The following is a 55,719-nucleotide window of genomic DNA, read 5'->3' as shown; positions in this document are numbered from 1 at the left end:
AGTTTGACTCGGTCTTAAAAAAATAGTACCCGGTGTGTTTGTGTAAACATCGGCATGGAGAGACAAAGGCAGCCGGGAATGGTTTTGGCCACCCCACCCCCTCGTGTGCCGTTGCAGACTTCATCGGTGCTCTCCAACAGCACTTGTCCAAAATGTCTGTGAAGGCTATACTGGGGATCTTTGTCTTTGTGCGGCCAGGTCAAACAGTAGGGAGCACATGTGGTGCATCTGCCAGTCATCTGAGTCAACCCCTGGGTCTGTCCCATGACCTGTCAGCGAGCCTCCGACACTTCAAAGCGCACCTTGCCTGGCACAAGGGCTGTGGTGACGCCTACCGCCACTTAGTGCCGAATGGCGGCTGTTGTTGTGCGGCCCGGGTGCGTTGCTGGCCCCCACCGACTGCTCGTTTTACTCCCGGCCGCGGATTTCGACGCTCACAGCGAGACAGAGGAGATGCAGAGAGGGGGACCAAGAGCGAGAGTCGCGGTGAAATTGTGGGGGGGGGGGGGGGGGGGGTAGGGGGGGGGGTGGCTCCTAATAAGCGCACCGTATGTAGCCAACATCCGCACGTAAAGACGGCGCTGCGTTTGTCGGCACGAGAACCTATGTTGTCAACGCTGACCCCTGTCCACCCCTCCTTGCCCCCAAACCCTAACCCCTCACCGCAGGAATTTTTCGACCACGTGAAGGCCCTCTGGCAGGACGAGGGCGTGCGGATGTGTTACGAGCGATCCAACGAGTACCAGCTCATCGACTGCGCCCAGTAGTGAGTACTCCTGGCTACTTCTTCAGCATCGTCATCGGTTTGCCACGACCAATTCACTTCCGGTTTAGGACCCTTTTTTGCCCAAGCTATCCCCATCTGTCACGGTTCTGCGATGTAATGACAACAACCGCCATTCGCCACTGAGTGGCGATGATGTCGCCACGGTGCTTGTGCCAGGCTACGTTCACTTTAAGGCTACGTGAAGTGTCGAACGCCCGCTGGCAGGTCACGGGGCAGACCGAGATGCCATGGGCAGACTGACTGAGATGACTGGCCGATGCATCACCTGTGGCCCCTACTCTGCCAACTTGCTGTGTTTTAGCCGCCCGGCGCTCCGCTCGTTGTTATGAGCGTCACTCCTTTGCCCTCCGTTGTTGCTGGAGGGTGACTGCCCAGTAGCAGCGTCCTTCACGAGCCTCTTCCACGATGTTAATAATCTACCTAACACCTGCACCCCAGTTGGTCTCATCGATCCATGTCCTCGGTGGAACGCCCTCTCGGAAGCGGTTTTTACTTCTTAGTTATTATTACGATCATGATTGTTTACCCAGGAACGCTTCTTCACTGAGTCCCCAAGACTCTTTCAGGAGGGTTCCTGCCAAGTTCTTGCAGTCGGGGGCGACGTTGCTACTGTGTGTAATCCTCGTTGAGTAAATTTGCAGACACTTGTTGGCGTTGGGATGTTTAGTCAATGCCACGTCGTAATGTATGACGGCCTCCGCACACCATATCGGCCATGGGGAAAGTTTGGCCATACTTCACCATGCTGCTCAGTGTGGTTTGGTGAAGAGGGACCACTGCCGGTGACTTTTGTCTGCGTACAATTGCGGTTAATAGGATGAATTTACCCCTTGATAGGAATAATGTATCCCTTCTGGGAGACTACCTCCGGGTGGCTCGTTAACACAAAGGCTCAGACAATAGATACATCTGCTGCTACTTCTGGGGTCTCTGTTATCCACGCAAAGAAAGTTTGAATGGGGTATAACCTTCAGACGGGATAAATTAACATTCTTTTTAAATCCTTTATATTAAGTTCACTTGCTTGCTTGCGCGCTTACGACCGTGCAAATCTTTCGGTCGTTTTTTAACCCACTTCCCGTGATCGAATCGAGCTGACATTTTGCACACAGACTCGTTGTGCGTGACAATTTATTTTCGTGAAAATTTTTTTCCATAACTTTACACTTTTTAGGGGAAATTTTTTTATATTTAATTACCAATTGCTTAATGGTGGCAGGCAATCATCTGACCCATAGGTGGCAGCCATCTCAAGCCAGAGGACGAGAGGACTCTAGCCGCCACGCATATAAAGGATTTATAGTGAAAAACTTTGTTTTTACGGGTTAATTTTTTGGCAGTGCGGATAATTGCAGTATCGCCAATGGCAGCAGCGACCGGCACATCAACGGCCAAGGCCCCTCATCCAGCAGTGGATTGACAAAAGTGGCCGGATCGATAACACCTCAGGATGATGATTGATCACCACACATCGGCTAGCCCACTGGATTATCGGTGCGTCGTGGTGAGATGTTAGCTCCCTCGCCTGGTACGCAGGAGGTTGCAGGTTTACACGAATTAAAAGGTGTGAATTTTGACAGCGTGCGGTTCGGTGTGGCGATTATTTTGAGGATTGTTAATAATCATAATATTCGATTTATCGTCACACCGAGAGTTCGTATACAACTATATGGGAAAGAGAATGATATGAAATCTCATTCAAGAAATTGGAATACAATCTTCATCACCCAAATGTATCCCGGATTAAACGATCGGTTAGGACAGGGGTCGGCAACCTACGGCTCCGGAGCCGCATGCGGCTCTTTACGGGCTGCTTCTTGACGATATGTACGTATGTACATATATGCATTGCGGCTCTTGAAATACTAAATTTTGTACCGAATTGGAAAGAAATGGCTCTTCTTGTTATTTTGGTTGCCGACCCCTGGGTTAGGAGAACGTGAGACCGGGCAACAGCAGGAGGGTGGGCAGCCTTATTGTTGTTGTGTTTGAGGCGTCGTGGGTGTATGGTAGCTAAAAAATATAGATGAATAAAATATTTTCTATAAACTCCCCGTTATATTTACAAGCAGGTGAGAAACACCGTGGCAGCCTCAAAAAAAGGGTCTCGCAGACGCAACGACGACTACAACACCCAACAAAAATACGGGGCAGTTGTTTCAAAGACGAGCACTACAGTGCAGTGTATCCGAAAGCAAAAAAAAAACCTTCATCAGCGCGGGTAATAATAATAAAAAACCACAATGGGACCGTTTTCATCACGAAACGTTTGATGGGGGGGGTGGCAGCGGTGGCAGCATCCGCACTGCGAACGACTGCAGGACTGGACGTCTGAACGACTCTCTCGCTAGCGTGGCCACGGTGGTGGTGGTGGAGACGGTGGTGGTGGTGGAGGCGGTGGTGGGGGGCAGCATGTTGGGACGGACGCCAGCATTGCGGCCCCCCCCCCCCACTGTACCGTAGGAAGCGAGAAGCCGCACGGCAGCACCGGGAGGGGAGCAGGGCCCGGCCCCCCCCTCCCCTCCCCGTGTTGCCGTGGCAGCGGAAAGGGAACCGCCGGTTGCCGTGGTTACGCGGGGGAAGGTCAGGGCACAGGGCTATTTATAGCTGTGGAGCGAGCTGCCGCGTCGTGATTGGCTGCTGCCCTCGGCTGCAGTCATGTGACCGGGGTGTTGGCCAATTGCCCCCACCCCCGTCCGCCTCCGCTGCCAGCCGCCCCCTCCCATCACTGCCCGGGGGTCTCTGGCTCCTCCTCCTCCTCCTGCATGGGAGGGGCTTGGGGAGGGAGGTGGAGTTTGAGGAGTCACGTGTGTTTTGGTGGTCCAATCAGGTGGCAGTGTTTTTTGTAGCTTCATGCGCCAGTTTTACTCAGTCGGTCGCAATCAGGATGGGGATTAATTCTAGATTTGAAGCTTTCGTGACTGCAAGGATTAGGTTTTTTTTACCGAAAAAAACATAAGAGAATGGGTATTATTAATAAATGTATTTACTTGAGGAAATGCGAAGAGCTGTAAAGCTTTTTTGCACAGGTGACCGGTAGGGGTGGGTCAGAACAAACAATACAAAAACACGATAAGAGTGCAAATTGTAGGAAAGGTAAACAAATCACTTAAAAATATACGAATAAAAATAATTTCGTTTTTTATCTTACCAGGCAAAGCACACTGAGGTATTCATTTATTTTTCAGAAGCGACCTGGCCGCAAAGTGGCTTATCACGTGGACATTTATAGCAGCAAAATAATCTAAATAATGTCAAGTCAACCTGGGGGTCTGTTCGGTCACCTCCCTGCCAACGGGGGCTTCGACACTTCAAAGTGCACCTAGCCTGGCACAAGCGCCGTGCGCTGATATCACCGAATGGCTTGTTGTTGGGTGTGAAAACGCATGGCATGGGGTGGATCGTTGCCAGCCGGTGGATTTGGACCGTGCGTGGCTGTGACGTGGAGCAGAGTGCGCACATGCTATCACGTCAACAACATGAACTCTTGATTTCCCGGTTGTAAACAACGCGTGTGGATGTATAGATTCTATTTTTATTCATGGTTAACACTTAGCGAGCGTCGCTTCTCGTGAATGTCAGAATGACGCGAAAGTACGCGGACAAAATTCGGGCCAAAAAACAAAAATGAGAATCGGTTTTGAGCCTTAAAAACCGTGCGGTTGTTGGCGTCACATTGCTAATTTATTCAAGTTGTCCAGCGTGTGGGGTCGAGGCGGAGGTGCGATGATAAGTGCACCGCCACTCTTAAACCGGTGTTCCGAGTTCGCTTCCTAGCCACAGTTGACATCATTAACGAGTTAAACCCGAACTGGTTATGAGCCCCTGATTCACCAACCCGCACTGACTCTCTGTGGCATGTCAGTGGTGGTGATCATTGACTGAGCTTCACGCAGGTCAGTGAAGCACATATCACTTGCCACTCGTGCTAGCTACATACGGGGAATCAAACTCAGGTGCCTGGGCTCAAAGGGCACTGCGCGAACTGCTGCGCCACCATTCCCCACCGGTTTAATGTGTAAATGGAAATTGGAGATCTTTGTTTCGTATAAATACTCGCGGCCCACAAGTCCTTTGGAAGGGACCATTTGTCAGTCGCTCGCTCGCTCGCTCCAGCCAGCCAGCGAGGAAAACTTTGTTGTAATATAATATGATAGTACAATGATAGCACGAGGTGGAGGCTTGGGGGGCGGTGGGGGAGGCGTGCCATCGGCAGCGTGAACCAGGCTCAACGCCATGGGATTCAGGCGACGTCACCACCGCATTCACGCGCACTTGGCCGCACGGTCGGTCAGGAATCCAGCCAGCGAAACTTTTTTCTACTGTAACATGATATATAATTACTAATAATAGCAAAGTTCCTGACGAGTTGTGTTTGTGTTCCCCCCCGCACAGTTTCCTTGACAGAATTGACACGGTGCGGCAGAGCGACTACACGCCCACCGACCAGGTAAGCACCCGCCGCCCCGCTCTGCACCTGCCAACGTGACTTTACTCCGTGCAGGTGTTCACCCAACCCCCCCCCCTTCACCACATCTCCGCTCGCGGTGTGTGGCACCGTGATTCGAGGTTAGCTCCATGTGTAGCGGGGAGCGGTGGTGTCGCGGTTGGCGCCGCTGCGCATTGAACCCGGCGACCTGAGTTCGATTCCCGCTCACGGCCAACACCCGTGACGATTATATTATCTGAACCGGTCCTGGGCCTCCCCTAGGTCGACTCAGCTTCAAATGAGTACCTGGTGTGGTGTGTAAACGTCACCACAGGGGAGACAAAGGCGGCCGGGCGTGGTGTTGGCGACTCACCCACGCGTGTGCCGTGCCGGCCTTCATAGCTGCTCGCTAACAGCACTTGCCTCACCAGTCTGTTCAGGCTACACGGGGTGTCTTTGTCTTTGTTGAACTTGCTGGGCACCGTACGTAGCCAACCATTTTCCGTGTGGTTTGTCTTGTTGCCTTGCAGGACCTGCTGCGATGCCGAGTTCTGACTTCGGGGATCTTTGAAACCAAGTTTCAGGTGGACAAGGTCAACTTCCAGTAAGTCGTGGACGCAGCTCGAGAAACTCCGCGAAACGTCGAGAAATGCCGCGAAGCGTCGTGAAGCGTGCGCCACAACAAGCGACTGCGTGGTCACGAGTCTGTATCGGCGCCCGTCTGGCTCGATGAAAATATCAGAATCTTCATTTATCCCGGAGGAGTCCGATGAGCTATGAAGCTCTTTTTCACAGATGTCCAGGAGGGGGCAGGTCATAAGGAGCATTGTACAGGTTGTAAATGTTGTGGATTTGTTCTCCAACACGCTGGTGTGCTGTACTAGTAACGAATTGGCACGTTTTGTTAACATGACAAACCTTACCAATTGGCTGGTGGCGCGTTTAACGACACATTTATATTTACACGATCGAACCCAAAGAAAAAAAGCGACATTATGGACAGTTCACCTACGTAGACCAGGGATGAAGAGTAGAAGGCGTGGCCTTGTTTTATTGCTTCTTAACGAAATAAATTTACCTGCCGATGTGTTTGCGGTGTCGTCGGCACTGAATTGCCGACCTGCGGCGAGTAAGGAGCGGGTAGTAATCTAACCGGTGCTCGTGTAAGGGTGTCTTATTTACACGACGTGGTTTTTCGCGGTTGTGGTGTACAGTTGTCCAGTGTGTTTTTCCGGTCCGTACCGTGCGTTGTTTGGCAAGATGTCCGACGTTTCACTCCACGTGCTGCAAGAGGGCTGAATGTTCAGTTCCTGAACAAGAGCTGTATTCAATTCATATTTGCACAAGCACGCTTAATTCGCAACTTGTGTAATCTGTCCAAAGAATATCAGAGAGTTAACTATAACCCTTTGAACCGTACATAGCAAACCGTGATAATCAGAGGTGCGGGGGAAGGACAACAAACTAAACACAAAAATCAAGCTAGATTTAAAAGTGCATAGCTCCAGTGGCTTCCTAATATCGGAAGGAAGAGCGTTCCAGACGGCCACAGAAGCGCATTTGAAAGCACCGCGCGATGCAGTGACCGTCTTTGTTCGATGGCCAGCCAAAAGCCGCTGCTGCGAGGATGACCGGAGTTTGCGCGATGGTTTTATGCTTATTGACGAGATAAGCAAGGGATGGTGGTTCATTTGTGGCAAGCACTTTATATGTAATGAGTGACCGATGGATTTCTAGAGATTTTAACTGAACTCTGTCTCCGCAGCATGTTTGATGTGGGAGGTCAACGGGACGAGAGGAGAAAGTGGATCCAGTGTTTCAACGGTAAGACAACCCTCCGCTCGTGGCTACTCGTGCAAAACTATTCAAAAGTTCCTTCCGGGATCAAACGTGTGAACACCCCAATTGTATACGGCGTCCAAGACCCAAGTGATGCGAATCAATTTGAGCGGATGAATCCGCGGCGCATCATTGCACGCCTAGCGAACGCCCTGACCAGTCTTTTAGCTTCGGGGGGCCCAAGCGATAAAACATTTGGCGCGGGGCAAGTGCAGTGCCTCCTAATGTTTTGGATAGATCTCGGACTTAGTTCTGCGATATCTGTATCTGCGGGCCATTCTCTTAACTCGCGGGGTGATGCAGCCACCGCTGCGTGAGAGTTCCGAATTGCACGTATGTACGTTGAACTTCTTTCGCACCATACATAGCCAACCATGCTAATCGGAGGTGCGGTGGAAGGACAAACAAACCTAACTGCAAAATAAAAATAATGGACGCTCCGCTCGCGACGTGACGTCGATAGCACAATCAGTATGGAATCGGGGAAAAGAGTCAATGTGTAAATTGTTGCACTCCATACATGCATGCATGCACATTTCATGTGTCCGCAACGTATTGTGAATCGTAGGAAGATGACCATTTCTTTGAGAATAGTTGAAAGGTTATAATGCTAACGGCTTTTTCGTGTACACGCACGTGCAAAGCTCTCTGATTGAAGTCACTGTTAGGGATCATGATTCGATTTCATACATTTTAGTGCCTGCAGGAAGTCGAGTGAGACTATTATATTTGAAATATACATGTTAGAAAGTAATTAATTATTGCTCGGACAATTTAGTGTACGTATTGTGAGCGCAAGAAATTTAGATCTTAATCTGTGGATCATTGCATACCCACAAAGTACATTGAAACAAATACGGACGGTAAAATTTGTGAATTTGTTTTTTGTCCGCATACATCCATTTAGCCCATAATCGTTTTTACATTTGTAAATATTCAGGCAAATTTAAAAATATATATTTAATCCAGTGGTGAGTTTCCACTCGCGAACACTGCTTTCTCAAACCGTAATGAATGATAACCGAGCAATTACTCCATCGCTACTGGTGTGGAGTGGCCCAACGGTTAACGTGTCGTGTTCCGAACCCTGGCGAGCTGAGTTTCATTCCTTGCCCTAGGCTAACATCGGTGGCAAGTGCTTATCTCACCTGGTCCTTAGGGGCCACCCATTTACCAACCGACACCGACCGGTGTGGTGAAATCTGGTCAAACTACAACCCCCATGACTAACATGGCTTTGGTATTCCATTCTTCAGCAGTGGATTGACAAAATAGGACTGTGCCGGGTGGGGAGGGGGGAGGGGGCAGATTGTACAGTCCCTTTTGTTTGTTCCTCTGCTGGATGAAGGCTACCCCACAATGTGCAGGGGTCATTGGCGTTGTTGGACCAAAGTTTCTAATTGTGTTTGGCGAAGGCAGGGTGCACAGACGAGGAAGCATAGAAGTATGGTACAACAATGGGATTTACTGCATTTCCCCTTCTGCTGGCCACTACGTACCCCCACAGCCTATAGAAAATCTATGGTGCATGTCGGTCACCCATCCAAAGCACTATCCATATTCATATCCTGATTAGCTTCCAAGATCTAAACCGGTGCGATCCCGATTGATTTGGCCATTGGCTGTGGCTTGCACGCGCCTCGTCATTATCAACTTTGCGCACCCAGCGGACAGACAAGTTGGTCATCAAAGTGCCGTCAGTTGATGGGCGCTGTTCCTGGTGTGTCTTTTTGAGATGAGCATGCGTTCAGAAGGTTCCATTTCCTTTCAACACCAACCCCCCCCCCCCTTTCATCCCCATTTCCCCCTCCATGCAGATGTCACAGCCATCATATTTGTGGTGGCTTGCAGTGGCTATAACATGGCACTGCGCGAGGACCCCAGTGTTAACAGGCTAAAAGAGGCCCTTGACCTCTTCTGCAATATCTGGAACAACAGGTAACTGAACTGTGCTTCCCCCCCCCCGTCCTTCCGCTGACACTAACTCTGTTTATCTCTCTCTCTCTCTGTTGCCCCCCTTCTCTTCCCCCCCCACCCCCCTCCACAAAAACACCTCGTTTTAATGCCGCCTTCACCACCACCAAAACACTCCCTTATTCCACTCCTCCACACTCTTGTTTCTCTCACACGTCCCATCCTCATCTGTTGCCATTCACTCTGTTTCCCGTGTTTCCGTCGCCCGGCGTTATTTCGATCGGTTCATCATCCATCGACGTATTTGCCGTTCCTCCGCCACTCGCGCGTCACACCCCCCTGTGTCCACCGTGTACTCCTCCACGTGCGACGTCCCGTTGTGAACTCTTCCGCCGCCCGCCGCGCCTCCCTGCTGCTGCCGCCTCCATCATCGCCACCGCTTGCTTTTGCCTGTGCCGTATTTAAACCGCGCGCTGCGTCGTAACGCAACCAAAACCCCCTGTCCCCCATGCACGCGTCCTCTCCCGCTCGTGGTGTCCCCCCGCCTTCCCCCCACCCTAAACCCTTGCCGTCACCGCACTCCACGCGACCCCCGCGCGATAGACGTTACGGCGATCATATTCGTAGTCGCGTGCAGCAGCTACAACATGGTTCTGCGCGAAGACAACACCACGAACCGCCTCAAGGAAGCCATCAACCTGTTCAAGAGTATTTGGAACAACAGGTAACGCCGGTGGTGGACTCGGCAAGCCGATCGTCACCAGCAGGACCCCGCGCCCACCGCGGAGAGGTTGGGGGGGAGGGGGGGGGGGCTGGGGCCTTTCTGCCAGCGGCAAGACCTCGTGTGCGCGTGCGGTGGCGCCGGAGTTGCACGTCGGGCCAAGTCCACGGGGTTGGCGAACGTCCGTCTCGGTGTTTTTTTTCCTCCCTCTCTTCTTCAGAGGGAGTGGGAGAAATTCGTGGGGTTTTGTGTTCGTGGCCAGCCAACAGTGGGGCGCGTACTGCAGAGCCCCGATGTGTTTCGTCGGTTTCGTCAAGGTGCGAATCTGGCCGACAGCGTTGTATTTGACCGTCACTGTCGTTTTCTTTTTTAACAGTTAGTCGGGGCGCGTTTTATGAAATGCTGCGTGTGTGTGCGCCCAGATTGTGTTTGTGGAGTTCTCGGCCGTAATGTGTCGAGGCGGTGCGGTTATTTGACCATTTGGCTAATGCACTGCATATCAATTATAGGGCACCTTTGAAATGTTTTTACTGCCCGTTGCATATCAGAAAAAATATATACCATATTATATTTTAAATAATTATTAAAAGCCCTTGTCAATTTACTTCTGGGTGAAAGCCTCCCCGCATTGCGTCAGTCGGGGGGTGTTTGACCATACTTCACCATGCTGGTCATTTGGTGAAGGGTGGAGGGGCCAGCGTCGGTTCCGATACCACTCGCCACTTCTATTAGCCATGGCCAGGAATCGAACTCCAGAATGGCGGGTTCAGAGGGCAGCGCACAAACCCTTGCGCGACTGCTCCATCCCAAAATCGCATTTAGCATTCCGTACGCGTGCGCTCACTGACGAAGACAACGGAGTGAGAACTGAAAGTGTGCAAAGGAGCATGGGGAGGTGTTGGCATGGAATTCCCCTTTGCAGAGTCAACCGAGAGCACAGATCGGTGAACAAATGTAAATTAGAGGCATCGTATTGACACTTGAGTGAGTGAGCCGGGGCAGGACGTGTCGCTTGAGTGGCAGGTGGTGGCTGGTGAGCGAGACTAGCGATGGATGTAGGGTGACGGAACACGCCCTCTGTGTGGAGATGGAGCGATGAAATCGGCTCGTGTGCAGGAGCGAGATGGGACCGCTGCGTCGTTTTCCCCGCACACCTCTGATTAGCACGGCTGGCTACGTACGGAGCGAAAGAAGTTCAACACGCATGCGTGGCCCGATGATGGCGACAATAAACACGGATACATTTGCAGCAAAGTGCATACGCTTCCACGCAGACTCGTGCTGTTAATTCCTCGGTTCAAATCAGCGGTTGTCGGATCAGTCCCGAGAGAAAATCGGCTTTCGCACGGGTGACATTGACTCGACGTGCACTATGGCCTCTGACCCCCGCCCCCACGGGTGCTGCCGTGTCCTCCTGCACCCTTCTTCTGCAGGTGGCTCCGAACCATCTCGATCATCCTCTTCCTCAACAAGCAGGACCTCCTGGCGGAGAAGGTGCTGGCGGGAAAGTCGCGAATCGAGAAGTACTTTCCAGAGTTTGCGCGGTACACCACGCCAGCCGAAGGTACACACAAGGCCACACGACACTGGTACCCGCTGAACTTGGTTTACGGTTGAAATTTCCCTCGGACGTGGATCTGGGGGTGCTTGTCAGACTCCCAGCCAGGGGACAGCTTAGAGCGCCAAGCTGGCGAGATGTTTACGACCTCGCCTGGTATACAGGAGGTTAAGAGTTCGATCCCGACGCCTGTTGTATATTTGGAGTTGGCATGTTCGGTTTCCTCGTGGTCGCGTAGTTTTTTCCTCGGGTCCTCTGGTTTTTTCTCCCACATTTAGAAACGTGCACTTAGAGTATTTGGCTACTGCTGATAAGCCACTTCATCGAGCTATCGTTTGTGGCCAGGTCGCTTCTGAAAAAGAGCTATATAGTTCAGTGGGCCTCGCCTGCTAAAATAAAAAAAAGTTAATAGTTTTTTATAGATGAAGCGTTCAAATCCGGGTTTTTCGGCCGTACATGGTTAAGCATGTTTCTTACGTATGGCGAGTTACTGTTAGATATAAGCGTTGCCATTGGCTTTTCACAACCTATTCAACAATGACAGCATAGTTAGCCGGGCAGCTGTGGCACACGCGCCTGTAGTCCAGCACTGTGGAGGTCAGGGGTCGGTGAATCACCGCACAGATGTTCTGTGACAACTCTGAGCGTCGACGAGGTTCCCGTGGACCCGGGCTCGCCAGGAGAAGGCGGTACACCAAAGTGCGGACTCAAATTATGTCCCATCTGTCTGGAATTTTTGTGATTTCCCCCCCCCCCCCTCCGGCACCCATAGAATTTCTTTCTGGCTCCTCCGGTTTCCTCCCACATTTCAAACACTCATTAATGATCCGAAAACACGTTTTTATATTTAGTGGGAGACAAAGGACTTGCAGAGCTTGGGCAATTGATGGCATCGGTTCACTGGCCGGCCTGCTGCCTTCTCCGCTTGTCCGTGGATCCTCCTCGGACCTCCTCCGAGTCGTTGTCTGTCTCTCTCTCTCTCTGAGAGTGAGTGAATGCCACGTGGCGCGTTACAAAGTTGAAATTATAAATAATTTAGGTTTTTCACTTTAATTTCTCACTTCCGATTAGCACGGTTGGCTACGTACAGTGCGAAAGAAGTTTCACATACAGACTGCACATATCATGGGTCTAACACTGTTAGAGACTAGGCTCAAAAGAAAGCTGTCTCTGGTGTGGACCAATCAGTTTCAAAGACAATACATATACCGTCAGAGCATGTTTTTCTTTGCATGTTCACAAGTATGTGTGGTTAATGCAGACATGCTTCCTTGCAAAAGGGTTCTGTTGGGTGTTTTAACATCTTAACACGTGTTTTATTGCCAGAAAGGGTAAAACCTATTCTTATATTGTACGAAATGTAATTAAATTCCAGCGCAGAGATCGACCAAATTGTCAGTTTGATTGCTGCTTGACAACGCCTCTTCTAGTAAGGCATGTGTGGAGGTGCAGCGACACCTAGTGACGATAGGAGGCAATTTAAGGGACCTCCAATTGAAGGGACCTCCATAAGGAATGTGCAGGCAAATCCCTTGATATACGTAACGGGTAGGTTACTGAAAACTTGTCTCGAAATTCCGTGCATGGAACCCTATTTTTCCATAATACAGGTTTTATTGTGTCGTTAAACCCACCACCACCTGACACAGCCAATTAGTATGGTTTGTCACGTAAACAGAACATGGCAATTCATTACTAGTACAGCACACCGTGTGGAAAGCAAATCCACAACATTTACAATCTGAGTGCAACGTTTAGCCAGTAATTACAACCGGCATTATCAGGCGGCAGCCAGATTTGCGTTGAATTCGTTCCCCAATGCATAAGTTACGCTCAAGCGAAATTCCGTACTTTGAGTTGCGGTGTAACGAGTAATGGCTGTAGATCTGTAACGTCATTCCAGCAGCAGTTCTCGCTAAACACAGAGTGTTGCACTGTGTTTCTGCGAATTTTGAACAGAGCTTTCATAATCTAATGGCGTGATGCCAGGAGCACAGTTGTACTGTTACTAGTACACAAAGTACCGTGACATTTGAAGGTATATAACGAGCCGTATAACCACCCAGTGATCTCATCATCGGCAACGGTGTAGGCTACGAGTACGTATGGCGCTGCGTGTGGTCAATTCACTGTTGGATAAAGGCTTTCCCATGTGTTTGTTTGGATCTTGGCGGTACTTTGTATGTGTGTATGTTGAACTTCTTTTGCACCGTACATAGCCAACCGTGCTAATCGTAGGTGCGGGTTGAAGGACATCGAAAACAACAATAAGACAGAGAATAAGGTCGTAAATAATAATCAAGGTTTTGTTGTTATTGTCCATCTCCCCCTGAATCAGTGAGCCCTGAATTGGGCGAAGATCCGCAAGTGACGCGAGCGAAGTATTTCATCCGGGACGAGTTCCTGGTAAGTGCCCCCCCGGCAGTCCGAACGAACGGGCATCAGCGGTGCCTCAAGCGCACCCACACCGTCGCGGCGCGGTGCGTTCAAATTTATAATGCCGAGCATCCGTTGCTGTTTTTTAAACGTCGACTCAAATTTCGCTTTCTGACCGAATTACTAAAAGTCATCTATAACTCTTTGAATGCTCTGTAGGTCATGGATGAGGGGTAGGGGCGAGCAGGGGGGTTGTTTGCCCATACTTCACCACGCTGGTTAGTGCGGGTTGGTGAAGGACTCGGTTAGGTATTGCTCGCCGCTGATGCGAGCCGGAGCTGGGAATCCAACTCGGCTTTTGTCGGGTTTACAATGCAGTGCACCAACCACCGAGCCACCACTTCACCCACCACTTCAGCCACCCACATAGTTGTAACAATAATTAACGATGTACAGGCCTTTGTCAATCCACTACTGGATGAAGGCACTCCCCCATGCTGTGTCAACGATCCAGAATAGTAAGTCCTCATTCAACGCGGTAGATGCGTTCTTGCAAAGTGCCGCGTGAAGTGAAAAAACGCGTAAAGCGGAAACGAGTTTCCCCATAAATAATTGTGACAGTAAAGTTGGGCGAGATCCGGTCAACGCACAAGCGCAGTGAAATGGCGGGACAAATAACTGAGGGTTCACCGGTGCGTTGCCTCATCGTTCCGCGTACTGTGTCCTACCACTCAGCCGTGCAGCTCAAGAAAGTAGTTCGTCTTTGCCCGCGTTATAACCGCGCGCGCTTCGCGTGATACAGCGCGTAGCGCATTTAGCGTTACAACGGAGCGCGCGTTCCGCGTCGTGCGGTTGCAGCGTGAACACGCCGCCGCGCGTTAAGCGACGACTCGCCTTCGAGGCGATTCGCGTGCGTGCGTCTGTTTTGTTCGCGTGCTCATTCGCCGACACCCTGTGGCTTTTCTTTACCCGCGCAGCGCATCAGCACGGCAAGCGATGACGGCCGCCACTACTGCTACCCGCACTTCACGTGCGCCGTCGACACGGAGAACATCGGTCGCGTCTTCAAGGACTGCCGCGACATCATCCAGCGCATGCACCTGCGCCAGTACGAGCTGCTCTGATTGGTCGGACGAACCGAACGGGGATCCTACGCGCAAAAAGAAAATGTTTTCGAATGGCGGCGGCGGCAACGGTTAACGACGACAAAAATAAAATTAAAAGTTACAAAAAAAATTTGACGGCTGTAAACGATCGCCGAGAACGAATTGGAAGAGGAGTAACTTGGCGAGTTCGACTGGCTCGGTTGCGCCCGTTTTGCTGTTCGGCCAAAAAAAAAAAACGAGAAGACTAAACCAATAGTTGCTTCGACTACAGCGGAACGCGTGAGCAGCGGGGAACGCTCTGAACAATGCCCCGTCGATTAACGAACACTCACTTTTTCAGCCCTTTATTATTTCAGTTTTGTCGTTGCAGACATGAGCACATTGTCTTGGGACAGTGAAGGTGATGGACGTCGAAGCCAGTTTCCGGCTGTGGGGGGGTGCCATTTCTTAGCTGCTCAGAAGAACGGGGCACCGCAAGATGTCTGCGTCACGCTTTCCTGATTGTTGATTACTCACAGGAAACGATTTGCGACGAGAAACCGCAGGAGTAGAAATCGTTGCGACGTGGACTGGGAACTTCACCGTTTCAAATCCGCATTTCAAAATTACGTTGCGTCGCCCGTCCAATTTTTCTGCTCGGACAGATTTTCTGCATGTCTAATCAAAAAGGCTGCGAAGCGTCATCTTTGCCACGGGCGTGATGATTTTTGTCGTGGGTTGGTGTCGAGATTTCACTTCCCACGGTGTACGACGCTGCTGTGTACACACGAAGGGTTTTTTGTCCCGGTGGACTTTTGGGTCGGCGACACTGAATTGGCCGGGCTTGCTCTTGTTCACTGCAGGGTAGAGATGGCAAATCTGTCGACTGGGGCTGTCTTCAAAAACAACCCAACAACAACAACGGTAACACGAAGATTATGGCTGGACATTGCGATCTAAAGAAGAAGTGGTCCCATTTTTTTTTACAATCGTTTACTATATTATTACGGAACTTCAAAATTACAAAGATGTGTGTCGTCGCAAAGTTCGCAGCAGGTAGAGCAACCAATAAATGTCAAAGTGGCGAGTTGTGCCTGTGTGTACGCGCGTGCCTATGCGCACGTACCCGCACATCACGTTAAGTGCAGTTTAGCGGATTAAACTAAAATTTGACGGATGAAAAAAATTAACGGCTCGACAACCAACAACAACAGCGGCAAGCCTGCACAGAAAAAACGATGATCGCTCAAAACGTTCACACGAAACCGATACCAAACGCGCGCCGGAGCGACGCGTGCAGAGGGACGCGACGCGAGCTGGCGCCGCGACACCGACGCCTGGAAGTGTGGGGGGGGGGGGGGGGCCACGCGGACCGAGACTCCGCCTCCGAGGACCACTCCGGCCGCCAGCACCCAGCACGTGCTCGCACCATCGCCGCCGCTCGCGCTCACCGATCACTACAGAGAACTCTCGCGCTTAATTTCGCCGAATCGTTTTGAGAATAAGCAGCAGCCACCACCCCCCCCCACCCCACAAAGCAAAGGGCTATGCGTATTGACGGTTGATCTTATGGGTTTTTTTGTTTGTTCTTCAGTTGCATTTCCCGTTTTTGTTGCCGATGTTTTTTTTGTACGCTCTGTCCCACAAGCACGTGCTTTCCGTGGAGGTGCGGTCGCCCGCATCGGGCGCGGTGCGACCGTTCCGACTTCGGTGCAACGGACTACTTAGAAATCCCCAAACGCAGCTACTCGATGCGACGGCGTTGTTGTTCGTCCCTGTGGAGGGGCGGGGGGCGTGGCGGTGTCGTCCCTGCGATGCAACGGAGGAGAGTGGAGGGACAGACGTACACTTTGGCGGCGGCCGCAGAGGTTCAAGGGCGAGCACAGGGGGGGGGGGGGGGGTACATTTTTTTTTACATTTTTCCCCACTGCAGAAGCAGAGCCGTGCTGCCGACGTTGGGCGCAATGTAACTAGTGGAGACGCAAGCGGACGATGCGACCGCGTGCAATTATCGCGTCGTTAGCCTCCCCCCCACCTCCACCTCCACCCCGCCACCCCTGGGCCTGCTTTGCCCCGAGCCAGATTCGGATGTCTTGTGGGGTCAGCGTTGCGACGATTTGTTTCCGGCTTGGCGTTGACAAAATTGCCCAGTGGGGGAAAAAAAAAACACGTACAAGTGAGGGCCCCCCCCCCCCCACCGCTGGCTCAGCTTAGTTGTGCCGGTAGAAGCGGGGGTGGAGTATTACTCGTCTCCACGCCAACTCCCGGAGCTTAATTTCTCGCCGAACTATTTCCATGCCGCCCGGTAGACCGGAGCGGGCGGCACGGCGACCGGGCAACATCCTCGGCCACGGCGAGGAACGGCAACGTCGCGCTGCCACGCTGAGGGTTCGGCTTTCCCTGGGTCGCCGCTCACGCGGACAGAACCCGGCTTGAAGTGAAGCCCTGCCCGAGAGCCGCGTGGCCCGCCACAGCCAGCCCCCCTCCCTCCTTGCTGCGTTCTAAGCACCGCCACCATCACCACGAGCTCGGGATGTGTGCGGACACCAATAGCCAGTATCAAAAACCACGACACTTGTGAGCCAGAGTGAATGCAAGCGGTGTGGCCCCCACCTCCCCCCACCCCACCCCACATGTTTCATAGTCTAGATGCACCACTGTGTCCAATAAGCTTGCAGCCAAATAAGAAAAGAAAAAGTATATTGGCACAGTATTGAAGTATATATATAGAGATGCGCGTATTATGTGGAACGATCTAAAAAAAAAAAGCGACACATTGCTTCGTCACTAACGCAAATGAAGGACACGGTAAACATATCCTTTTGCGTTTAAGCAAAACATCTTAAAAATAATAATATGACATGGTTGATTTGATTACTCGATCTCTAAAGCAGCAAACGAATGCACACACAGACACATCCTGTGTATATATATGTGTGTGCGCGCGCGTCGTACCGTTACTTTTGTTTTTGTGTGTCAGCACTTAAAGCGGAACCCCCCTGCCCGCCCAGCCGTGCGCTCCTCCGCGCTCTGTGCCACAGCCGCGTCGACGATCGGGTCACGCCGACGATGTTTTGGGTGCATGTGGTCGTGGCGGGCGGTGGGCTTTGCGGGAGGGTGGGAAGGGCATTTGGGGCGATCTGCTCTTAACGAGAGGGGGGCACGGAGCAGGTCGGCACCGCGCCTTGTCGGTGGTCCATCGTGCGGCTTGGCCCGCCGCATCCCCGACGACGGGTGACGATGTTGCAATGCAGTCCGCTGGTGGGGATCGGTACACGGAGTCAGCAACGCCACTGTAAGCACGTTCCTTGTGCTCACAGATGTCCTCGCGTGGCGATATTGGCGCAGTTATGCAAAGCACACACACACACTCCCTCAGCTGTATTAGTTTTGATTTTCATGATCATCACGTTTAAGTCTAGAGGGGCGCGGCGGCGGCGGTGGGGGGGGGCAGAAGTTTCAAAAGCTGCCGTGATATAAAAGTTTAAAAACCCCGCTATCGCACTTTGGCAATAAGCCAGCTTGCAAGACGCGGCAATCTCGCCTGTCAGTCGTCGTTGTCATCATCATCATCGTCGTCGTCGTCGTTAGTATCAGGCAGCCATGGGCGAGTTGGTATTAAATTCTCAAGTCACCGAATGTAAAAGGCACTTGTTGTGTCTGCGTGTTACGCCTGCGCGCGCTCTCTCCGCTGCTGTATTGCGCGTAAGAAGACAGATTTGGTCTACGACTCTACGTGTACTGATGTATAGTGTTGCCGACCACACGTTACCCTTATAGTTATTATGATAACAATACGACAGCTGTGACATTAACATTGAACAATTTGCGCAATAGCCAATGCCATGATGCTCTGTATAAAGCCGCAAACACTAAATGTCCATAAAAAAAGCAGTTACGTCATTGGGTTTTCAATATTGAGAGGAATGGTTAACTGTTTAAAAAAATATATATATGCTAAGAAGGTGTGTACAAAAAAAGTGGGATATTGTATAAAATTACGGAATTCTGCCTTGTTTAAATAAGGCCGGTGTCGCGTTTGTTTGGCGTGTCGTCGGGGTGAGGTTGGCTTTGGTTTTGTTGCTATTGGGTGCGATTGTGAACGGCAGCCATATGAGAACATTCATACATCGAATCGGCATCATCATTGGTTCACTGCAGCTCCAAGACGCGGTAGTGCGCCCCTACTCGGCGTGTGCTGAAGTGCGGAGATGCCCCGTGAGAGTGAGTGAGTGTGATTGTGAGAGAATGAGTGTGAGTGAGTGTGTGAGAGTGAGTGTGAGAGAGTGAGTGTGTGTGAGTGTATGAGAGTGAGTGTGAGAGAGTGTGTGTGAGAGTGTGTGAGTGTGAGAGTGTCGGTGTGAGTGAGAGTGATTGTGAGAGAGTGAGTGAGTGTGTGAGAGTGTTAGTGTAAGTGTGAGTGAGGGTGAGTGTGAGTGATTGAGAGTGTGTGAGTGTGATTGTGTGTGAGTGAGTGTGTGAGAGTGATTGAGTGTGTGTGTGAGTGTGTGAGAGAGAGTTGAGAGTTAGTGAGTGTGATTGTGTGTGTGAGTGAGCTGGGCTGAAGACCAGAATCGGTGATGTCGCCGACAGTGCGTTCATGGGGGATGAAGTTTCATATCTGGACAGCAGAGTGAAGAAGTTGAATAAAGAAGAAGAGGCGACCTTCAAGCCCAGGGAGAAATGTGCTGGCACGGCCTTCTTCATATGGGGGGTGCAAGCATGGACTTAGTGTCCGTGGGAGGAGCGGTGGGGCAGTGGTTGGTGCGCAATTTGTGCAGGCACTGACAGCCGAAACTCGTCGACGGGGTGTCCGTTGTGCGAGCGAAGGGCGATGCACAAGTTGACGCTTTTCGCTGTCCGGGTTCCTCATTTTCAGAGGGGGGGGGGGGCTGTAGGGGGCACTTTCACCGACAAGACATCAGGGTGAGGGCCGCCACACCATCCGAGCGAACCTACCTACTCCCTCCCTCTTCGTTGTGGCTGACAGTGCTGTGCAAGCATACATTTGTTTTTGCATACTGCCACCTACTGATGTGGTGATGTTACTTTCATTCTGCGCGTTGGAACACTCTGACTCGTGGGGAACCATTGGGTTGGACAGCACGATGGGGGGGGGGGTGATTTCACATTTGTGGGAGGAGGGGGTGGAGGAGGGGGTGCTGCCATTGGACCGCGGGCCTTGCAATGAAGAACCCTGCACGGTGCAATGTGATTGAGTCGACACGGGACCCATTGAAGCGGGCGGGGGGGGGGGGCTGCAGTGCCAGTGGCCCCTAGGGTCAGATGGGAAATTGATGTGGATCGCTAAATGTCCACCGCCGGTCGCTCAGTACTCCATCGGATGGGCTGTGTGTCCACTTTCGGCCATAGCAACAGTTGCGAGAGTGGGGACATTTCAGACTGAACAAGCCCACCTTCGCCTCTCCCGAGTTGAAATGTCGCCCAATCGTGAAACAGAACTGGCTTGCCCCGACTTGCCGTCGCGTGGAATTGTATCCCCAGCCGCCCCCGAGCGTGCGCTCGCTGTGTGGCACGCGGAGTATTTGATTCTGGTTAGTGCAACGCAGCCGCTCACTCGCAGGGCCTGGCCGTCAACACCACGTCCCCCCCCCCCCCCCCCCATTGCACCACTGCACACTCAGGTTGAATTTCAGGGGGTCAAATAAAAATGTTTTTTTTTCAATGCGCGTTGAGTGGCAACACGTAATGATGCTCGGGGTGAAGCGGTGGTGCAGGAGTTTGCATGCTGCACTCCTGAACCAAAGGTGACCCGAGTTCGATTCCCGGCAAGTGATATCTGAATCGGCACTGTGCACACCCCTCTCTGCACAAACAACGCTGGCTAGCGTGGTGAAGTATGTCAAACAACGCCTGTGATTGCCATGCCATGAAACAGTCCAGCAGCCGAATGACAAAAGGCTGTACATATTTGCTCATATACACGTAATTAAGATATTCTAGATTTGAAGCTTTCGTGGCTGCAAGGATTCATATATACTCTTAGGTTTATTCGGTAAAGTCACGTAGGTAAAAAAATTAAAATAAAAATTACTAAAAGTAATCATAGAAATAAAATAATAAATCACGACGTTTCGGAGGCAACACAAGTCTCCGTCATCAGGTGGGACCTACGTGACTTTACCGAAAAAACCTAAGAGTATGATTAAGATATGTTTTAATAAAAATTTCACAATCGGGACGCCACAATGTAACATTACCAAATTTGATCAAGTGCGTGTGCCTTTGTGGGCTCTGAAGAATCCTCGCTGCCTGAAACGCTAGCGCGTTGGTCGTGAAATAGTTCGTGTTATTTCAACGTTTACTTTGTAGCGTCTCCCCGCTTTCGGCTCAATCGCGTTTTTGGGAGCGCGTCACTTGCTTGGGCGATGTTCATTGTGGACTTCCGCGATGTTCATTGTGGACTTCCTCGCGGCGGCGGTGATGAAGAGTGGCTCATCGTCGAGGGTCTGAACAGTCCCGGAAGAAGCCGTCGCAGACTGACTTGTCAAGCCGCTTCAGTAGCCCCCCTCTAGCCACGCCGAGGATGCAGCTTTCACAAGCTCCTGCAAAGAGCGTGGACGGCTATTTTTTTTTTCCATTCTAAGAGATGAAAAATACTTCATTGTTTTTTCCTTACGTCATTGGCGACGGAGGTGACGCAATAAAAACTCACCTAACTTGAGATCTCGGATTCATCACGTTGCGGCTGCAACTCAAGATTCTGTAACCCAGGTCTCGGACTCGAACCCAGGTCTCGACTCTCATGTGCAGGGCGCGTGACGGAAGTTGACCCCGCACGGGGCGAAGTGGCCACCACTTTGGCGCCTGGCGGCACAGCGTGAACCCAAACATAGCGGGGTCCAGGGTCATGTGTGCACACACGTTACGTTGAACCCATAGCTGTCGATCCATACGGTTTAACCACGTTCTTGTGCAGGGAAATTGAGTTTTCAGGTCCGTACGGCGTTACAGCCGATTCGATACGGGCTAAAACGAGTGTCTTTGTGTTTCTCCCTTGTGATGGGACTTTGTAGGATGAACGTTGAGATTCATAAGGGGCACGGGGTGATCAATGAGGCTTGAATTGGTCTAATAAGGTAGGCACTGATAATGGGTTGACAGGTTTGTTAAACCTCTTTCGCACCGCACATAGCCAGCCGCGCTCATCGGAGGTGCGGGGGAAGGATAGACTAACCAAACGCAAAAAAATAATTTCTCCATATATCAGTGTTCAATGTATAGATTTAAAAGTGCATAGCACCAGTGGCTTCCGAACATTCCTCCACACCTTTACTTACCTTGGCGCACACCCCACGTTGTGTCTGGACCCCGACACTTCGCTGTGTTTCGAGTCGAGCTGTGGGGTTTTCGCCAACTCTCCAACTTTACCGGGCCCATGCAGGAAATGCGATTTTCAGAGCGACACCCGAGTGCACGAACTGTAGTGGGTGCCAATCGTCGCGTTTCCCCACACACAACACATAACCCCCCTTGACCACAACGCTCTGTCATCCCGCAAACACACATCCACCAGGGACTTCACGAGAATGATCTTGAGCTGGGGCTATCCGATTAAGTAATCGATGGCTCTGCTCGAGATTTATTACATTTTTTAGGCATGCTTTCAACGTTTATTCTTAATGACATTGTAAAAATATATATGTAACAATGTCCACTGACAATTTTGCACGTTATATTCGACGTTGGGAAAACACGTACAAACACATTCCTACGGAGGGAGCTGGTAGGAACGTTGGGTTGCTCGGTCAATGGCCAGGGTCAACGGCGGCGTGGTGTATTCCGCAAATATGGCCGACTGAGGGTGGGCACAAGCCGGCGTGAGTAGGTTAAACGTTACATTTTATAAGGGCACCACAGGGTGACCAGCTCCTCCCCACCCAGCCCCACCCCTTCCACCCAGCCCCTCCCCCTCCCATTTTTGGATGCACGACAGACGGACACAATAATCCCCTGTGGGCTGGTGGAACCAGGTGCGAAAGAAGTTATCCATAGTTACAATGGACTGCGTATACTAAGAGGACTGTTTAATCACCGACTGTACTCGTTTCAGTTAAATTTTGTGTTGAAACCAGTGCCGGTACAGGAGCGAGACGAATCGTATTGCAGGACCATGAGATATGAAGGCGGTAGATTGAGGCCTTCATCCAGCAGATCATGGCCAATGTGTGATGCAAGCCTTGATTACTTTAAATTAATTTGGCAAAACACTCATAAATATATTTTTATAATTTTTCTTGAAGCAGTTTTTAGTATATGCAAATATTGTGTACACACGAGTATAATAGCGCGAGTATATATATTAATGCTCAGCATTATATATCATATATAGGAATGCATTTTAAACCTGGCCTAAGCGCTTTACAGCTAAGCATAAGCCTACAATGTCAACATTTGCTGACCTTAACACTTTTTTATTTACTTTCCTATTAACTACCGTTTTAGTGCAATCACTCTAAAACGATCATAAAAATGTACCAGAGTCAAGAAAACACAGCAAAACAAAAACACCAATCCCAGCAGCCATCTGCTCATACACAACTTTAAGTGGAACAAATGGATTTTAATCACAGTCAAAATACATTACAACAAGAACATATCCAAGCTCTCTCTACCTGTGGAAATTACCCCGACATTTCCCTCTGGTCAGGAGGGTTGTCTTGTGGTTTAACATTTCACGCTGATACTATAAGTCCACAGCACGCTAACACAGCACAGTCATTTGCTCTGCACAACTCCAAACTCCAAATGTGCAAAAGTGATTACAAATGGGTGGCTTGGACTGGCCACTTGAAAATGGTTGTTTTTACTCACAAGCAAAGTTACTGTAATGTACAGACACGTCTGCCGTCCACTGGGAAAATAAATATCTTAAATCCATATACTCCCACCCATTAAACCCCTTGACAATTCATTTGCATCTCCGTGTGGAATACAGGCAGAATTTTTTTCGCCCTCAGGTCCGTCGTAGTGGGTTGGTGGTGGATGGGTTTAAACAAAAACAAATCAAATGCAACACAACAAGCCAAACCAGCATAATGCCGATGAAAAGTGGGTATCGTTATAGTTTAGCGAGTTTCCGGGCAGCAGAAATGTTGTGGGGGGGGGGGGCGGCATTGCGATGCGTGGCATTATTTAAGTTCTAGTCCGCTTCACTCAAGTGCAAACGAGTGGCCACTCCGTGGAGGGCGTGCATCAAAACGCATGCGGGCGTGTGGTGATCAAGAGGCCTTTTGTCAATGCCTTAAAACGAGACGTGTGTACGTCAGCAGACCCAACCCCCCATCGCGGCGCACCGCGTTTGCGTGCGGGAAACCCACGTGACAATCAGCCACGCTTGCATGCAGCGTAGCAGTGCCAACCCGCGACCGGAGCCCGCACAACTTTACTCTCGAGTGAAACCGTCTAGATGTAGGTGTGTCCCTCGGGCGGCTGCGGGAGCTTCATGTTTTCCTTCTGCATCATGTGGCGCTTCAGTTCCTGCAGCATTATCCGAATGCTGTAGGTACTCTGCCACTTGGAAAGTACAGGCACCATACGGGGATCGACCTACAAAAAAAAAACACAGGAAGGACATTTAAAGATGAGCATTGCCTCGGCGACCCTTTATCGCAAGGTCCTGTGCCACAGTGCAATTCTGCAGTCAGGATGAAATGCACTGTCCGTTGCTGCTGCTGCTGCATCTGTTGCTGCTACTACCGCTGATGAAGGTCATCAGTGGTTCCATAACCACGAAGGCTCTGGCAAACTTACCATTCCGTTTGAGCTGTTGACGCCACTCAGGTTCACCTTGGTCACGAATCGGACAGTGGGAGGCATGTCTGGGTACTTGGGTCCGCACTCTACACGAAGGCTGTATATTCTGTTCTCGAAGCTCGTCTGAAAAGCGCGAGCACACAGCAAAGCGATGGAGACGCGGCCACGACAGGGAAGACAACACGAGCCTTGTGGGTTCCGTTCTGCAGGGTAATGTGGCATGTGAAGCACAAACATACACCACCTCGGTCCCGTTCATAACTCGATCTGCACATGGAATTCGATCCGCCATTGTTTTGCTACAACTTATGAGGTATGTTTGTGGTTGTGAACAGCAGCACATGCACCAGCTTTGCTCTACTTTTGCTAATTCTGCCTGCTGTTTACACTTGTAAAAACGGTGCACTAAAATTTCCACGGACTTATTTTGTCACGAGAAGCTTCCTTATGTAAGACAGATGTTCTCAATGGGCAGTCACCCAGTTCTAAAGAACGTCTGAGCGGATCAGCTGTGTGACATGCAGACATGTTGAACTTCTTTCGCACACCGTATGTTGCTAATAATGCTAATTGGACGTGTGGGGGAAGAACTAAACAGAAAAATCAGTTTTAAAGAAATTAGTTTTCAATCTAGATTTAAATATGCATAGTTCCAGCGGCTTCCTAATATTGGAAGAGCTTTCCAGACGGCTGCGGAAGCGCATTTGAAAGCGCGCGATGCAGTGACTGTCTTTGTTCGATGGTTCGCCAAAAGCTGCTGCGGGGATGACTGGAGTTCGCGTGGCAAGCACTTTGTAATGAGTGCAACCTTATAATGTATTCGTTCAGCAACCGGAAGACATACCCTAGGTGGACCAATAATCATTCCTGTCCACCTCGTCATGGTCATGTCCTCATCGTCTTCGAGACCCCAGCTCACGGTTCCATCACCCACGCCCTTCTGACCTTCCTCCAGCTCCTCCAGAAGGCAGAAATTCCTGGGCACCTTCACGGCCGCACCTGTGAGGTCCAAAGGAGGTCCATTAACAGCAAGACACGGCGAGCACACCTAGTTTTTTTCATCCAGTTCATTTGTTTTGTCAACTATATTTTGGACTCTCAAAACCACTTAATTAGATGACATGTTTTTTATTTGGAACTTTGTAGCTAGCAGTACATCATACTGTACAAGAGCCCCGCAGGGCGCTGGCATCAGTCCTCATTAAGTCACTTCTACAGACCTCTTTACTCACACCGCATGGCATGTTAGATGCATCAATTCATATCTCTTCTTAAACTCACAATTCATGCATCTAATCTCATGTAATGTTTTTAGATCTATGTATTTTGTATATAAAGCGTTCATTGCCCCTGTCGTCACTGGAGGCCGCTATTTTCACTACAATCTTAAGTCACTTCTACAGACCTCTTTACTCACACCGCATGGCATGTTAGATGCATCAATTCATATCTCTTCTTAAACTCACAATTCATGCATCTAATCTCATGTAATGTTTTTAGATCTATGTATTTTGTATGTAAAGCGTTCATTGCCCCGGTCGTCACTAGAGGCCGCTATTTTCACTACAATCTTAAAATAGTTTGATCGAATTGACAATTTCTGGAACCGTGTGGAGGGAACGGTTAGTGTGCCAATGGCCATTCCATAGATATACGTGGCAAATACGGATCCAATTAGAAACTAACAATTCGCTGCAGGTATTTTTCAGAGCTGTAATGTCACAGTGAATGACAGAAACAGGACCGGAAAACCACGTTTACGCACTCTCTTTAGCCACGATCGTTTGCAATTGCTTCTTCTACTACGCTCTGCACAAGGGCAGCTGTCATGATCAATCCACCGCTAGATGAAGACCCTCCCCTAAGCCTTCGCCCATCTCTCGTGAATCCTGCGACGTTCGCATCCGAGAAGATTTCTGCACTCCACATATCTCTTGAGGGCCGCGGGCGTTCCCTGCCTTTCTCCTCTCGCCCAAAATGTGAGCCCGAATGCATTTAGTGACAGCTTGCAGGAAAGCGTCACAACGTTAAAGGTGTGTAGAGGGCAGGGGGGGGGGGGTTAAAATTTGCCCCGGTCACGACTGACGTGAATGAGCAAGACGGCTGGTCCAATGGGCGTTTTACGAAACCTACTTCGTAACGTTTGCAAAACCCGGGCATGAATATGCAAAGCAAGATTGGTCGATAGCAAATCTATAATCACGCGCAAGCTACGCACGCTTTGAATGGTGCGCGGAAGGAACTGAATATTCCTCGATTCGAGCCGTGTGTATCGCACTCGTTTCCTTCTCGTGAAACATTGTTAAAACAAAGGTTTCACATCGCAGCAGACCAGACTGTGAGAGTCCAGCGTGCAGCCAGTAACAAAGGAGACGCGACAAACGAGAGAGAATCAAGGATATCGGAGACGGGAGGCTTACAAAGACGACTGTGAAAAGACTGCATTGACGGAGCAGCACAGTGTAAACGAGACGGGCATAACGTAGGGTAGTATAACAATGTGGCAGGAGGTAGTGGTCCAATCTAGACAGTATCTAGACAATATCAGTATCACTCGGAACGTGATTCGTAGCAATTGAACACCGTGCAAATGACAATTCGTGACAACTTTCTTCCTGAAATGCAATTCAATCGCACTGCGTCCGTTTTCGGGCACACATGGAAATTCCTGTCGAGGTCAAGTGCCGTTAGCGAGGAGCAGCCACGAAGGCCGGCACGGCACACGAGGGGTAGGGGGTGGCCAGCACCACGCCCGACCGCCTTTGTCTCTCCCCCAGGACCGTTTCACGTAATCGCTATCACTGGGTGTTGGCCACGAGTGGGAATCGAACTCGAGTCGCCAGGTTGGTAGCGCAGCGCGCTGACCGCTACACCACCGCTCCCCACGGCAGTGACACACAGACACACAAACACACACGACCAGATGCGTCGATTAATCTCACTCCACAGCACCTTTCTTTAACGAGCTACGAAAAACATCAACAGCAACTACAACAAAAATGAATGTACAATCAACCGCAACGTCACCAAGACCACCACCACGCAAGTGCATTTACAGTCGCGTTTAATTAGCCATTGAAAATCTGACACCGAGAGCGAGCAGACAGCCACCGGGCTTATCGGGCTTATCGGGCGGCGAGAGGCGACCCTTCCCCGGCGGAGGAATCTATCCGAGGGGCGGTGACTCCCGGTCACACGCCGGGGTAAATGTCAAGGCCACGGAGCCATCCGCCGCAGCAGTTTAACCGCGCAAGCGGCCTCTCCTCTCGCTCGGCCCCCCCACGAGGAAGAATCCCCGGGTCTCTCCGCGCCACTTGAGTTTGTTTGTTGTTGTATTTCCTACGTGGGAGAGGGGAGAACGCGCAAAGGGAACCCACCGCTAGCGGACACGGCCATCTTGGACTTCCGCGAGGGAGGGAGGTGGGGGGGGTGAGGGAGGAGGAGGGGGCGGGGCCTTGTTGCGTCACGGTGACGTCACGCGCGTCAACGCGACTAATCGATAAGGGGCCGTCCATAAATGACGTCACGCGATTTTGGACGAATTTTGATCCCCTCCCCCCTTTCGTCACACGGCGTCACAAAAAGTCAGACCCCCCCCCCTCAAATATGACAACACAAAGCTCTGCCCCCCCCCCTCCAAAAAAAATAAAACATGCTTCAAATCGCTTTAAACTATTGTCATTGTAGCGCGTATTTAATGGGGCGCTGCACTCTGATGTTGTAGGAGAAAACATTTATTTAAAAAGTCTATTCATCCTTCATCCAGCGGTGGATTTATCATCACTCGTGATGAATTTGCGTCGTGGAATCACCTCTCCGATCCGTTGCCCTCTTATCGTGTTTTTTTTTGGTATTTATTGTTGTTTTTGTCACGTTCTGACCGCGTGCCCCCCCTACTGGACATCCATGAAAAAGAGCTTTATAGCTCATCGGATTCCTCCTGCAGTTTCAATAAATATTCAGATTTTTTTTTCTGAATACGTATACCGTATAGTTAATGTGCTGCTAATATAAACGCCAACGATATCAATTATTTATACCTGTTTATATTCACTCCCTTAAAATCACTCCAGGATAGTTAGGCTTCACATTGACCTTGCGCTCTGAAGTCATTGATCCAGCAGTGGATTGACCAAACGTGAATCTGAGTTCCCGCTCAAGTAGTGTTGGAACGTTGCTCACCTTCTGTATAACAGCCCTGAGGCAGCGGTGAAAATTCCGCATTACTCTGGCTGGGGCAAGTTGATCCGTCGGCCGACCACTGTTAACTTTCCTATGAAGTGGTACATAATTTATCGACCCCCAGAGCGAGGAATGATGAGCCGAATCGACCTTAAAATAAAAGTTTTAAATCGCAACTCGCTCCCTCTACTGCTGAGCCACTGGGCCGGTTTGGAATTGTTAGTGTTTGAAATTCATTATACTTTAATAAATCAATATACAGATGTTGGGCCCTAATTGAGACATATACAGGGTGCTTAATTTTCGTTTTAACACTTCTGAGAATTTGCAACAATGCCACAAGAAATGTGCCTCCGGACTCTGGAGAAGATCCCAGGCCACGTGTTGACAATGATGGCGAACGAGTGGAGACTCTGAAGCTATTAACATACATTTGTTATCATGTTACAGTGTATTTTCCGTTCTTTTCCCATTCAAAACGAAAGTCCTATACAAGTGTTCAAAACAAGTCGAAGCAGCCTGTATATGAAGGAGACAATCAAACAAGGCATCACGGGACTTTATTGGCAATTAATTTGGTGCAACAATACAATACAATGATAAAGAATCTTAATTTTAGAACTAATACAATGATAAAGAATTTGCGCTAATTCATAAATCCCTGCTCGGGAAGAATAATTCCAATCGGCACGCGTCCTCCACCTGCTACAACAATGCCTTTCTCATTTAAATAATTGAACATCTTCATCTAACACGCGAGATGCCGCTACATGGATGTACAAAGGCGACTCACCGCACCTGGGTCGTTCAATCAGAATTAATGATGCGTTCGTTCACCTTTACCTGCACCCCCCCCTCCCCGTGGCGACGTCATCGGTACCATCTCTATAAATTGGACGAAGATCGTCGGATGGTGGCGCACAGTGATTTCGGTCACTGAGTTTAGTTTTGTGGATTTTTGCTGTGGTGTGGGGGTTTTTTGTGGTGTCTGGCGTCTTGTCCGTTAGTGATTTATGTCCGCGGGGAAAATGAATTTCCACGTAAGTTCGCAAAGCATCATCGGGGCGCGGAGTCTGCGTCTACCGTACCCATGCAGTCGTGGGTGTTGTTGTTTTCGATTGTCACTTTTCGGTTTTGTTGTTGTCCGAAAGCGTTTCTTCACGAGCTTTCGCACTTGGGCTCCTGGAGAGATGAATATGCGGATCGAGAGCAACACGTGTGCGGATACGCATCTCGGATGGGGGAGCTATCTTTGTATGTTCACGAGTGGTTTCCTCTGTTTTTAGATTGCCCTGATGGCTGCCGCGTTCCTGTCGGTGTTGGCTGTGGTGCTGCTGGTATCTGAAGTTGAGGCACAGGAAGGTAGGAAGAAGCCAAATGTGCGGCAATCATTCTCGAGCCGCCCTCTTGGAGCAACGAGTTTGCAACCTGCGGCTCTTTAATGACTGCCGCTTCGTGACCGCTGTTTTATTCAGGACCAGTCTCGTATTCGTCACGTGCATTCGGAAAATTGTCGTTTTGGTTGGCAAGCTCCCTGCTCTGTAGTCTACTCCGTACAAATCTTGCCATATTCTCGTGCTTATAAATCCACTTTCTTCTCCCAATGTGTTTTACAAACGAATGTTTGGAGTGCATCTTATCAGGTGTGACCCACATTGTCCAAGTTTATTGACAAGGGGCACACGTTTTCGGCGTTTTTTAAACGTTCCGCAGCGTCTTTGTACGTGTTTTTTAAATCTAGAGACTACGGTAATACGCGTATCCAGCCGTTAGGCAGTCCACTGGTTGGATAAAGGCGTCTCTACGCTGTCTATCATCTCGCGTTATTTTTTTGCAATGTATCAATCAAAATTTTTTTTCGTATAGACCGCGGCTTGCAGTTCTAGTTTAGTTCTTATAAGAATTTGGAAACACTTATTTCAAACCGGATAAGAAAAGAAATCTGGAGAGAACCCCCCCCCCCCCCCCCCCGGGATACTCGTCCCTGGCGGCGGAGCCAGGCGCGAGCACTCTGGTCGCTCCCGCAGATTTCTAAATTCAGAAATCCACAGCGCAGGCGTAACTGGGCTCGGTTCGTGCGCCCCGCGTGTTGGGGATTCTAACACTTCCCCTCCGTTTCGAACGTTTAAAATGTTGTTTAAAGTTTACGAGGGACATGAACCGATGGTCTGCAATGGGGAAAATAAGAGACGGTTGTCAATTTAAATCTTCTCTCAATCTTGTTTTCCTATTAAATAAAAGCTTGTTTTAGATTTTACGGCGTTTAAAGAAATTTTGGTGGCGAAAAAATGACATTGAATAGGTGTGTGTTTTAAGTTGCTGCAATTGTACATTATCAGTGTCGGTCTTTGGTGTCCATTACTCGTTCGTGCCTCCAATCGATTTTCTTCCGAACCTCTGCTATTGCAACTGTGGCATGGGGAAAATCCCGCTTGGCCAGCTACCCCCTTGCGTAAAGGCACAATAAAATGCAAGTCGTAGTGGTGTGCAAAGATACGAGACTTTTGATAATACCTTGGGATTGGGCAGTTTGGCCCTCGCCCCCCTTGACGTAAAGACTGCACGTGAGTTGCGTGGTTCTAATGCTTGAGGCTCCACGGGCTGGGGAGCGGTAGTGTAGCCGCTGGCGCTTTGCGCAATTGAACCCGGCAACCCCAGAGTTCGATTCCCGCTCATCGCCAACGCCCATTACGATGATCCGACTCGGTCCTGGGCCTCCCCTAGGTTGACTCGACCATGATGCGGTGTGAATATCGCCACCGGGGAGACGAAGGCGGCCGGGCATGATGCGGGCCACCAACCCACCTCGTGTGCCGTACCGCCCTTCATAGGTGCTCCTCTAACGGGCACTTGCCCCAACAGGTTGTCTGGGCTGTGCAGGGGATCTGTGTTCTTCGTGGTGATTGTTGGTCTTGTTGTGCAAGAGGTATCACCGTCGTCTCTCCCACGGCAGGTGATAGCGAGGTGGCCTTGCTGTGCAGCCCGTCATGCAAGAACGGAGGCCTCTGCAAGCAGGAGGACAACGGCACCTTTGCCTGCCAGTGTCCCGAAGGGTTCATGGACAAAGACTGTTCAAGTGAGTGCCGCCAACCTCGCAATCCGCGATGTGGCGACACTACGAATTGTATCTTGAGATGCAAGATCAACGCTAAAAATAGTTTATTGTTGGTGATCATTGTTCGAACATTTTCCCGAGTTAACATCTTGCCACCGTGGCGCCCTGCGCAGTAACCCGCGTGTGTGATGGGAAGTGGTGGTGTTGCTGGGCATCCGAGATCTAAAGACACGTGTGTGGGGGGGGGGGGGTCCTGAGTTCGATGTAACGGTAGTGTGGCTGTAAGCGCGGCGCGCTACCAACACTGCCACCCGAGTTTGCTTCCTGCTCGCGGCCAACACCAAGTGACGAGTATTTGAATCGGTCCCGGGCCTCCCTGAGGTCGCCTCATGAGTACCCGGTGCAGTGTGAAACATTGCCACTGGGGAGACGAAGGCGGCCGGGAGTGTTGACCACCCACCCCCTCGCGTGCCGTGCCGGCCTTCATAGGTGCGTGCTTCCATTTGCCCCAACAGTCAAGGCTGTATTGGGGGGGGGGATTAACTGCCCGTCTTCCCCCCCCATCTCGTCTCAATCTCTCACCATTGCAGATAGCTTCCTGGACGTGATCTGCGGTGCGACCAAGGTGAACGCGATGCTCCGCCAGGAGTTCCTGGAGCAGCACCACGTCCCGGCCACGTCCGTGGTGCTGGGTGGCTTGACCGACGAGAGCCAGAACAACTCTTGTGTGGGGACCCTTCGTGAGGTCCAATCGTCGGCCAGGGGCTATTACAGCATGTCGGAGACGCACGGCCGCCGCAACTGTGGCGCTGCAATGGAGGTGGGTGTCGGCTTCCCCTAGGTAGACTCGGCCTCAAATTAACACCGAGTGGTGCGTGGTCAAATATCAGCACCTAAAGGAGATTGGTGGTGCTGGACACCCATCACGTTATGGACTGTGCCGGCCACTTGACCCAACGGTCTAAAGGCTATATGGGGATCCTTGTCTTTATCTCATCGTGACCAAGGTGCTTTACGGAATTAACGAATGAAATTAAAATGGACAATGGGTGTACATGTAGTGCATGAATTGAGTAAAAGCTAAATTGACAATGTTATCGTTGGCACTGACTCGTGTGTGTCTGTTGCTCGTCTCCTGCAGTCCAACGCCACCCATCTGATCCTCCACTACCAGGTCGTGGTGGGCAATCGTACGTCGGTCATCGAGCGGACCTACTTCGTGATCAAGTTTTCGTGCGTGTACCCTCGCGAGGAGCGCGCCAAAGCGGACATCCCGATGGAGAGCCGGCTCTTGTGAGTGTGGACCTCTTCCCCCCGTGTACGCTCGGCGTGCCAGCCTATTGGAACGGCGTTTGGTTCGATGCCTGAGCATCGAGAACCAAGGGAAGCCCTCCGGATGACGCTGCTGCTGCCACGGAATAGTAGCTCGCTTGACTTGCAGTCAGAGGTCACTGGGGCATACGCACTTTTAAATTTAGATTGCAATTTGTGTAGTTTGTCCATAATGAAGGTTTCTGGGTTCTATCACGTAATTGGTAAAGTTTGTCACGTAAACGGAACATGCCAATTCGTTACTACTACAGCCCACCGGTGTGTTGGAGAGCAAATCCACAACATCGACAATTTGAGTGACGTGTCGCTGGTAATTACATCCAACATTGGGCGATTTTACGATTGGTCGCTTGGCCTACGTGTTAGACTAGTTTATCCTTCGTCCGCACCGCCGATTTTATCACGGCTGGCTACGTATGGTGCGGAAGGTTCAACACTCGTGTGCTTACATGAGCAGCAGAAAGAGGGGAAGAAGGAATGCCTGATCCAAGATGTTCGGGCATGCGAGGGGATGGAAGAGCGTGTGGAGAGGGAATGAACGCGCAGAATGGAGCTGCATGGACTAGCACATCTACTTTCCCCAGGGTTGGGGGGGGGTGAGTTTGGAGGGTTGGGGGCCCACACAGGTCCCGTGAATGATTTTACCTTTTAACCAGGTAAAAAAAATTTTGCAGGAAGCTTGAGCTGATTTGGATGGATGGGTTATTCCCCATTCTCCCACTACAGCGCATGAAACAATATCCACTTGCCTGCTCCCATTCTCCCCTTTTAAAACCCATTCTCTTCTCCCCTAGCCCCTCCTGCTACTCCTTAACCATCACCAAAACAAACCCCACACCATCTCAACCACCGTCATATGTACACTTTTTTTTATAATTGCTGTAAAACGCCTTGGCATGAAGGAGCTAGATGCATAGTTTCAAAAAATTAAACGGACCTTTTAAAGGTGTAGTGACTTAACCGGAGACGCTAATCCTTGGAAGCACATTTTTGTTTCAACAGCCAGACTGGGATCCCACTCCAATCGGCAGCCCCGAGCTCTCGCTCAGGGCCCCCTTTTATGCTCCTTGCCTCGCCCCCTCTAGAACCTACTAACGGGTTTCCGGGCTTTCCCCACGTGCCCCTTCTAACCTTTCTCCGGATATCCCCTCTGGTCTATCACGTGGCCTGCTGCAGTCAGGGCTGCTGTAAGCTGTAAATCCCCTTCCCTGCCAGCAGCCCGCGCTATGCTGCTACATAGCTAATTATGTCACAAGTTTAAAACGCTTTTGCCACTTGCTTGCCCACCTGCCCCAGGACGTTCGCCATCCCGGAGATGCAGGGCGTGCTCCAGGTCCTCATGGCGCTCTACAAGTCCGACAGCTTCACGGCAGACCAGCAGCTGGTGGGCTCGCCCATGCTGACGGCGTTCCAGCGCGTCTACGTGCGTGTCCACCTCGCCATGTCTCGCGACCACAGCCCCGTCAACGTCAGCGGCTACTTTGGCCTCCTTGCGGTCAACTGCTGGTCGACTCCGAGCAACAACGAGTCGGACCACCTCACCCACAAGATCATCAACGATGGGTGAGGGGGGGCAGGGCCTGGCCTCCGGTGGTGGGTGGGCACCTTTTGTTTTCTTTAAACTAAAAAAATATGTTTTTTTATTTTACCAGGTAATGCCCCCACTGAATTCTGGAAGAGCTTTTCCCACAAGTGGGCCTGGACACAAATAATAGCTCGACAAAGTGGCCTATGTTGGACATTTCTAGCAGAACATTATCACGAGCAGAAGGCCGTGTAACCAAATCTATTGATGTTGTGGCTCCTTCTGTGCTCGCTGCCTTCAACCACCCCCTGCGCTAAACCAGCCGACCTGAAGTATGGCCTAAAATCGGTGAGCAGGGCCCTCATCCAGCAGTGGAGATTGCTCAAAAGGTCCCCCACTGTGTGCCATTTCTCCCCCCCCCCCCCTCCTGTATGGACGAACGAATCTCCGTGCGTGCAGGTGTCTTGCAGACCAGACGGCCTACTTCCACCGAGGCAACGGGAATGACACCTCCGTGGATTTCAGCTTCCAGATGTTCAAGTTCATCGGCATGGAGTACTCTTACATCTACATACATTGTGCCGTGCGCGTCTGCTACACCAGCAACCGCATGGCGTGTGTGCCGGTAAGCCGGCTCCATCTCGAATTAATTTATTCGGGCACCTCGGCATTCGTGCAACCGCTTTGTTAATCCACCGCTGCTGGATGAGTGGCCATGCAGATCTGCTACCAAGACAAATCTCCTGTATAGTCTTAACAGAATGTTGGGGAAAGTGCTCTTGGAGAACCTAAATAAAGGCTGTCATGGCACACGATGGGAGGGTGGGTGGCCAGCACCATGCCCGGCCACCTATGTCTCCCCAGTAGCGATGTTTACACACTGCACCCAGGTACTTATTTGAGGCAGTTGACCTGGGGGAGGCCTAGGACCCGTTAATATAATCGTCATTGGATGGTCTACAGCTCTATGGACGGTTATTCTTGTGCGCGAAGGAGCGATATTTGTCTCAAACGGCGCAGGGATGTCAAGGTGGCAGGGTCAAGCGACACTCGAAGACTGACCTCTTCGAGGGCGTGCTGTCAATTGGACCAATGAAAATCGTGGACGAGAATGAGGACTTGCTGCGCACCTCCATAAACGGTGACCTCCTGACCCCACCAGCGGGCTTCACAACACTATCCGTGTGCGCCACCATCTGTGGCGTCGCGCTCTCCATTAAAGGTGCAGCCCTCCAATTACTTCCTCGTGCCCCTGCTGCTTGGAAGGGCGTCCACACGAGACCTCGAGAGCCCCACCCCCTCAAGGATATCTTGGCCTACTCCTCCCTGGCTAGTGTGAAATTGTTTTTGCGCAGTAAGTAGCAAACCGTGCTAATCGGTGTGCGGTCTAGAAATGTGGGATTGTGCGCGCACTGGCACACGGCACACGAGCGATCACGTGCCCGTGCGTGCGCTGTCAGATGGCAAGTCACATGTGCTAACCCCTTGCACCATGGTGACATTAAATCTCGACACCACACAAGTCGAGTGTCCATTGTGGTCGCGTGTTAGCGTTGGCCCTATAGCTGTCCTCCCCCCCTCGTCGCAGCAATGTGCCACCACCCTCGACCAATGGCGACATTGCCTATGCCTCACATGGCACTGCCAGGAATCTCAGCCAATTGGCCCCATCCTGCCAGTGGGCCACGGTGCAGTTTGCAGTGCCTGCTCACTCGATAGCTTATGCCACGGCGTTGACAGGTGTATGTCCTTTCTGTAAAAAAATTTAGAGTTAAGTCCAAGGAAGGGTAAGAACATAACTGGACCAACTGCACTTTGAGATGTTATCTGAAACAGAGCTCACAAAAACATTGACTATAGAATAACTCTCTCCCACCACCTCACTGCCATCGTCAAGTCATGGATGGAGTGCCCCATCAGAGCAGTGTTTGTGGAGTAAGGAATCCAGGCCATTGATCTACTCTGGCAAATCGCCCGATGCTAGATGTTAATTACCAGTTAAACATCTCAAAATTGAAAATGTTGTGGATTTACAAACATACCTGTGGGCTGAGGTAGTAATTGGTGTGTTTACGTGACAAACCTTATAGGCTGTCGGTGGTGGAGGATTATGACACTCATACTTGCGCAATCCAACCCAAAAACCTTTAGTAATAATATTGGTCTCTAATGTATACGTGTTTTTAAACTCATTATAATCGTCCGTCGTCCAGAGTTACGCAATCACCGAATAATTTCGTAATCGTGCGCGCGTGGATGCAGGTCTTCCCATGCCCGTTGTGATCCCGGTGTTCGTCATCACCGCTATCGGCGGCGCGCTCGCGGCCCTCTGCTGCTTCACCCTTTCCCGGCACGGCTGGGGGCTCGGGTCGAGCGAGAACAAGGAGGTGGAGGGGGGGGTGACGCCACCGGCACCCTGCCACGAGGTCCCCAGCAGCGACCCGGTCATTGCCGTCTCGCCGGATCAGCGCTGCTCCACCGCAGGGCTGCTGCCCGAAATCTTAAAAGGCAGTCGCCGCACGTGTGTGATCTCGTGATCTGATGCACGTGGTTTTTCCACCCGAGGTGTGCGTTTTTTGAAGTTGTGCTCGAGCTACATGACGCGTTTTTTCTTTTGGGTTGTTGTGCTGTGTGGTGATTGGCACGATGTTCGTGGCGCTCCCACGTGCTGGGCTGGTGGGGGTAAACAAACTCTTGGCGCGTCTTGACGGTTCGCACCACACGCGCGCTTGGGAGCTTTTCTTTTCTTTCAGCAACCGAATTCGAAGAAACCCCAGCAGGCCACGTGGGCGCGACGCCACCGGACCTGTGCAGAGCAGTGCTCGTGTTTTACAACCTGAGAAATATCGCCGTTATTATGCACGGTGCAATTTTTGAAAATATGCCTTGTGTAACTTTTGTTATTTATATATATATACATGTATACACGCAGGCGCATTATTTAGACAGATCATGCCATGCGTGTACAGTGGCCTGAAACTGTTTGCCTAGGTAACATTTAACTTGATATTTATCTTGTTATCTTGGTACATTAAGGTGAGGGGGGGGGGTGTGAGTGCCTTCCCTGTGCGTACACCTGCTGGGTGGTGATGCCGAGCCTGTAGAATGATTGATGTATAATGGGGCAATGACTTTGGACAAAGCCAGACCTTCGTGGAGTCGGTGAATAAAACTTGGGTGGGGGAACGGTTTTTGATACCGAGACTCTCGAATTCACAGGCGCGCCTTGCGAATGTGGAACTCGGGTCGCGCTATCGACGCATTACCACGTGTTTTTTTTTTGCAAGCCAGCTCGCTCCCTCCATCCCCCACCACTTTTTTTGAGCCATGGTTTAAACGGGAGGGGTCTCTTTCGTGGGGGGTGGGGGGAGTAAATGTACAAAAATGCCACGCACTTGACCCTTGGAATGATATTTCAAGTCTGTTTTCACCCCTCAAAAAAATTAAACGGCACCTCGCAATGACGACGCTGTGGTTGTGTGGTTGTCGGTGCTCGCTGGCGTTGTGCAAACTCGCGCGCACACAAGTTCGCCTGCACAATGAATCCCTTACATTAGTAGCGTGTGCAATGAAACCTTCAAGGATGTTCGGAGACGGGAAGGTAAAAGGTGTCTTGAAGGTTCTCCTGGCTCCATGCCGATGCGCTGCGAGGTGGAGGCGATGGATTCTAGGAGAGCTGCGACCGTTTGCTTCGTCCGGTTTTCACTTTTGGCTTTAATGGCGAAGAGTCCACCTTGGGTGAGACTTCTGCTAGTCGGAGGTGCCTCGAGGCAAGATTAAAGACGGATGCCAAAGTTTAAATCTCGGCGACAAAATGATCACAACCCAGCACAGGAGTGCGTGTTGGTTACAAGTCTTATACAACGAGTTGCAGCAAAGTGCAAACAATACCGGGATTTAGTTTACCTAAAGGGTAGTAGATGCGTACCAAAAAGTGCACCAAGGATATTGCGTTCCTTGGACTGCAGTTTCCCAACATGCAATGCTCAACCACTGCCTGTCGGGTGGTGTGCCACGTCTGACTGTGGTCCCCCTTTATATTGAAACTGCATTTGGGCAATCGCTCAAGGGGGGGGTTCCAAAACCATTCTAATTCAATCCACTTTCCATTCGGAACTCTTGCAGCGAATTGTGCCTCAACTCTGCAGAAGGAACCCAAAATATGTTGCATTCGTTTCTAAAGCCACTACAATAACCTATCCGCACTCCATTTAGCTTTATAGAAATCCAAAATCTGGGAGGTTGCTTGCTCTCCTCGGCTGTCTCTTGTCAAACGTTCTCTTGGTTGTGGCTTTAGGTGACTAAAACCGAGCGAAATGAGCTGCATCTGTTGCGTCTGTCCCTTGCGCGTGAAAATAAAGTTGATGCGTTCTCATAAGCCACGTGGCCTGCGAGTGCATGATGTGTGCGACAGCGCTGCATGAATGAAACGTTGTGCCGATTGTTACATTCGTCGTCTCCTCGGAAGTTGGGCTTTTGTTTGAACTAGCGATGGTGAGCTTCCCAAATGTGTATAGACATGAGTCTTGGCTTTACACAATTTTTAATTCCTAAGAACAATTGGCGTCTTGGTGGCGAATAGAAGTAGCAACATGAAGATAGTGGATTGTCTATTTCTTTGTCGACAACGTACATTCCCTAATTAATCAGATTGCGGTGCAAATGAGCTACGTTTACGAAACGTGGCACGTTCCGGACTTGTTTCGGTATAAGCCCCATCTTAAAACCAAACCGCTCGCAACGTTGCCCCGATATTGTCAGATTTAGGAAGCCAAGCAGGGGTTTATCCTGGATAATGCTCGGATGTGTTGTCGGTTCGCTAAGACGCGTGTTCATAGGGCTGCGGGTCTGCACGAAGAGCAGCAAAGAGCAGTGCAGCAAAATTAACTGAACTTGACACCTGTCAACAACCCCTTAGCGGTGCCTCTATTATGACAGACCTGCCAACTACTGTTCACCACTACTATACACTAGACTATACATACCTATTAACCCCTTCTCATTGCCTTACCTTATTACATTCCAATTCAGACATTGCTCACCCCGTGTCCTTGTATATCTCAACGTTTATCCGATGCTATACACAACATTATACACGACACCAAACACTACTACATACCTGTCAACTCCTTATCAGTGACGACCATATTACAGACCAATTCAGACCTTATTGGTCACCCCGTGCCCTGAAAAATCTCAACGTTAATCCTACCAAGTCACAACACACGGGAGAACACACAACGGCTGTACGCCGTATGGATTTGAACATTTAAATTTACCTGTACAAAAATACGGGGTAAGCCGTATGGGTTGACGGGCATGTCCACGTGTCTCCTCCACGCCTTCTACCCGCACTCGCCACCACTGTGGTGATGCGTGGTCCAAGTCACCTCTACGACCATCGCGTAACGGCGGCTGCAGCGGTTTAGCGCCACGAACCCAGCGACCCGAGTTCGATCCCCGCTCACGGCCAACATCGGTGACGATTATCTGAACGTTAGCCGGTGCGATGTGTAAACGTCGTCATTCGGGGATAAAGGCGGCCGGGCATGGTGTTACTGGTCACCCACACCCTCGTGTGTCACAATGTCTCTGCCTTCGATTGGTGCTCACTCAGAGAGCTTGTCCCGACAGTCTGTTTATGCAAGAGGTGGGGGGGGGGGGGAATCGTTGTCTTCGTACGCGTGCAATCCGTACACGACGCGCTGGCGTGCACACTTCGCGAGAAGAATTCCGGTGGACAAAACACGAGTGTGCAGGTGAGTGTGCAGGTGAGCGTGCAGGCGAGCGTGCAGGCGAGCGTGCAGGTGAGCGTGCAGGCGAGCGTGTAGGTGAGCGTGCAGGTGAGTGTGCAGGTGAGCAAGTGCATTGTGAGAGCACCATGTATCACGGACGCCACTCGGATTTGTAAGACACGTGCATCGTGACACGCGGCCCGTGCCACCCGCTGGAGTTCGCTTGCACGTATGCACCGTGCGTGATGAACCTCTTTCGCGCCGTACGTAGCCCACCGTCCTAATCGGTATACGCCACGCACCCGCACACAAACCATGACGGCAGCTAGATGCGGATGGCACCGACCTCATGCACAAGTGGACAATGAATAAATGAAACTCTCCGGCCAGCCAGAGACTGCGGCCGTCACCCAGAACAGAACCATCGGAGGCGCGTGACGACTCAATGCCCCCATTCAGAAAAGTACGAATGAGTCGGCATCGTCACGGCGACGAGAACCACGTCGCTCCGCACGCAATCGTCCAGCTCATAAACCACCCCAAGGGGGGAAAATAATTATTGTTGTCGATCGACAAGGTAGTCCACATGTCTTGTGACCCTCCCTCCCCCGAAATTTAATTATCTAAAACTTTTTTTAAAGTAAGGCTCGTTAAAAACATAAATGAACGTACAAAGGGAAAATATCTTCTTGGTTATTTCGGTAAAGTCACGTAGAAGGGAAATAATAAAATAATAAAAATAAAACCGAATAAAATAAAATCTTTTCTGAAGGGGAAAAAGATGTTCGGGGCCAATAAATTGGGGAGGGGGGGTCACAAGACATCTGGACCTCCACGCTTAAATCACTACTTTCAAGTGACTTCCTGCCTAGCTGCTAATGTATAAATAGTATTTGCCTGTAAGCGACAACTTTATGCGCATTGTTTACACTCCGTTTTTTTTAATGTATGCTGTGTTTTTTTAAATTCCTCAATATAATGTATCTGCATTATCCTTACAATGGCAGAATTATTTTTTTTAGAGATACAGCGTGGTATTTGATGACAATCTATACGTAGCTTAATTTTTGTTTATTAAAAAAATAAAATGTTTACATTGCGATTATGATTTGCTCGTAATTTTTAATATTCAACGTATCTGTTATTTTCGGTAAAGTCACGTAGGGGAAATAAATAATTAATAAATAACTAATTAATACAAACTATAATGAAATATTAATTAATTTACTTTTTTCTATTACTTTATTATTATTGATGTGTTATTATTTATTTATTTACCTACGTGACTTTACCGAAAAACCTAAGAGTATGAATCCTTGCAGTCACGAAAGCTTCAAATCTGGAATTATCTGTTATTGGTTATTATTACTGCATTTTACTGTGACTTGTTACGCTTTTCGAAGAAACAGCGTTGTTGTTTTTGCTGATGGAACCCGATGTAAGAGCTTCTTGGCGCACAGGGTGACTTCAACATGAACTGAACCGCGTCCATCAGCCCCAGGCAGAAGAAGAAGCTCCGTTCTTCTGTGCAGTGTGACCACAATAATCGACTCTTTCATCGAATCACGAGGGGCGCAGTCGTCACCCCGTGCTCGGACAATTGAGCGAGCGACAATTATCCATCACAGCACGCGGCACGTGCTTCAACGAGATTCCAAAAGGGCACGCGGGCTCTCCTCGATTGCCCGACGCAGCTGATTGTCCAATGAGCGGCCGATTGGACGCGATTTGAGTGACGCGGTGGCGATGTACGGCCACGTGCAGCGAACGCCACGAACGTAAATTCGAATGCCCTCGAAGAATGTCGACAGATGCCCTGAGCCAACCCCCCCAACAACAACAATAATAATTTGATTCAAAAACGAGCATGGGCCGTCACATGGATTTCGGCATCTCATGATCACGGAGAGATCCATATGGCGCTGTCGGTCATACGGGGATTGATTGACCATACTTCAACGCGTTGGTCAGTGCCGAGTGTGATGAAGGTGGCAACGCAGACACCGATTGATGATATCACTCAGGCAACTGATGTTAGCCGTGGGCCGGGACATTTCACTTTTCGGGGCTCCAACATTTCACTCACAGCGTGAAGCGTGAACCATCGCTCCCACCGCTCCAGAGCAATTCCCAAGCCGTGGTCTCATCGCAGCCTGGACTTGCACGTGCGACTCGACGGATGTGCGAATGAGGAGGCGAGTGGCTGGGTGATCGCGCATGATTTGCAAACGGTGTTGCGCGCGTGCAGTCGCTTTGACGATAATTAGTGAAGATTTGGGAGGAGGTCGAGACAGAAACCGTGGTAATTAAGCAAATTGGGCGGCAACACCGACAGACAGATGTGGGGGGGGGGGAGTAATTAAACAATGAACGCCTAATTTACTCGACTGATCCCCCCCACCACCACCAATCACGTGACCACCACCACCATTGTCTCGCGATGGTATAAATGGTCGAGGTGCGCTCTGGTTGTCGTGTTGCAGCTTGCTCTGTAATCTAGTTTTTGTAGTTTTCGCGAGTGGGACTGACTCGTGATGTAAGTATCGGCGTTCTACGGGATTCTTGTCGTTGTGTTTCCCAATCATGGGCTGCTGATCGTGGGCTTCTTGTAGCGGTGGGTAGATTACTGGATCGAGAAACGCGTTTGGGATTTAATTTTGTTCACGTCGGAGGGGGTTAGCGCTGTCTAGACCTTGCCTGGGACGTCTTCTCTTAAATGCCGGTTCTGTCGTGTGAAGGGTAGCTGTTTGTGGGAAAGCCTCCAGAGCTGGTTGAGGTATGTTTATTTAGCTTTATTCCTGAACGGGAATTGTCTTAGATGCTTTAGAAGCGAGTCCTGCTATTTAAATTGTAGGTGGTGGGAGGGGGGAGATCAAGCTGGGACCTTGATTAGTATGAAGGATGATTCCAGAACCAATGGAACGGTGTTTTGGCTAAACTCTGCCAATCTGCTTGGGACTAAAGTGGGGAAGAGATTTTTCAGTTTCATCGTTCGTGTGCAGCCGTTGCGTAGAGGTAATGGGTCCCTGTTTTTTTTTTTTAAATGGGTACATGTTGTGTAAAATACGCTTTTTCGTGGTGTTCTCTTAATCGCCTACGAACAACTCCAATTTAGACTTGCAGATTCTTGGTTCTGTTTCGTAATTTACTTGCTGCATTAGATTCGTGCAGATCTGCTAAACTTTTGTTCAACTCTGCCTTTTTTAAATGCCGTGTACAGACGAATATAGACTCTTTTTGGGCAGTCTCCTTTTTACAGCAGTGTTATTGGCAACCTAGTAATGCGTTTTTTAGTTCTATAAACATGTTTTGTATTAAAAATCGTCCGTCCTCGCGGAGTTCATCTGAACTTTTGGACCCTTGCACAAGCCTCCTGCTAGGTGGTGCCTTGTCAGTACCTGACCATCCCAGGCTACTTGGTCCACCGTATGGCAACCTTGCCGCTGGAACAAATGGATTATTGCGTATATCTGTAACTTTAACATTCATACGCTTTGGTTCCTTTTTGGTAAAGTTGCGTAGGTATAAAAATAAAAAGATCATGACGTTTCGGGTGCAACACCACAAGTGTCTGTCATGTGGGAAAGCATGATGACGGATGCTTTTGTTGCGCCCGAAACATCGTGATTTTATTTTTCTACTTGCGTGACTTTACCGAGAGAACCAAAGAGTGGATTCCTGCAATCACGAAAGCTTCAAATCAAAATGCAACACCCATGAGTGGCCTTTTTGCGGCCGTTGTGTCTAACCAATTATACGTTGACGTTTGCTTTTATATTTTCAGTTTTTCCTAATGGCGCCCCTAGCTCTTGCCCTGCTGTTCACAGTTGCGTTTGCCACTGGAGCAAATGCCCAAGGTAGGCAAACCTTTCATCGCTTGCACGAGACCTTGCGTCTCAACTTCTATCGTTTTCTACTTTAAAATTCTCTACAGCCCAAAAAGTACGCGTTCAAGCATTCCAGCTTGATCTGAAATGTCTTGGCCACGGTGGTGAAATGTTAACTACTTCACCAGGTATGCAGGAGGTCGTGGGTTCAATCGCGACCCTGACGCCTGTTTCCATGTCCTCCCCGTGATCGTGTGGCTTTCTCCCTAGGTTTTTCCTCCGCAATTAGAATTGGTGTACGTTTTAGTTGCTACAAAATTCCACCACGTCAAGCCACTGGGTTGACCTATCCTTTGTGGCCACGTTTCCTCTAATGAGCATTTGCTCATTGACCCTTTCCTGCTGAGTCTAGTCCCTGATGTAAGTTTAATATTCATGCATCTCCCTAATTTGTGCATTATGACGTATAATACTTGCGTTTCTTTGTATGCAACGGCCTATGTCTAATACCAAGCGTTTGTCAGCCGCGACTCTCCAATGAAATGGTTTCCGTAGAGGTAGGAAGTGTGCGGCTTGATGGTGGTTTACGCCAACATGGCCTGCTGACAGCCAATGAGCGAGTTCACCTCTTGGGCGCACCAATTATCCCAGTTTCGTAAATCGATCATTATGGAGAAAAAATGGTTTAAAGGCATATCTGCTATATCCACCGATGAATAATACATTTGATACATCGGCTAATCGACCTTCCAAACCCTCTAACCTTTTCATAAACTACTACGTCTCTCAAGCCGTGTCAGGTCGGCAGTGTGGCTTGTTTTACACGTTCTAGCCGGGTCCGACTCGACCCGAATTTTGCGCACTTCCACAACGTTAAGCCGCGCTCCTGATGTTCAACCAAATGGAAACTCCTAAACGCCTTGCTTTTCATTCACCCTTTGCGCTAACACTGTCTACAGACGCTTTGCCAGCGGCAATAAATGCAACCGCCATCACCCTCCCCCTTGCTGCGGCTGCGACCGACTCTTCGACTGCCGCTTCCACCACCATCACGTCCTCCTCGGCCTCGTCCTCCACCGCGGTAGCCGCGACCTCGGTGACTGCTACTGCCGAGGTCACGATGGCTAACCAGACCGCGGGACCTGCGCTGGACACGCAGCAAGTTTGTTTCCCTGGCTTGTGCCAGAACGGCGGTCTGTGTGCCGTGACTCCGCAAGGCGCTTACGTCTGCACCTGCTTCCATGGCTACACGGGACGCAACTGCTCAGGTGTCTGCTCGCGGTCCACACCAGCGACTCTTCTCCGAGCCCCTCTCCCTCGGTCGACACTGCCTTTTTTTAAATCCTTTATATTAAGTTTGCTTGCTTGCACGCTTACGACCATGCAAATCTTTTGGTCATTTTTTTAACCCACTTCCCGTGATCCAATCGAGCTGACATTTCCCACAGACTCGTTGTGCGTGACAATTTATTTCCGTGAAAATTTTTTTCCAAAATTTTACACTTTTTAGGACACAAATTTGATATTTAATTACCAATTGCTTAATGGTGCAATCACCTGACCCATAGGTGGCAGCCATCTCAAGCCAGAGGACGAGAGTACTCTAGCCGCCACGCATATAAAGGATTTATAGTCAAAAACTTTGTTTTTACTGGTTATACTTATTAAAAATTGAGTGGTGTGCGGTGTAAGCTTCACCACTGGGGCGACAAAGGTGGCTGAGCGTGGTTTTGGCCACACACCCCCTCGAGTGCCTTTCCGGCACCTTTTTTAGGTGCTCGCTAACGGCACTTGCCCTGACCAAAGTCGTCTGCTACGGGCTGTATGGGGATGCTCTAACAGAAGTTGCCACCAGCAATCCGTTAGCGCCACTGCGCTACGGAAGACTGTGGGTTTCGCCACTCGTGGTGGATTTTAAACCAAAGACCTGCTTTGGCACGCTGTGTCGATCTTCGTCTGTTCCATAGTCTTTAAATTAAACTCTTATAAAAACCTGCTACGATTGTGAGGGGGGGGGGGGGGGGCTTTCCACGTGTTTAATCAGATGCTACATTGAACGCCACCAGTAATCTCACGGATCCCTGCAAATGAAGACGACTGTTCCTAGACCGTCTTCAATTTGTGCCTCCTCCGTTTCTCCACCCAGAGGTGCTCCTCCGCGTGGACTGCGGGGCGAGCGAGGTGACCGCGTCCCTGGAAAACGACTTTCTCGCGTGGCACAACATCACGGCCACCACCGTGGTGCTGGCGCGTCACACCTCTCTGAACGCGGTGCCCAGCGAGGCTTGCCTGGCTCGCAAGAGCGTCTCCCAGGGCGTGAGCCACCTCCTCATGAAGCAGACGCACGGCCGTGAGGAATGCGGTGCCAAGATGATGGTATGTCTCCCCCCGCCCCCCCACCCTCTTTCACCCACACACCAGGGATTGCTAAGCTGGCTACGCGATCTACGATTATGGTTTTAAAATAATTAAGTGAACTGCTGCCCTTTTTAAATTTTCATCAACAAGTACAAAAGATGGCTGTACTAAGTGTCACGTGAGCAAAGCGTGCCTCATGATATTTAAAATGTAGCGATTTTACTCGCCATCACACCCATTGGATTGAAGTAATGGCTAAACAAGTGCGTTTTGTTCTATGACCAAGGTACTGAGACTGATCTTTAAAAAATCGTCATCAATTGGGACTTTTTTTTTTACCCCTCCGTGTTTGCAGGTGAACGACACCCACGTGAACATCGCATACCAGGTAGTGATCGGGAACCGCTCTGACGTGATCGAGAGGATCTACTTCGTGCTGGACTTCTCCTGCGTGTATCCCCTGGAGGAGCGCGTGGCTTCCGATGTCGCTGTCACCAGCGCCCTCTTGTGAGTCGCACGGAGTTTTACGACTCTTTCCCCGTGGGTGTCTCTCCTGACCCCTGACCCTGGGCTTGCGAAACGCGACGGTTATGCACTGCGATCGCCTGCAGTCTGTGGGACAATCCATCCGGAAAGTTGTGGCTTTCTCGGCCAGATGCGCTTAATGTCAGTTTGGCCGTCTGCTACCACTCGTTTTAGTCTCGACAATTTTTGTGCATTTGGTTTGTAAACTGCAGCCTCAATGCAGTTTTGGCAGTTTCCCTACGTTGGTACATAAGTACCTTGTAGTATAAAATTACAAATGGCATGCAACCGTTTTCATGGCCTTGCTGTGAAGTTAACATGGCAACAAACATCATTGTGACAAAACCTCCATTCAACCCTAAACCGTTCCTGGCCTTTCTCGCGACAGGACATTCCTCCTCCCGGAGCGAGATGGTGTCCTGCGGGTCGCCATGTCGCTCTACAAGAGCGCCAACTTCTCCGCGGCCGACCAGTACGCGGTCTCGCCCAAGCTGAGCTCCTTCGATCGGATTTACGTGCGGGTCTTCCTGCACATGCACTCCAAGGACAAGGAGACTGACGCCAAGGGGGACTTCAACCTCCTCCTCGTGAACTGCTGGTGCACGCCGAGTGACAACGCGTCTGACCCCATCAACCACAAGCTCTTCAACGACGGGTGAGGTTCCCCCCCCCCCCCACTCCAACTCGCGTCGGGGCCAGCTTTTGGTGATCCTTGTTCCTGGGTTGGTAAGGGGGGGGGGGGTTCTGCGTACCAAAAAAAAAAAAATTCCATTAGATTTTTGTTACACGGTTTGATTTGGCCAAATGCCCATCTGGTTAACAACGCTTAGAGCCGTGGGTTAAGCACAATCTCAATAAAATTCCTAGGGTGTTTTAGTCTACCCCTATCATGCTGGCCAAACATCCCTTGTAAGAAATGGGCTCCACCTTTTTTGCACCATAACCCTCGCGCTGCTTTTTAACTTTACCTGCTTCCTACTGCTGCGTGGTCGGGCTGCCTGTTCCACTGGATGAACGCCTCTGACGTAATTACAATTAACCCAAAAGCCATGTTCACCCACGTCCTAATAACACTTTGGCATGAACCTGGATCTACAATTCTTGCGTGACAAGAGCAGCTGATGGCTCTTAAGATTCCCTTCTGTACTGCCATCCTGACCCACTCTGTGACAAATTCCTTTCGTGTACAAACCAGGCTGGACTCCTGCTTGACTGCTCTTTAATGTAACCGCTCGCATTAATTCTGTACTTGAGCTTGCAGTTGGGCAAGGAATCGGGATAACTGCAAGTAAACGTGGCCCATTTTTTTAGGGAAGGGGTTTTGGTGTGGCATCTACCATGCAGACCCTTGGCGACATGGTTTCTACATACATGCACTTGGCCTTATCTGTTTTAGATCGCGATTACCCCATCAATATTTATCGACCAACCACTGCTTGCTAGTCTCTTTGTCAAGCAGTTCAGGAACATGGCTATTAGCATTTGCCTCCCTTGCAGTATGTCAATGACCTCAATTTCACTCTCTTGCCATTCCACTGACCTGCAACTTTATATCTGTCTGGCGAGGTAGATGTCCCGCGGACCAAACCGCTGCTTTCCACAGCGTGAACGGCAATGACAGCAGCGTAGACTTCAGCGTCCAAATGTTGAAGTTCATCGGCATCCAGTACCAGCTGGTCTACGTCCACTGCTCTGTGCGTGTCTGCTTCAGCGTCAACAGCAGTCAATGCGTCCCGGTGAGTCTGCAGTCTGGCTTTGTCACCCACGGGTCTCCTACTGAACAATTGGGTATAGTGGCGTTTGATGTACTTGCCTTGATGCTGACTGTTTTGATGGGTGAAATGAACGTAATTCTTGACGTGACATAAGCCTTCATGAACTTGACACGTACAAGGTTACCCGCCCCCACCCCTGACTAGAATGTCACTAGCGCCAAAGGTTGTAAGATACTACAGATATGCGTCTTGACAAACCCTTATTGTGACCTAACTTCGTGTGGTAGTTTTAACAACCCTAATCGAGTGGCTGGGTGCCGCTAACGGCACTCTGCAGGGATGTCAAGGCGGCAGGGTGAAGAGGCACACGAGGCATGCCGACACGTTCGAGGGGGTGCTATCCATCGGGCCCATGAGGATCGTTGACGATGAGGTGGAGATCGAAGTCACCCAGTCTACCCACGGTGAGGTCTCTCGCTACCGCGTGGTATCTGTCCCAGCGTTGCTCCGATTCCTTGGCAGTCTTTCTACAACATTTTGGCCCGCAAACCCCGCTCTGGCTCGCCCATTTTAACCACTTTTGAGTACCGAGGATATAAAGTAACTTTATTCATCCTGAAATAAAGCTTTTCCAAATATCCAGTTTCACGGTTCGTGTGCTGCAGCGACCTTGAAGCTTTAACCAACATGTCACTTCCAAGGCATTGCTCTACTTTAAAGTGTAATTTCCAATTTGGCATAAAATAATTGATTTGCGGATTTGCACCCTCCCCCATCCAGGCCTCTCCACGCCCATCCTCGTTCCGCTGCTGCTCGTCACCGCCTTCGTCGGGGCCCTCGTCTCGCTCGGCTGCTTCGTGGTAACGCGGAGAGGCCCGCGGCAGTTGCGGGCGGTGGCGGACGGCGACTTGGGAGGGCAACCACCCTCCTACGTGACCACGTGCGGCCCACCGGGTAACCTCGAGCTGCCCGGCGCGTCCGTGCCGGTGACTGACAAGGCGCTGCTCAAGACGAAGATCGCTGCTGCATGAAACGAGTACTCGCTCGCGTGCTTCCATGCACGTCGCCCTAGATGTGTTTTTGTGTAATCTTGTGCACCCTTTTGTGGCACCCTAGTGTGGCTCTGACTGGAATGTAAACTACTGATGAATTGATGTCTCTTAAAAGAAAAATAAACTTGCAAGGAAAACATCGTTGTTATTTCCCTTTATCATACGGAGGCTTGCGTAGCTCGAATATATTACCAGCCAGAGATGATACGCATCGACAAAATGTTTCTAAACCACCAATTCGTGGTTTTAAGTGTTCTCAACGCCAGCCACGCTCAATTTGCAGTACTACTTGGTGTCGGCATTTTCGAGCTCACGGCTCCTGAATGGAGATTCACAGGCCGCTGATAATGCAGAGACCCACTTGCACACGAAGCTATGTTACTACGCTCCGCTAGAGCCGCACACAATACCGCCCAGAACGCCGAACATTGAGGCCAACCTGCGAAACTCCACGAGGGTGCAGCACTGCCCCATGCAGGTGGAGTCTAACCTGCAGGCGCGCCTGCGTATCGCGTTTCAATACGCCCGGGGCAAGGCGTTTGATGGGGACTGGACCGGTTTTCCTGGTGTGCCAGGGCTATAGGGAGGGGGACCACTGATGGCAAAGGTTTTTTTTTGTTGGTCGAAGGAGAGTTTTAGAATTGAGTCATGGTATTGTAGTGCAATGGATTATTGCGCTGCCCATCGCGTAACCCCGCAGCAGCCTATAACACCTGTCCTAGATTTGAAGTTTTCGTGACTGCAAGTATCTTCTTGCTGGAGCGGTCAAAGCTGATGACGGATGCTTGTGTTGCTTCCGAAACGTGATTAATTTCTTTTCATTTCCTATTTTGTCAACTACGTGACTTTACCGAAAAAAATCAATTGTAGAACACCTTTTGGTTCTTTCGGTAAAGTCCCTTTACCGAAAGAACCAAGAGGATGAATCCCTGCAGTCACGAAAGCTTTAAATCTAGAGGTATAACACCTGTTGTGTGCGTGTCGCCCATCCAAGCAATGCCCCCAGGCTCCATTGTGTTACCTGGATTGGGTGCATTCTTGGAAAATTGGTCCTCTGCACCTGGAGTGCATTGGCTTCAAGCCCCCTGATCTCTGCTCCCTACAAGCCTCTCCCCACACCCGTTTACTTTCTGTTCACACTGCGGCTGATTTACATTGAGAGACCAAGCAAGAAACTCCTTTGCATTGCCGAACAAACACGGGTGAAATGACGGTGCACACACACTTGAGCGACAAGTTAAGTGGGCTTTGTGTGGGACGGTCCACTCCGTTGCGATTGTGGTCGATGCCAACGTGGGTGGCAGCCGAGGAATGTAATGTTTCTCGCTCATCCAACCACTTTCCAGGCGCGATGTCCGCCAAGATCTATAGACAAGTTGGGGGGGGTGGGTTTGGTCTCGTCGGGCAAGACTGCTCACGCCACGTGGAATGACCCGGTGAGGCGTAACGCCACTGCCCAGTTGTGTTACCCCCCCCCACCCCCTTCCGGCATTGTTTTTTTTTTTGCTACAGATCGGGGTGTTTGCATGTGGTCGTTTGGAACAATGATTGGTCGTCACGGTGAGCTGTATTTGGCGTGCAACTTTTTTTTAAATACTAAGCAAACAAGGCCGGGTGGGGTTTGTCCTCGTGACGCGTCGCGATGACATTGGCACAAGTCCAATCCTAGCAGGGCTCATATTCTTGGTTCGTTCGGTAAAGTCACGTAGAAGGGAAATAATAAAATAATACAAATATTAAACATAATAAAATTCTCACGACATTTCGACCACAACACAAGCAGCCGTCCTCAGGTGAAGAACAGAGCTGTCTGAAAGACCGCGTCCTCATTAGAACAGAGCTGTCGGAAAGACCGCGTCTTCATTAGGAAAGACAGCGTCCTAATGAAGACGCTGTCTTTCCGACAGCTGTTCTTCACCTGAGGACGGCTGCTTGTGTTGTGGTCGAAATGTCGTGAGAATTTTATTGTTTAATATTTGTATTATTTTATTATTTCCCTTCTACGTGACTTTACCGAAAGAACCAAGAATAAGAATCCCTGCAGTCACGAAAGCTTTAAATCGAAACCTAGCAGGGTTGTGGCTGGCTGGCATAGCCATGCCGGGTGACAGGTCACGTGGTTCGACAGGTGCCATGGGCCACTTTGAGGGAAGCCGCGAGGGCATTGCATCAAGATGAGCGCGCTGCACCATGCTGCCCCACCTTCACCAGCCCACGCTGACCAGCCTGGTGAAGTATGTTCAAATGTATCCACCCCCACGACTCGCAATACAGGGAGAGATCCTCTTCCAACAGCGGCGGTGGCGGCATGCACTTTACAATGAACACAAAGTAAACGCCAGTGTAAGGTTTAACGTGCTCTCTGGTTCTTTCGGTAAAGTCACGTGGGTAGAAAAATAAAATAAAGGAAAAAATAATATATCGCGACCTTTCGATCGCAACACAAGCGGGTCGTCCTCAGGCGAAAAAATAATCCAGTAGTCATAAATAACCTCTTGTTGTAACAGCTCTCTCGCTGGTTCAGCAGTTCAACTGCTGGATTATTTTTTTACGCCTGAGGACGAGGCGCCTCGACAGACCTGGTTGGGAATGTGTGCATGTTACGCGTGTTGAACTTCTTCGGCGCCCCGTACGTAGCCAACCGTGATAATCGGAGGTCACTGTGTCGGTCCACTGCGGGTTGGGATAAAAGGAAGACGGGAAGAGGGGGGGGGAGTTACGCAAAGACTGGTTCAGACATCACGCGCCACTAATGTCAGCCGTGGCCGGTAGGTGAAGTCTCGTCATGATGCTGCCGGGCGCCAAGCTCAGTGCGCTGATGACGCACTGCGCCCACGTGATACAGTATACCTAGCAGCTGTGTTGGTAACTGTCGAGTTGACAAATGTCAATTCCTGCCCCCCACCACCACCACCACGTGGGATCGGCTCGTATCTGTGACCGATTCCTCGAGCGACAAGCGAGCAGCACCGCCTCGAAACGAAGTCATTGGGTTCACCGTGTGGCAATGCGCCCCTTAGCAGTGCTCTTCGCATTGCCGAGCAGACGACCCAGCTGGCTGCGTGGGGTGTGGAAGTCGCGGCGTTCTGAATGAGAGCTGACGTCAGGAGTTGCCAACCCAATCCGCGCTCTGTGCGCGTGTGTGGAAAGCCGCGGAGCGCGTGCCTATAAATGGGAAGGCGTCACACGGTGCGCCGGTCAGTGTGGGTTGCACGAGAGAGCGAGCGAGTTGCCGGCAGACAACCCCATCGGACAACTTTGACACAACAGCAAAAATAGATTTGAAATAAATATATTACATTAATATATAAACTTTTTTAAAAATATAGAACCTAATGCCTATCGCATGAGCGTTGGACACTTGTACAGCCAGCCAGCCAGCGAGGAAGCAAGCAAGCAAGCAACATCAGTAACACGTTGTAGACAATTGCCAATTTTGTATTTGTTGAATAAAAGCCAAGAGGAGCCATGCAAATCGAACAAGGGGAGCAGCAGCAGCAGCAGCAAGAGCAGCGGCGTGTGCGCGCATTAGACTACGAGCAGCAGCAGCAGCAGCAGCTCATGGGAGGGAAGTGCGTCTCGCCCGCCTGCAAGCGATTCACCTTGCCCGAGGTGGAGGAGCACAGCTCGGAGGAGTCGTGCTGGCTCGTCCACGCGGGCCGCGTGTTCGACGTCACGCGCTTCGTGCGCATGCACCCCGGCGGCGAGGCCGTGATCCTGTCGCGCGGAGGCACCGACCTGGGTCGCCTGCTGTCGGGTCCTCCTCACCGCCACAGCAGCAACGCCTACAGGTGGCTGGAGCAGTATTGCATCGGGGAGCTGGACACGCGGCTGGGAGAGGAGCTGGATAGAGGTTCGCAGCAGCAGCAGCAGCAGGAGGAGGAGCAGCAGCAGCAACGGGCAGATGCGTCGGTGGTGACGCCGCCCGGGTCGGAGTGTGCCGAGGTGGGTTTGCGGCGCATCGAACAAAACAAAAACACTTCTGTTTGTACGCACGTGCGTTGAAGTAGTCAACCGTGCTAATCGGAGGTGCGGGGGGACACACAGCAAACTAACACACAAAGAACACTTCGAAATAAATACGTTTTCAATCTAGACGATTTAAAAGTGCGACGCTCCGGGCGGAAGAACGTTCCAGACGGCCGCAGAAGCGCCTCTGCGGTGACCGCCCTCGTTCGATGGCCAGCAGCCAAAAGCCGCTGCTGCGAGGATGAAGGGGAAAGCTTCTCTTTTGCAAGCGAAGTGACAGCGATGTGAAGGAGGATGCGGATTGTCAGCCGTATTCATGAAGCCGAAAGTGAATTGACGAGTTCCCGTGTTGTAACTCAGAGCGTAATTTGCTCACTCGATACTTTCGGGAAAGTTGCTATAGTCGGGCCGGACTGTCTCAGCTCGCGATGGTGATTACCGGCGAAAGGCAACGGCTCGCTGCCAGACGCCAAGCTTGCCGCTCTATCGCTGTGCTTCATATGCCTCCGACCCCGTGAGCAGGTTGAGTACTAGATGAGGCGAGGCGGGATGTGGGGTGCGACTAAAACAAATTTGTCGGAGCAGGCGCGCGGATCGGGGCTGTGGGCAGCGGTGTGTAAGGCGTCGTGCACGATTTGAGCGCTTGGCAAGTTGATTCATTTACACGAATTCGGTGTGGCTAGCCACTGTATTCCATTCAACGGCATCCAGTGGCTGGAGAGCAAACTAAAGACGGCTATGCTTGGGACCTAACTTGAGCTAATGGCTAAATTATAGTTTTAAAATGTATTTCAAACTCCAACATCGCTGTTGGAGTTAAAAAATTCATTTGAAACTCCAACAGCGGCGTTTTAATGCCATGAAATGCAGATACGGTATCTTGAGGCAAATCATTATTTGTTTGGTTATTTGATAGATTACCTCTTGTGAAAATAGTTTTTTATTTAAATGCCTCCATATAGTAAATGAGATGCTAAATCTCACTCGGCACTAACTGAATTAAAGCCACCTTCATTTAAATGTCTCCTACAGTTTTTCAGCACCATACAATATGCGTGCTGGATGGCTGGATCGCTTAAAAAAAAACACAACACGTTCATCATGAACACTCATCAACCATTAGCACGCCCTGAAATTCATCTTAATTATTGACGCTTCCGTAACTTTTAATGGGGGGGGGAGGGGGGGGGGGCGATTTACCCGCTACGAAGTTAATCAGAGCACGTGGACATTGACGCGGAGTGTTAAACAAACGCTGAGCAGGTGCACACACACACACGAGAGTGAAGAAGAGGCGCGTGCTGGGTGATTACGCCGAGGGGACGCAGCAAGAGAGACACGTGCATCAGAGAACACGCGCGCGCGCACACGCGCGCGCACGCACACGCGCGCGCACGCACACGCGCGCGCACGCACACACGCGCGCACACGAACACACGCGCACATGCGCGCACACGCGCGCACACGCGCGCACGCACACGCACGCGCACACGCGCGCACGCACACGCACGCGCACACACGCGCACGCACACACACGCGCACACACGCGCACACACACACACGAACACACGCGCACACACGCGCACATGCGCACACACACACACACCCGCGCACACACGCGCACACACACACACGAACACACGCGCACGCACACACACGCGCACACACACACACGAACACACGCGCACACACGCGCACATGCGCACACACACACACACGCACACACGCGCGCACACACACGCACGCACACACACGCGCACACACACGCACGCACACACACGCGCACACACACACACGAACACACGCGCACACACGCGCACATGCGCACACACACACGCACACGCACACACCCGCGCACACACGCGCACACACACACACGAACACACGCGCACGCACACACACGCGCACACACGCGCACACACACACACACGCACACACAAACGCGCACACACACACGC

General features: G+C 50.6%; 5 protein-coding genes and 1 long non-coding RNA gene across 9 annotated transcripts in view; 5 read left to right on the top strand and 1 right to left on the bottom strand.

Moving 5' to 3' along the window:
• Positions 1-14,860, top strand: part of LOC144941962 (guanine nucleotide-binding protein G(s) subunit alpha-like) — an 88,914-nt gene extending 74,054 nt beyond the window's left edge. For 3 of the 4 annotated variants that reach the window (XM_078868520.1, XM_078868522.1, XM_078868523.1), the window contains exons 5-12: positions 669-766; positions 5,183-5,237; positions 5,747-5,820; positions 6,982-7,040; positions 9,573-9,693; positions 11,124-11,254; positions 13,587-13,654; positions 14,602-14,860. In XM_078868520.1, coding sequence (XP_078724646.1) covers positions 669-766; positions 5,183-5,237; positions 5,747-5,820; positions 6,982-7,040; positions 9,573-9,693; positions 11,124-11,254; positions 13,587-13,654; positions 14,602-14,748 — 753 coding nt within the window. In that variant the 3' untranslated portion in view covers positions 14,749-14,860. Of the gene's footprint in view, positions 1-668; positions 767-5,182; positions 5,238-5,746; positions 5,821-6,981; positions 7,041-8,872; positions 8,994-9,572; positions 9,694-11,123; positions 11,255-13,586; positions 13,655-14,601 lie in introns of all 4 variants that reach the window. The other variant, XM_078868521.1, reaches the window with a different exon arrangement.
• Positions 14,861-23,830: 8,970 nt separating this feature from the next.
• Positions 23,831-27,929, bottom strand: LOC144941961 (ubiquitin-conjugating enzyme E2 variant 2-like). The gene is made up of 4 exons (XM_078868519.1): positions 27,864-27,929; positions 25,331-25,485; positions 24,484-24,609; positions 23,831-24,279 (listed from the first exon to the last, which is right to left on the bottom strand). Exons 1-4 carry the CDS (start codon positions 27,880-27,882, stop codon positions 24,136-24,138), a joined length of 444 nt encoding a protein of 147 aa, XP_078724645.1. The 5' UTR covers positions 27,883-27,929; the 3' UTR covers positions 23,831-24,135.
• A 1,727-nt stretch (positions 27,930-29,656) lies between these two features.
• Positions 29,657-35,271, top strand: LOC144942132 (pancreatic secretory granule membrane major glycoprotein GP2-like). Its single transcript, XM_078868891.1, has 7 exons — positions 29,657-29,708; positions 29,955-30,030; positions 31,622-31,744; positions 32,314-32,543; positions 32,865-33,016; positions 34,352-34,618; positions 35,040-35,271. Exons 1-7 carry the CDS (start codon positions 29,682-29,684, stop codon positions 35,269-35,271), a joined length of 1,107 nt encoding a protein of 368 aa, XP_078725017.1. The 5' UTR covers positions 29,657-29,681.
• A 7,539-nt stretch (positions 35,272-42,810) lies between these two features.
• Positions 42,811-45,275, top strand: LOC144942166 (uncharacterized). Its single transcript, XR_013639322.1, has 3 exons — positions 42,811-42,851; positions 44,100-44,172; positions 45,102-45,275. It is a non-coding gene; the product is annotated as an uncharacterized LOC144942166 (long non-coding RNA).
• Positions 45,276-45,283: 8 nt separating this feature from the next.
• Positions 45,284-49,839, top strand: LOC144942165 (uromodulin-like). The gene is made up of 7 exons (XM_078868925.1): positions 45,284-45,410; positions 46,289-46,518; positions 46,856-47,007; positions 47,414-47,680; positions 48,596-48,761; positions 49,078-49,204; positions 49,521-49,839. Exons 2-7 carry the CDS (start codon positions 46,474-46,476, stop codon positions 49,769-49,771), a joined length of 1,008 nt encoding a protein of 335 aa, XP_078725051.1. The 5' UTR covers positions 45,284-45,410; positions 46,289-46,473; the 3' UTR covers positions 49,772-49,839.
• Positions 49,840-53,260: 3,421 nt separating this feature from the next.
• Positions 53,261-55,719, top strand: part of LOC144942164 (fatty acid 2-hydroxylase-like) — a 21,420-nt gene continuing 18,961 nt past the window's right edge. The window contains exon 1 of the mRNA XM_078868924.1: positions 53,261-53,737. Coding sequence (XP_078725050.1) covers positions 53,261-53,737 — 477 coding nt within the window. The remainder of the gene's footprint in view (positions 53,738-55,719) is intronic.

This window comes from Lampetra fluviatilis, chromosome 26 (genome assembly GCF_964198595.1).
Source record: "Lampetra fluviatilis chromosome 26, kcLamFluv1.1, whole genome shotgun sequence".
NCBI classification, from domain to species: domain Eukaryota; kingdom Metazoa; phylum Chordata; class Hyperoartia; order Petromyzontiformes; family Petromyzontidae; genus Lampetra; species Lampetra fluviatilis.
Note: the sequence above shows the minus strand (reverse complement) of the source record. Positions and strands in the feature narration are given on the sequence as shown.

Bases quoted from the DNA above. Each gene is read 5' to 3' on its own strand.
- LOC144941961 (XM_078868519.1), bottom strand. The intron at 24,610-25,330 runs GTATGTCTTCCG...CGCGCTTTTCAG, and splicing joins TGATTATTGGTCCACCTAGG to ACGAGCTTCGAGAACAGAAT. The intron at 24,280-24,483 runs GTAAGTTTGCCA...TTTTTTTTGTAG, and splicing joins TCAACAGCTCAAACGGAATG to GTCGATCCCCGTATGGTGCC.
- LOC144942132 (XM_078868891.1), top strand. From the start codon at position 29,682: ATGTCCGCGGGGAAAATGAATTTCCAC. The intron at 30,031-31,621 runs GTAGGAAGAAGC...CTCCCACGGCAG, and splicing joins TGAAGTTGAGGCACAGGAAG to GTGATAGCGAGGTGGCCTTG. The intron at 34,619-35,039 runs GTGAGGGGGGGC...CCGTGCGTGCAG, and splicing joins CACAAGATCATCAACGATGG to GTGTCTTGCAGACCAGACGG.
- LOC144942165 (XM_078868925.1), top strand. From the start codon at position 46,474: ATGAAGCAGACGCACGGCCGTGAGGAATGCGGTGCCAAGATGATG. The intron at 47,681-48,595 runs GTGAGGTTCCCC...CTGGCGAGGTAG, and splicing joins CACAAGCTCTTCAACGACGG to ATGTCCCGCGGACCAAACCG. The intron at 48,762-49,077 runs GTGAGTCTGCAG...GGCACTCTGCAG, and splicing joins ACAGCAGTCAATGCGTCCCG to GGATGTCAAGGCGGCAGGGT.